General features: G+C 35.7%; 2 protein-coding genes across 2 annotated transcripts; both read right to left on the bottom strand.

Moving 5' to 3' along the window:
- Positions 1–28,713: 28,713 nt before the first annotated feature.
- Positions 28,714–30,474, bottom strand: LOC131997929 (uncharacterized). Its single transcript, XM_059369811.1, has one exon. The coding sequence runs from the start codon at positions 30,472–30,474 to the stop codon at positions 28,714–28,716; it is 1,761 nt and encodes a 586-aa protein (XP_059225794.1).
- An 886-nt stretch (positions 30,475–31,360) lies between these two features.
- On the bottom strand, positions 31,361–34,147 carry LOC131998053 (uncharacterized). Its single transcript, XM_059370089.1, has 2 exons — positions 31,498–34,147; positions 31,361–31,432 (listed from the first exon to the last, which is right to left on the bottom strand). The coding sequence occupies exon 1, from the start codon at positions 34,107–34,109 to the stop codon at positions 31,644–31,646; it is 2,466 nt and encodes an 821-aa protein (XP_059226072.1). The 5' UTR covers positions 34,110–34,147; the 3' UTR covers positions 31,361–31,432; positions 31,498–31,643.
- Positions 34,148–70,260: the final 36,113 nt, after the last annotated feature.

Below are 70,260 nucleotides of genomic sequence, written 5' to 3'. Positions count from 1 at the left end.
GTTCATATTCGCTGTACATCTCTGGAACTTTAAAACCAGACTTTGGAAACATTTTACTAAATGGAGTTGATGAATTTTTTATGCTCATTGATTTATTTATCCATTTTATTCTTATATACTTACCTTATTTTATTTTTTTCCGATTAACTAAGTCTATAAAATAAATTTTTATCTTCTATTAATTTATACATTTTTGTTTTATGTTTTTTGTATTAAACTAAAATCTCTAAAACAACAAATTTAACCTACCAATTTGTATCGATTTGGTTCCATCTAATCTATCTTTCAAAATTTGTAATGTATTGTATAACCATAGATTCTTAGTCTATACTATGTACAATTGTTGGAGAATTTACCGAACTTTAACTATAAGAATTTTATATTCTTGATGTGTGGGTGTAAATAAACAAATAACAAGTAAAAACGCGTTAAGTTTGGCCGGGCCGAACTTTGGATACCCACCACCTCGGGTATATATTTAAACACCTTTTATCAAAATCCGGTGAAAATTGCATACCTTATGTCCCATAGCAATTTTATCGAAATGATCCGATTTGGACCAAATACTAATAAGTACAAGTCATTGTTCATTTGTGTATAACAAAATATTGGTCTGTTTAGTAGCTATATATAAAAATAAACCGATCTGAACCATATACGACACGGCTGTCGAAAAGCCTAACATAAGTTAATGTACCAAATTTCAGTTAAATCGGATTATAAATGCGCTTTTTTGGGACCAAGACTTTAAATTGAGATATCAGTCTATATGGCAGCTATATGCAAATCTAAATCGATCAAGACCAAATTACAGAAATATGTGGAGGCGCTTAACTTAACTCTCTGTCCAAATTTCGGCAATATCGGAGAATAAATGCGCCTTTTATGGGCCCAAAATATTAAATCGAGAGATCGGCTATATCCAAATCTGGGCCGATCTGAGTGAAATTAAAGAAGGGTCGAAGGGCCTAACACAACTCACTGTCCTAAATTGCGGCGACATCGGACAATAAATGCGCTTTTTATGGCCCGAAAACCTAAAACCGAGAGATCGGTCAATATGGCAGTTATATCGAAATCTGGACCGATCTGTGCCATAATGCAGAAGTATGTCAAGGGGCTTAACTTAACTCACTGTCCTAAGTTTCGGCGACATCGGACAATAAATGCGCCTTTTATTGGCCTAAGACCCTAAATCGAATGATCGTTCTATATGGCAGCTATATCCAAATCTGGACCGATCTGAGCCAAATTGACGAAGGATATCGAAGGGCCTAACACAATCCACTGTCCCAAATTTCAGCAAAATCGGATAATAAATGTGGTTTTTATGCGCCTAAGACCCTAAATCGGAGGATTGGTCTATATGGCAGCTATATCCAAATCTGGACCTCTGGACCGATCTGGCCCAAATTAACAAAGCATATCGAAGGGCCTAACACAGCTCACTGTCCCAAATTTCAGCAAAATCGGATAATACATGTAGCTTTTATGGGCCTAAGACCCTAAATCAGAGGATCGGTCTATAAGGCAGCTATATCCAAATCCAGACCGATCTGAGCCAAATTCACAAAGAATGTCGAAGGGGCTGACACAACTCACTGTCCCAAATTTCAGCAAAATCGGACAATAAATGTGGCTTTTATGGGCCTAAGACCCTAAATCGGAGGATTGGTCTATATGGCAGCTATATCCAAATCTGGACCTCTGGACCGATCTGGCCCAAATTAACAAAGCATATCGAAGGGCCTAACACAGCTCACTGTCCCAAATTTCAGTAAAATCGGATAATAAATGTATCTTTTATGGGCCTAAGACCCTAAATCAGAGGACCGGTCTATAAGGCAGCTATATCCAAATCCAGACCGATCTAAGCCAAATTGACGAAGTATGGCAAAGGGCCTAAGACAACTCACTGTCCCAAATTTCAGCAAAATCGGATAATAAATGTGGCTTTTATGGGCCTAAGACCCTAAATCGGAGGGTAGGTCTATATGGGGGCTATATTAAGATATAGTCTGATATAGCCATCTTCGAACTTATCCAGCTTATGGACAAAAAAAGAACCTATGCAAAGTTTCAGCTCAATATCTCTATTTTTGAAGACTGTAGCGTGATTTCAACAAACAGACAGTCTAGATAGTCTTAGATTTTTACGTTGATCAAGAATATATATACTTTATAGGGTCGGAAATGGTTATTTCGATGTGTTGTGAAGAATTGAAGACCACTTCAATTGGCTGTTGTTCTTAAATTGCATTTTATTTTAACAATATGTTTCTAAGCTAGCTTAAGCCTAGCCAGCATGTTCCCATGCTGTTGGGTTGCTCACCTGTGTGAATATGCAACGTATGTATATTCACAAGGCAACGCGGATGGGTGTCCATATGCGCGAATCAGATTACCTAAGTCAGACAATGGTCATGACCAAGGCCAGACAATTGTCTCACACATATACACACTACATCTCCCTTTTCACAAAAAAATTAGTACTTGCTAGTCATTTTTTAATATGTAACAAAATTACTTTATAGATAATTATTACTTATCGAAAATATAAACGTTTTTAATAAAATCTTAAAGTTAAATAATTTTTGTTTTGTATGAATTACAAAATGACTTAACATTTATTTATTACTACAAAAGGAGAGGAAAATATTTAAACTTATGTTGTAAAATAAATTTGATTTATATATAAATAAACATTAATAGATTTTAAAATTAGTTAGATTCCTTATTATTCATTTATATTAAAAAAAAAAGTATATGATAAAAGTTTTTTTTATATTATATTATTTATTAAAATTTATAACAAAATTTATGAATAAAAAAAATTAATTTAAAAAAAAGACATTAATTATAAATTCTACAAATTAATTAAATGTTATGTGTTAATTAGATCAATTTTCTTAAAGTAACATGATATACATTTGACAAAATTACACAAAAAAAAAATAATAATAAATGCTAAAATTAACTTAATTAAGGTACATGAATTTGAATATATTTAAAAAAAAATTACCAAAAAAAACTATTAAAATAAATTGGGGAACAGGCCTGTCTCTAATCTATTTTCTAAATATTTTTAATCTATCGCTATAAAGAGTAATAGTCTTTTTGCCTTTTATAACGTAATTACCATTTTTCTTCACGTCAATTATGCTATAAGGGACTAAATATGTACTATCTAATTTGTGACCAGTTTCATTACGAAGAAGCACAGTATCACCTATATTGAAAATTGGTTCGATTTTTCCTTTATCATACCTTTCTTTAAGTTCTATTTTTGCCGTTTCTAGCAATTGCCTTGCCCTTTTATACGCCATTTCCATCCTGTATCTTACTTCCTTGGAGTAATCCTCAGGATTATACAATGGTTGAATATCCTTAATTTGATTAAATACCTGAAACCTGTTCGGAAACCTGTCGAATAACAGTTCATAAGGGCAATATCGGTGAGAAACTGAAGGTGTCGTATTGTAGCAATACGTGAAGTACCTTAACCACACATCCCAATCGTCCTTGTCAATGGATATGTAAGACCTTACATATTCGTTGAAAGTCCGATGGCTCCTCTCTACTGTCCCAAGATTTTGATGATGGTAGGCTGTGGAAGTAATGTTTTTCACTTTCAAATATTTGCACAAGTGTTCAATCAAACTGTTTTATATTCAGTACCCATGTCAGTAACTATAGTTCTCATAGGCCCATAAGTCAATATATGAGACTCAAAGATTGCTTTAACTACAGTTTTGGAATTTTTCTCCGATATTGGCAAAGCAACTAAGTATTTTGTGAAATCACAAATAAGTGTTACTGCATACTCATTGCCTGTTTCGGACTTCGGGAAGGGTCCAATGGTGTCAATCAACACAATATCGGAGGGCTGTGGTGGCGTATGTGTCAATGTCATCGGAGTTTTGGTATGTCGGGTTACCTTTGAGAGTTGACATTTCTTGCGTGCCTTAACATATCTGGTAATATCCCGAACCATACCTTTCCAATAATAGTGTCTTTTAATCTTCCCGTAAGTACGTGTAATACCAGCATGACCTCCTTCAGCGGCATCATCATGGTATCTTGTCAAAATAGTCTGTTTTTCTTTCTCATTATTTCCGTTTATAATGGTCACCATAGGTAGTAGCGCTACTTTTACCCTATTTAATATCTTCTTTCCCGTTTTCTTGAATAAATCAAGTTGAACAAATTTAAATATTTGTTCGCTTGGTGCCATCTGAAGTTGGGAGATTTTCAGTGCGCCAGCTTCTCTATTAAGCCTGTGGATCTAAATCAAAATTCCCATTAGCACTCAAATCCACAACATGAATTCGTTTTAAAATCACTTTGCCATGTTTTAAGCAACACTGGTTTAAAGATATCTTTAATTTTACGAATTTTTTAACATCATTAAAATTAATGACGTCATAAACGTCGGGCTCTTCGATTGAAATATTTCCACGAGTATCGTCATAAACGTGGTTTGGACTATTTCGACGAGTTTCAGATCTTGTCACGACTTTATATACTCCAACTGTCTGTTCATATTGCTCTTTTAGCTCATTAAGAGTGATGCGGGAAAGAGCATCCGCTACAACATTTTGTTTTCCCTTGAGAAATTCCATGGTAAAATCATATTCCTCCAAATCCAATCTTATTCTCGTCAACTTGGAACTTGGATTTTTGAGCGAGAATAAATATGATAAGGGCTTGTGATCCGTTTTCACTAAAAAATGTGTTCCGTAAATGTACGGCCGGAAATATTGTATTGCCCAATGAATTGCAATTAACTCTTGTTCGGTTGTTGATTTATTACTTTCGCCGTTTGTAAACGTTTTGGATGCAAGTGCTACAGGAAGCTCTTTTCCATTATACTCTTGGCTGAGCACTGCTCCACATGCATATTTGCTTGCATCCGTTGTAATAAAAAATTGATTTTCAAAATTCGGGTACTGCAGAAGTGTAGATTGCAACAATTGTTTCTTGAGGTACTCGAATGCCTCATTGCATTGTAATGTCCATTCAAATTTTACATTTTTCTTGCAAAGTCGAGTTAAATGCCGAGAATAGAATGAAAAATTTCCGACAAACCTTCGATAATAATTGCAAAAAGCATAAATCTTCTAGCACTATCGCTATCGGTTGGAACAGGATACTTTTCAATTATGTCGTATTTGCTCTTATCAGGTAGAATACCATTATCGGTACATAAATGACCAAGAAAATTAACTTCACATCGAAAAAATGAGCACTTGTCAGAATGAAGCTTGAGGTTATATTTACGGCATTGTTCGAAAACATTCTTTAAATTCTTTAACATGTGATTCGAACTACATCCGATAACAATCAAGTCATCCATGTAGACAAAAGCTTTTGTGGGTTCTAGTCCCGAAAACGCAAGTGTCATCATACGCTGGAAGGAATTCGGAGCAATTTTTAATCCATATGGTAATCGAGTGAACCTATACGAACCATTGTCCGTGGAGAATGATGTTATGTCTCGTGATTTTTTCTCCAGTTCTATCTGATGAAAACCAGACATCAAATCTAAACATGAAAAATAATTAGCTTGACCGAGTTGATCCAAAATATCTTCGATTCTCGGGAGGGGAAATTTGTCTGCTATTACCTTTTTATTAATTTGGCGATAATCAACAACTAAACGCCAACGCTTTTGTTCAGAATTTGGAAGCGCCTTTTTCGGAACAAGAAGTAGTGGGGTATTAAATTCTGATACGGATGGTTCAACTATACCATCAGACACAAGTTTATTTACTTGTTCGTTAATTTCTGCTCTATGTGTATGTGGAATCCTATAGTTTTTTATATATACCGGGTCAGAGTCCTTGAGTTTTATCTTTTGTTTATAAAAATTATTAGCTGTGATTGGTTCTGTTTCTAAACCAAAAACATCCGTGTAATCAGAACACAATTTGTGAAGTTGATCCTTAAACTCTTTGGGACAATTCTTTTCCAACCTTGAAAGAATTTCCTCTTTTCTATCATTTTGTAGATATTTTTGTTCAATCAAGTCATAATTTGTCAAACTCTCAGTCGCAATACTCTTGGTGTTTAGTATAACATTTTGTGTAGTTGTATTCAAAATTCGAACAAATGTATTTTTAGCGTTTACTATAGAGCTAGCAACTACAACACCAGGTTGAAGTTCCTGATTCAACACTAAAAACTCTTTTTCGTTTGTTGTTATATGTACTTTTCTAATTACTTCAGAACGGGCAGGTAATAAAATGTTATGGTCAACGTCAGAAAATATAATAGGGACTTGAATATTACAATGAAAGTTGTTAGGTCTTAGAATCAACCAATCATGGTGCTCATTGAAATCCAAAATACAGTTGTATTTCTTAATGAAATCCATGCCAAGAATACCATCACAAGGTATACGGAAATTCCTATCCACCACCTGTAAATCATGGGGTATTAAGAATTTATCAATTTGGAGATCCAAATCAATTGATCCAAATGACTTGGTTGTTCCTTCACCTATACCACTTATTATTGTGGTATTAGACTTGATTAATTGACTATATTCTTTATTAAATTGCTTTAATAAAGATATGTCCGCTCCTGTATCTACTAATAATGTGAGAATGTTATTAGAAAAATTATTTTTTGCCTTCACAAATATGCTCTGACTTAGATTTATATGATGTATAGTTTGATTTTGGACTATTGTTCTCCCAAGGGAAGATTCAGGTTTCCCGAATCACTATTTTCTTCGGTAAGGACGCACGTTGCGGTTCCTATTACCTCTATTGTTTCGACTGTCGAAATTGTGGTTATTGGAGCCACGTCCTCGATTGTTTCCATAGTAACTACCTCGTCCTCTATAGTGGCCGTTACCCCGTCCACGACTATTTCCGCGTCCATACCAATTCGAATTGTAGTATCTTACATCAAAGGTGGACATGCCCTCGGTGCAAATTTCGACACCGCAAATTTCGCCTTTGACAGATTTTCTCAATGTTATTATTATGTCCTTGATGGTCCCTTCTGAGCTGATAAGGTTTCTCGCCGTCCCTTTTAATTTTGTCTTAATGACTCTCACTGCAATCTGTTCATGAGTTTCTTTTACTGAATCTATAAGGTCCAGCGCATCAAGAAAACTCTGCAGATTTTCGGAGCTTCCGTTAAAATCCGGTATGGCCCTTGTGGCCAAACCCAGAAAGTCCGTAACCGATTGTGTCATGTTTTCTGCCTCGTTTGCAATGTCAAAGAGTTTGGTAAGTGACTCACAATCAATGTTTTCGCCAACTTCCTCTAATTTAATGTAGAAAACGACCTCGTCATGGAAACACACTGACAATCTATTTTCTATGCCCTTAGATTCCAATAAATTTGCTAGTTTATTTCGTACATCCAAAAAAATATGCTTCTGCTGCTACTTTGTGGGAGGGAGTAAGATTATTGTAGTACCCTTTTAAAAATGTCCGAATTTTTTCCAGGGCTTCAAATAATATTTTAAGGTGTCGACCTAATGTCTCATTTTCTATCGGTCTGTCTACTTTCAGACTTTTGTATGACCTATCAAAGTTCTGCTCTTTGATTATTCTGGCTACACCGATTATGTCGATCCAGTCCATGTGAGTTCTAAAATTTAAAGATTTTCATTTATTTTGTGTGCTGGTATGGCTGGTCAAGATTTTTTTTTTTAACTGAACTTTATTCTCCTTATTGATTTCTATACCTTTTCAAGATCGTTTGCAACAGAATCGGCCCTTATATAATTCTTCCGTAGAGCCCTCTTATGCAGTTGGTAAAGAGTTACCAATAGCTGGGCTGCCAATAAACTAATTATGATTAAGAAGTAGTTGGTAGGACTTTCTACCTTTACCACAATGTCGCTAATCACATTGGCATTGGGATCCTCTATCTTTGATTCCGTACGACCCATGATTACTATACTCTTAAATGCTTACGCCGATTTAAGTCTAAATATGTTGAACGAATCACTTGTGCAGCGTCAACAACCAAAGGCGGTAAGAAGAGGCTTAATAAACTGTGTTCACAAATACATAAACTGAAACATGGTCTTTTCTTATTTTTGTTCTATTTCCAAACTGATATACGTCTTGATTTACACTTCTGGGAGCTCTATATTAATTGCTTTACAGTCCACCTACAGAAGCTTATTCTCGGAGTTGTACATAATATAAATTAAAATTTTTACTTTTTTTTTGAGACAAAAATAGTCTTTCTCCTTAAAAAAAATCTATACATATATGTATATTTAATATATGGATTTTACTTAACTTTTGAATGCGTTATTGTTGTTGTTGTCCTGCGAAACTCTTTGCGATGGAGGCAGTTAAACTATTTTTAACAATTAGAATTAGCTTATGCTGGAACATCTTTACGTTGGTGATTGTGGTGGTGGTGAAAGTTGTAGAAGCGGTACCTCTATTTGTATTGTTGTTGCTGCTACTTGTTGTTGGTAATAATAAAGGATTGGAAAAGATGCAATTAACTGATTGTTGTTTTAGCAACAAATGATGGTTGTTGTTGTTGTTGGTGCAGTGTTTCATTTTATAATTGCTGCTTGATTTTGCTTAAGAACATGCTTTTTTATTGTGCTTCAGTTCTCATTTTTTTTTTTTGTGTTGCTGTTGTGTTTTGATGTTTTCTTCTTGTTTAATTTTTTTTTAGCTTTTTTTCAGTTTTTTTTTTTTGTTATGGAGTTTTTTCTATTTCATTCATGTTTATTTTCTATGTGTTGTTTTTGCCGTTGAATAATTAAAAAATCGTTTTTCGTTTTTTTTCACTGTGCTCTAAATGGCGGCGAGTAGGGTTTATTTTCACGGTCGCCATGTGAAGAATTGAAGACCACTTCAATTGGCTGTTGTTCTTAAATTGCATTTTATTTTAACAAAATGTTTCTAAGCTAGCTTAAGCCTAGCCAGCATGTTCCCATGCTGTTGGGTTGCTCACCTGTGTGAATATGCAACGTATGTATATTCACGCGGCAACGCGGATGGGTGTCCATATGCGCGAATCAGATTACCTAAGCCAGACAATGGTCATGACCAAGGCCAGACAATTGTCTCACACATATACACACTACAGTGTTGCAAACGGAATGACAAAATGAATATACCCCCATCCTTCGGTGGTGGGTATAAAAATGTTTTCTTCTTATTTGTCCGTCACTAAGCACTGAAGATTCAGTAGTAGCCAGTATCTCGACCACATTTACCTGCATACCTATCTGGAGGCTATAACTTTTAAACTACTGTACCGATTTCTTTTGCAAAATAAAGCTCTTGGAAAGAGAAAACAGCAGTACGGGACTATACCAAAAATTGAAGATTAAAAAGTTGTCAACATCTTAAACTGTCCTATCCCATACAACCTATTAATGGGGATGCTCTAACCAAATTACAAAAGATTTTTACATAACATTCATGGTAAAAATACAATTATTCGTTCACATTTTGTTGAAAATTTTTGTTCTAAGTTTTATTACGCACATCATCAGAATCTTTTTATGTTTTTATTACAACCAATTTGATGTTATTAGAAATTTAATGGCACATTATTCAAAGTCGTATATTTCAAATTTGTTAACGTTGTCGTATTAAAGCTCAAATGTATAGCACATTCCCCATGTCAGATCGTATGCACCTAAAATTGAACTTATAAAGGAGATCTGTCCTTCCTTGAACCTTCCTGATTGAAGTTTTGTTCAATATGGCCATTGGTGTAATAATCGAAAAGATAATGCTATGTCTACAACGACTCGTTTTGCTTATGTGCTATGTCGTTTTGAAAAACACCTCAACCGTTCACACTAGTTAAGATGTTTTGGAAAGTGCCTTTTTTTACACTGCAACATAAATGTTATGATGCACCTTTCTTAAGTTTTTTCTCTTGCTTCGTCTGAAACGAATCGTTTGCACAAAACAGTTTTGGTCTGACATTACATCCAATAGTCGTAGTTGAAATTCGGTTCTGGTTTCCCTTCAAACATTTGGAAGTTACTTTCTCACTCCCTCCCAGAATAGTCAAAAGGACCTAAAACCTTTTGTATAATAGTTTGTAGAGATTTCATGATTTAAAACAACAAAATACATTACTATCGGAATTCTATCATTCATGTTTCGCTAATTAGTTTCTCATAATCGACTGTTATTGTTACACTTTAAAAACAGATTTTTTGTTGTTGTTTTGGACGCTAACTCAAAAAAGGAGAATGTATTTTTACTTAACCCTATGTCATGAAGAAAGGCGCGTAGCACAAAGGGATAGCATACGCCTCACAATCGTAAGGTTGGCTGTTCAAATCCCAGTCAGGGAGAATCATTGCAAATAAAATCTTCGACACAATTTGAAGAAAAAATAAATTAGAAAGAGAATTAAAAATAAACTTCACTCTAACAGGTAAAAAAAAACCATTAGAAAAAAATATTTATTTTTATTAATGACGTTGATATCGATGATCGAATTTTAAACTTTTTTTAGTCCCTATTTAGTCACTCATGGGTATATATCGCCAAGTGGCACGTTTTCTCCCGTACCAAGATTCTAATTAGAGTAAAAAATGATATCGCCTGAGATTGTTTTCAACTTCCTTGAGTGTAGATTTAGTGACTCGCACGATAGAACATGTTTGCAGGGTTGCAACATGCTGCAAACTATAAAGCTGTGTGTGTGTCTTGGCTGTAGCAATTGATATACAGGGTGTGTCACTCAGATCTAAATTTGGTTTGAAAGCATTGAATGCCAGATGTCGTTAGTAAATTACACAAAGTTTTCTTTGAATATAATATTTGATTAATATTTCCATAATGCATAGATGGCATTGTATTTTATAAGAAGTGTATATGCGGATTAATTTAATCATATCAACATCTTGCTAACTCATACAAAATTACACTTAAAATATCCAATTTTAAGAACATGGGTCCATTTTGCCCAAAGACACTTGTTGACCACAACTTTTAACTAACATATGAAGGGAGATGGGCCCAGTTTTACTAACGACTCTGGCATCCAAAAGATGCAATTGAAATACCGTATCCATAGATAATGATTTTGAAGTTCGCATCTAGACTGGTTGGTGGCACTTGGGCATTTTCTAAATACCCAGCCATACCCATATCCGACTTTGTCTGACGTCCGACATATCTGCACATAATCGGACGAAATATACGACAATTCTTACCAAATCCGGAAGGAAATCGGTTCACAAGTCAGACGGAATAAGTTTCTTCTGTCCCGACATTTAAGAACGAAATCGTAACGATTTCTTTACGGCGTGTCGGAGAAATTTTTTATTTAGTTAATTTTTATTTTTACATAGCAACATTTCGTTACCACTCGTGTGAATTGTACACAAATGGTGGCGGGACATTTTTTTTAATTGCGTGTGGTGCCGTTAATTGTTGCCTTGGAATTTTTGTTTTGTTTGATCAGTTGTAAGACGTTCGTCAAGAAATCGGTCCGAAATCGTCTGCGAATTTGGTACGACGTAAAATTTGCCATCCGAATTTCCCTGGAATTTTGCTGTCATCGGTGCGATATCGGTACGATCAGTTGAAATGTATCGTTGCGACCTAGAGCACATTGGCGAGATCTTGCCAGGCGCGGTAATGGATTTCGTCAACAAGGAAGATATTCCGTCTCTGATCCCATACTTGAGAGACTAAGGGACTGTAAACCTAATATTTTAACCACTGGCTGGATGATTGGTAACTTAATTCCGGAACTCGTACTTAATTCCGACTGTCTCGCAGACCTCAAAAATTCTGAAGAAGTTGCATCTTGCGGGTTCAACAAGTTGAATTTGAAGGTGTATAGAAGCGGTGGGGTTGGTGAATCAGGAGACGACTCAGCAGTTTTTGCTGAAAACTTGTCTGAGCAACTATCGACCAGGATCAAACAGGAGACGAAGGCGTCAAAACGGATCCCCACAAGCCCTGTGTGGGTGCATGCCGGCGGAGAAGGACGAAACTCAACAGGTACTTCGACGGCAGCAGCTAGCAAAACATCTAAGAACAAATCGTCCACACCGTAAGTGTCCAGTAATCTGAAGCAGAGTGGTGGTTCCACTGATTTCTTAACTGCCCCTGGATGCATAAGGAAATTCATCATAAAAAGATCGAACCTATCTTATGGGGATGAACACTTGGTGGACTTAGAAGACGAGGAAGACGCAACAGCGGTGGAAATTCTAAATACTGACTTTAATCCGGTTTCTGCAGATAAATCTCCACCATGGCAAGGCCGATTCGACGACACTAAACATTCTTTTGATGGCAGCAGGATTTGACGTGGTTCTTATTCAGGAGCCATTGGTGTGTGGAGGACTGGTTCGTGGACTAATAATTCCTGGATTTCAACTACTCAAAGTTATGAGAAACACAGAGCCTGTATTCTTGCAAAGAGTAGTCTAAATGTGCTCTTGGCAAGAGGAAACAGCCGTATAAGACTATGCCAAAAATTTAAGATTACCGTCCTATCCCATACAACCCATTAATGAGGCTGTTCAAACCAAATTGGGAAACATTTTTACATTACATTCATGGTTAAAAAACAAGTATTCGTTCACATTTTGTTGGACACTTGTGTTCTATGTTTTTATTGCGCACATCATCAGAATCTTGTTAGGATTTGAATGTCGCATTGATTGTGGTTAGTCATTTTGATATTTTTTACGTACCCCGTCTAATTCACTTGGGAAATTTTTCTCGTAAAGGATTGGCAATTCAGACTGAGCGACGTTTGCATGGATAATGACATACACACACACGAATGCAAGAGGGAATTTTATTTAATTTTAGGTTTTTATTTGAGGTCTCTTTCTCAGAACATGTTTTAAGGAACCGTTACTAGATACATGCTAGGAATCGAAAGGTTTTTTTTTTTTTGCCTAGAAAATGATGCGCAAGTTTGGTAGTCGAGAAGACGAATTGATCATATTATTTAGTGAGTTAAGTCCGAACCGATAAGTCAGCGTTAAGTGAAAATGGGTAACTATCAAAAAAATGTGTTAAATATATAAATCTAGATCAAGTGACCAAATGATACTGTACCCAGACTAACGAAACGCATATCAATGTTGACGGTGACAAAAAATTTTTATATACAAATAGAAAGGATCTAGAACGGTCCATTTTGCCGGGAATAAAGTGGTCTGAGAATAGAAAAGATGTGTGAAAAATTCAAGCCATGGTGACAATATTAACCAATCTTGTGACAATCTTAAAAGCTTTCCAAGTGCTTTGCCTCAGAACTATTTTCTTGGTCAAAATAAGGAGAAATTATAGTCAATATACCATTTAGCATAAATGCGGGCTACATTTAAACCTAAATTGGCAAATATCAAATGTGATCAAAATTATTAACAAAAACTGGCTTATACCATACATGAGAAAAAGCCATAGAGTGGCTAACATGACTTGGCCAACGGTGCAGAAATTATAAAAAAGGATAGAAACATCGCCTTGCTTCTGACACGGAGTCTATGTGCAAGAGAAAGAATCATAGAAAACCCCTAGGCTTTACTTCCTTCTATTTTCTGTAAGAAAAAAAGAAAGAAATTAAAAAAAAAGTAACTAAAAATTTTAATATAAAAATAAAATAAAACTCTCGTGACAGATGTTTCGGCTTCTACAGAGGCACAATTGCACAAAGCCACACAACACAAAAACGCGGCATTTAAAAAAGTAAGGTATTTTTGGTGTATATTGACAAATGTTAATGACTTCTTTAAGTTTTTTCCGATTTCTTTCGTTTGCATATACCTTCCTTCCTTCCTATACACTTGAATTCTCTTTGTTTTGTCATTGTATTTAATATTAAAATATAAATAAAACCAGTATAAAAATAAATTTTTTTTCGATGTAATTTGCATTGGGTTTTTATTAACAATATATAATCTCAGCTTATTACGCTGTAAACTGTCAAGAATCGCTAACTTTAAAACTAGGATTAGCATAGTTCGATTGGTGGCAGAATAGGTCAAATACCCAAACAACTAGTATTGTTCTGTTGGAAATAGGAAGCGAAAGTGGGTCAACCCACTACAAAAGCGGCCAACCTCATGTTAAATTCTCCACTCAAACATATTAGAAGTACGCAGATGTGGAACTAGAACTGCTTACTTCAAGATTGTAGCAATTCTAGCACTCCCTGCACCATCGGGTTGTTAAGCTAAGCTTTTCTTTGCAAGCATTTCTTGGTTTCATACACCCCTGTAAATTGGTTGTTGTACTTGCTACAAGTATAAAATCGTAAAACAAAGAAATCAATTTGGTTGCGATATTCGGTAAACTTTTACTTTAAAAGATGGTGACTTGTTGGCTATGTTTGGATTCATATCACGTAAAAAGGTGCACGCGTTGCCGATAATTTAAGGGAGAATAAAGGTCTTCGCTGGTGCTGTACCGAATGCAGAATATTTGAAATTGAATTGTATATAGTGGTAAAAAAACCCACTTCGCAAAAGGAAAAAGCCGATTATTGCCGCCTATGTCAAACCAACCAATGAAGAGAACATTCAATCAATTTCACAACCGTTGCCATCAAATAATATTCAGTCAACTCCGTCTGAAAATACGTCTACCGAATAATCAATTGAAAATAGAGATCTATCAAACGAACTAACACCGACCGAATCTAGAGCATTTTTCTCTCCTCAGGTCACCCCTAATTTACCTATCTCACCTATCCCACCCAACCTGAAAGTGGTTGTATCAAGGTTAGGTTTAAGTGGCAGTCTGCTATCAGACTCACTTAGACGTTTTCGTCCATTGTGATACCACAGGATCAGAAGAAAGAAATTGCCTTCTAGTTCCTACCGTTGAACCATCCAGATCGCCCAATAACTTGTGAATGTTCATATCAGCTAAATCAGACAGGTTCTCAACAAAAAGGAGAACCTAAAGTGAAACTTCTTCTGACTGCTAGTGCGGGACACACACACAGAAGATGTTCTTTAGTCTCTTCTTCTTCGATGTCCTCACAGCTTCTGCAAAAGTCGTTGCTGGCAACCTTCAGTCTGTCAGCATGTTTTCCGACTAGACAGTGAACTGTTCTAGACAATGACAGCAAAGCGGAGGACCTCTTCAAGTCTATATTAGGCCACATAGTTTTGGAATGCTCACAGCCCCCTCCTTCTGATCATCTTTCATTCGTTGTCCTTCGGGCCTGGTCCTGAAAACTTAGCTTACATGTCGCTAGAGGAATACCCACAGATTCCAGTATCCTTAGCATGTGTAGGGTATTTCCTAGTTTCGCAAGCTTCTCCGCTTTACAATTCCCTGGGATATCTCTGTGGCACCCAAAAGATGTGAAATTTGAACTGTTCAGGTATATCGTTGAAAGCTCTGCGACAGCCGAGGGTGGTTTTTGTGTTCGGAACAACACAGTGACTGTATCTGTCACATGACCAATGGGAAACCTCTCTTAACCTCACGCCAGTAGTCGCTGCAATTTGTCTAGCCACAATGTCCAGAGGCATAAGATGTAGCCTTAAGTTCAGTGCATCAGATAGTGTCGTCCTCAGTGCGGCTGTGATGCACAAACAAGCATGCTTTGGATCCGGCTAAGTATTGAGCAGTAGTTGGATTCTTGAAGCGCCGTCCACCAGACCACAACCCCATATAGCATTATAGGTCTGACAACTACAGGATATACCCAAACTTTGGCCAATGACTCTCTTGCAGATGTATAGGGCAAGAGTTGCCTTTCTTGTCATTTCCAAAATGTTGGATTTGAAGTTCAATTTCCTGTCCAGCCAAACATTTTCTGTAAATGGAACATTCTCTCCTCCCAAGGAGACAGGTTCCACTGTAGGCAGCATGTATCTCCTGCTGAAAAGAACTACTTCTGTCGTGCACGTATTTCTACCTAGAACACTACAAATAAGGTCTATAATTTATTTGGAAGATTCCTTGACCTCATATTCGCAACTCATCCCCGCGATATATTGCTTTTTCCTTTTGGTCCCATTACCCTTCCAGGGGATAAATATCACCCAACTATAAACCTTCAGATTCCTCTATCATTCCTTTCTATATATTGCCTCCCGAAGACAGATTCCGTTAAATTGAATTCACTTCTGAATTCAATGCAATACTCACCATTCAATGAATTCTTCAGATGAAATGCTACAAACGTTCCATTGTACTCGAGGACGCTATGTATCAGAAATTGTTCCAAAGAGAGTACCCTTGACGAATGTTGGTCCTCCGTGGAATACTCTTGCGTTGTCGAAATTGAAGAACACAAAGAATAAACTCTAAAGAAAATTCCAAGGAAGTGGTTCACATTTTGATTATACAAATTATTTAGTAGCAAGGTCGAAATACGAAAAAATGAGATGATGTCGAATCCTTAATCCTTTTATGGTTTTATTAACAATATACATCGATGTAATGGTTTCCGAAAGAGTTAGAAATTTGGACAAGTTGCAGCGAATGATGATTTTGGAATCTCAAATATCTTTTCATCATTTTTTAGAACTTCTTATTCCGCCAAATCACACTTCTCGATATCCCTACCCGATTTCTGAATTCTCCTCTTTACACATAGATGTCCATAGTTTTAATGCTTCTACTGTGTTGGAAAACTTTTGATGCCTCAAAAGTATGACAGCTCCTGGGCCAGATGGAATTCCAGCATGCACACTGAAACATTGTGCTGAAAATCTTGCACTTCCTCTTTGCATACTCTTCAACAAATCTTTATATTCTAGGTAATGTGGATGGAGTCTTACAATATTCCTTTATTTAAGACGGATAAGAGAACTGATAGAGGCATTCCGGAGCTTAATGCTATAGAAAATTTTGTTGAGAATCTTGTTACAGATTCAGTATCATTCCAAATGTCGTCTATTGTATCAGCATGGTCTGCGAAAGCATCGCTCGACATTAACGAATATTATAGAACTCACTACGCTTGTGAACGATGAATTTAGAAAGACTGTATTTATACTGATTTCAGTAAAGCATTCGATAAGATAAATCATAGATTTTTATTAACCAAGTTGCATTACATGGGATTCGGTCCTTCGTTATTAAATTGGATAAAGTCGTACCTTATTGGCAGATCACAAATGGAGACATTTGGTAGTGCAGTGTCTAATAAAATTAATGTGAGTTCTGGGGTTTCACAACGGAGCCGTCTTGGTCCTGTACATTTTACCTAGTTCATTAATGACTTGCCGATGGTAGAACGGCCCACTAAAGTAATTATGTATGCGGACAATGTCAAAATATTCCTGTCGTATAATCTCGAGACGTATCAAAGTTTACTGCAGTGCGATCTTAACAGTTTTCTGACTGGTGCAAAAATAACTAAACATTACAAAATTTAAGCATATGGCGTTTTTTAGACTAGGTAGTAACGGTCAAGTTATTATTTAATGATCTCATCTATAAACGATCTTGGGATCGTTTTGGATCGCCGACTAGACTTCCGCGAGCATATTTCTGCAATTATTAACAAGGTATATAAAGTCCCTAGGCTTTATTAATCGCTGGAGTAAAGAATTCTCAGATTCATTAGTTACTAAGCAGCTGTATCTTTCTTTTGTGCGTTGTATCTTAGAGTACCGTTCTGTAACATGGGACCCAATTTACCTTATTCATTTCAATACAATTGAATCTGTCCAGAAACAATTTTTATTATTTTGCCTCAGGAATGGTGGCTAGAACCAGGTAAGATTTGCCTAGCTATAATTTCAGATTGAATCTAATTAAATTACCAACTCTAAAAAGTCGTCGCGTTATGCCGAATGTAACTTTTCTAATAAACATTTTTCATGGTAAAATATTATAAGATTTCATTTTAGACAAACTATATAATCGATCCAATCAGACCAACTCGCCATTATCAACTACTTCAAATAAATTATTATACCACCAAACATGCAAATAATGGCTCCTTGTGCCGCCTCTTCCTTGAAGTCAACAAATTTTATAATATAATTGATCTATTAGAAAGTCGTGAATCGATAAAAAGGAAGTTAATTCTACACTTGGATCATGTTTAGTATTAAAACCTCTATATTCTTAAAAGCTAAATATATATATATATATATATATATATATATATATATATATACATATATTTTTGTTTGTACATATATATTAAGCAGTTTGTAAGAATTAATTTAGTCTGTAAGGATTTTCTAATCTATAGACTTAAAGCAAATAAAAAAAGTAGATTACCATAGGAGTTACCAATGGGTGGGAGAAATGCACTCCAGTGACGTTACACCTGCTACTTTTTGTTGATGAGTAATTTGGTTTGAAATGCATGCAGTAGGGCACAGATATTTGTATATTTGATTTGGTTCCCAGGTTATTGAAGTAGATATAGATGTGGCTGTATAAGGCATGAAATTCTTTGTTTCGATTGATAGTAGAAGGGTCATTTTACAAATTTTCGTATTAAAGCTTAAATGCTGCAGCTCCAAAGCTGTTAAATTGTGTGTCTTGACTGTAGCGATTGCAATACAGGGCGTGCCACGCTGATCTAAATTTGGTTTGCCCATGGTGAAAGCGTTGAATGCCAGATGTCGTTAGTAAATTACACAAAATTTTTTGAATACAAAATTTGATTTGATTTTGAATTCATAGATGGAATTTTTAAATTTATTTTATTAAAAGTGTATATATACTAGCCCATATCATCAAATAATATTGATATTTAATCGCATAATAAGTACTCACTCATGCAAAATTACACTTAAAATAAGCAATTTTAAGGAAATTGCTAAATTGGGGACCATTTCGACCAAAAACACTTGTTGATCACAACTTGTAACTAATATATAAAGGAAATATGGGCCCAGTTTTACTAACGACTTTGGCATCCAAAAGAAGCAATTGAAATACTGTATCTTAGATAATTTACATATAGATAAAGAATTTGAAGTTCACATCTAGAGTGGTTGGTGGCATTTGTGAAAATAGATAAATGAAAATAGAAAATGCCATTGATAGCAGAAATCTGCTATCAATGGCATGTCGTTTGCATTGTCTAAATACCCACCTTTTTAATTTTGGATAGCATTCCACTTGTGTGGAATGTACTCGAATGGAGGGGGACATTTTGTTTATGTTTTTATACCCACCACCACAGGATGGATGTATAATAATCTAGTCATTCCGTTTGCAACACCTCGAAACATTGGTCTGTGACTGCATAAAATATATATATATTCTGGATCGTCTCGACATTCTGATTCGATCTAGCCATGCCCGTCCTAGCCGCTAGCCGCTTGAAATTTTGCACAATGTTGATATAATTCGTTGGGGATTGCAAATGGGCCATATCGGTTCAGATTTAGGTATAGATCCCATATAAACCGATCTTCCGATTTGACTTCTTGAGCCCCTAGAAGACGCAATTTTTGTCCGATTTAGCTCACGTAGTGTTCTGTTATGACTTTCAACAAGTTTTCTAAGTACGGTTTGAATCGGTCTATAACCTGATATAGCTCCCATATAAACCAATTTGCCGATTTGACTTTTTGAGCCCTTACAAGCCGTAATTTTTGTCGAATTTGGCCGATCTCCCGATTTGACTTCTTGAGCGCTTACAAGCCGTAATTTTTGCCCGATTTGGCTGAAATTTTGCACTGTTATGTGCTCTGTTATGATTTTTAACAACTGTTCCAAGTACGTCTAAATCGGCCCATAACCTGATATAGCTTCCATGTAAACCGGTCTCTCGATCTTCCGTGTTCGGTTCCTAGAATAATGTATTGGGTTGCCCAAAAAGTAATTGGGGATTTTTCATATAGTCGGCGTTGACAAAATTTTTCACAGCTTGTGACTTTGTTATGCATTCTTTCATCTGTCAGTTATCAGCTGTTACTTTTAGCTTGCTTTAGAAAAAAAGTCTAAAAAAAGTATATTTGATTAAAGTTCATTCTAAGTTCTATTAAAAATGCATTTACTTTCTTTTAAAAAATCGCAATTACTTTTTGGGCAACCCAATAGAATGAAATAGAATTATGCCCTTCAACTAAATTTATTTTGTAGACATTTATAGCATAATCTATGGTGGTGGGTTCGCAAGATTCGGCCCGGCCGAACTTAGCACGCTTCACTCGTTTTTCTAAACGAGCGTGTGGTGCCGTTAACTGTTGCCTTGAAATTTTTCTTTTGTTTGTCAGTTGAAAGACATTTGTCAAGAAATCGGTCCGAAGTCGGACTGATTCTTCAGCAAAATCATCCGAATTTTGTAAGACATTCATCAAGAAATCAGTTCGAAATCCCAATTCGGTACGAAGAAAAATTTCACATCCGAATTTCCCCGGAATTTTGCTCCGATATGGCGGTAAATATATCTAATTTCCCTCAGCCGTGTCGTTCCGACAACATGACAATCACTTCTCTTGTTTTTAGTTACGATGTCGGTAAGACATCGCGCCCATGTCGGTAAGACATTCATCCGATTGTCGGATGGATGTCGGAACTAAATCGGGAAATTTTGTTAGCTGGGAAATTACAATTTTGCCATAAGACCATTTATAGTTTTTTTCAAACACTTATCAAAATTAGTTTTTTTGCTTCAAAATCTATTATCGGAATAAATTATTCATGCAAAAATATCGCTAAAAGCAAATATATTAAGTACCACCCTTAATGAAATTTGTCAAATTGCCACTGTTATACTTGAAGCGAAGGTTGGTACGCTTAATGGAATTCGTCAATTAACACTGTTATAATTGTACCGAATAGCCGAACAGCCGAATAGTAATGCTGTAAAACCATCTCAATAAGTAAAAGCCGTTATGTTCGGCCGAATTAGACATAGGACCTTCCACAATGGATTCTGGTTAATAAGTTATCTCAGTTAAAATGGGAGCTATTTAGTAAGGACCTGTGTATAAGGACCAAAGACTGCATACACTGCCTTTTTAAGCATGTTGTTGAAGCATTCCGTTTTAAGTTTAAAAAACAAATTAAAAATCCTATCCCTGGTAAACGTTTTAGCAAGTTTAAGCAATACCTACTCAGTGTTGTCATTTTGGATAGGTTTGTTTTCTCTTGGTAGGCTGATCTCAATTATTAATAGGTTCTCCTATCATAAATTGCTGAAGAAGTTAGCTTTAGTTTTTCTTTTTTTTAATTTATTTTATATACTAGCGGCCTTATTCACAAAACTTAATGAAGCTTTAAAATAGGTTAATTTGACAATTCTATGAGGGAAATTTGCTAAATAAACCTATTTCAAATCTACATTAAGTTTTGTGAAAATGGCCGTTGTAATTGTAATTTTGATTGTGTTAAAAATTCAGGCAGTTTTTATTGAAACACAACATTTCATTTAAAGGACATCGTCGGGGATAACTAAAAATGCTGCAAGGATAATAAATATGTCGTTTATATCTTTAATTGGGAGAGAGGACTATATAGCAGCTACACTGAAATACGGTCCGATCTGGTCCATACTCGGAAGTTAAGGTGATCGTATGTACCTAGTATGTACATAGACTTAAATCGGAAGTTCGTTCTGTATGGGAGTTGTATTAAATTTGGAAGTTTGTCTTATTCTTAATGAGAGATTAACAACGAGGACGGTAAGGTCACGAACAGTCTTGCAGTGTAAGAAGGAGATTAACGCATTCTCTGAGGATGGCAAAACCCGCATCGTTTGGGTGCTGGGCCATTTCGCGCGAAGTGCACTATCTGTCAACGAGTTTTGGTGGTGTGTGTATTATAGTTAAGAACCATATCACACACAAACAACGAAAAATATCGCGCACTAGTAACATACACCAAATCATAGTTGCGCTAATCACTGATTTTAACAGATAGTGCACTCAACATTTTGTTGTTTGGCAACTGCCCCTACCAGTAAATGAATATATCTTGCATGCAACATTGTGGAACAGCGAAACGGTCGGTAGGACGGCGAAAATCCTATGGGGGGGGTCCAGATCGTGAGAAGACGAGGTTATTACTGTAAGGAAGTAAGAAAGAGGTCAGTATAGCTATTGGTATCATAACGGGACATATAGAACTACAACCTGACTTATGTAAAATCGGTGCGGCAGGCGATAGCATGTGTAGGGCATACAGGGAAGATGATGAGTCGTTGGAGCATTTCCTTTGTCATTGCCCGGCTTTTGCGTCTAAGGGATACCGGCACTTAAAGGGGACACAATACCAGGCATGAACCAACTAAGGAGAGTGGTATTGAAAACAATTAGGGATTTTGTAAGAGGCACGGAATTCCTAACTTAAAATTTCCTTTTTAGAGGTTGCTTTATATTTTTTAGAGCGCATAACAAGCCGATTACTGGCTTGGGTGTATGTCCATAGTGGCATGGGGCGGATTAATATCTGAACCCTCTTTTCAACCTAACCTAACCCAATGAGAGATTGGTCTATATAGGGGCTATATCAAGATATATGCTGCTTAACTATGCTTTACATTCTTTAAGATTGTGGGGTGATTTCAACAGACAGACGAATGGGAATTGATAATTCCAAGTGTTGCAAATGGAATAACAAAATTATTACATACGAAATAACCGTTTTTAATTGTTTTCAAAACTTTGTTATTTATTCACCAATAACTATGTTGTCCCCTTCAAAGTAATTCTAACATCGTCCTTCCGTTTGCAAATCGAATCAAAGTAGTGACCTGCAAATGTCGAGCTATATATGTCATTCCTCTTTAAAGCAAGCAGCTACCGAAAAAATGTAGTAAAATATCAAGTTTACAGCAAATAGAAATGGAAGCTAAGACTCAAGAAACCCTATTGCACTAAAGACTCTATTAAACGGCATGTTGTTGTACATTGTACATGTCGTGTGATACAAACGTAACTAACATATGAAAACTTTCAAAATAGCACATGTATTTTTTTCGATTAGAGCGTGCTCTATTCCTTCTGGCAAAAACATAAAGAAATCAGCCTTTTTTGTTGTCAGTCCATTGAAAGCAACCTTATTTTCACAAATTTATGATTTAACCAACTTTCTCACAACTTTAACAAGTATTACGCATAAAAAAACAACTTTTGCTTAATTTTTTGGGTGAAGGTGATAGCTAAAAATTTTTTAATTACATCTGAATACAAAGACCATTGCTTAAGGCATGTAGATGACATGCCGTGTAATTCTGCCTTAAGCAATGGTTCCCCTTCACGGCAACGGAAATAATGGAAATAATGAAATGTTTACAAAATGCAAACAGCATAACATTCTGCTTGCGGCATGAATTTAGGTAACTCTCATTTATCTATTCTCACAAGTGCCACCAACCAGTCTATTTGTAAACTCAATATCTTTATTCAACTCTAGTTAATCTATGCATGTGCGTTATATATCGCCTCCAGTTTGCATCATGACGCATTTTAAATTTACTAACTACATCTGACTTCCATTTCACCTGCAATATCCAGAGATGGCTAGTGAAATACGACATACATTTCCGACGTAAAGCCAATCGTCAACAAATTGCGTTTTTTTCGTGTCAGATGTCGTTAGTAAAATTGGTCTCTTATTTATTCATATTTTTGTTACATGAAGTTTTTAACAGGTATCGTGGGTCAAAACGAACCCAATCTTTTTTAGCGATTTGGCCAAAATTGGGGTTTGAAACTTTAATTTTATATGTGATAAATATATTTATCGATTTAACTAATTCGTGTATGCACTGGGCTAGTTATATGTACTTTTTAGTGAATATGTGGCAGTGTTTCCATCCTAATGAGTACAATGCATCTATGCGTTCAAAATTATCGCCATCAGATGGTAACATCAAAACAATACGAGAAAGATGTGCAAATATCTGTAAAATTTAAATAAATTACAAAATTTACAATATAAATTATACAATTTAAAAATGTATAAATAAGTGAACATATGTTTACTTAGCCTTCTATAACCAAGTAAGCCACGTAGCTAAGATTGAAAGCATGTGCCTTACAATCGTTAGATTGGCTGTTCGAATTACAGTCAGGGAGAATCATTGCAAAAAATATCGCAATTAGGCAGAGACACCTCTAGCGATATTTTCGGTTGCATCCATGACATTTATGTTGCCACTGAAAAATAGTTGGGTAGAATACAATATGGCAAGAAGAAAGAAACAGTGACGTATATGACATACATATCCGACGTATATTACATACGTCGAAAACGTCGTAAACCTAGCCAAAAAACTAGGTTTCTGACAGAAAAAAAAAATTCGAACGAAAATATGTCGAATTTTATATCTGATTAACTAAAAATTTTGGCATAAGTAATTTTTTCCTCCTGGAGACGAACAATATTGAAATTGGAAAAAATCGGTTCAGAATTAGAAAAAGCTACCGTAGGCTTACACGATTTTTACCAATATTGTTATAAAATGAATGACATCTGAGGTAGTGTCAAGTGAAATGGTAGATGGCGTGTTAAGTATGCTAATGTGAGGTAATGTCAAGTGAAATGGAAGATGGCGTGTTAAGTATTTTATTGAATAAGTAATGTTATTTTTAAGCATTGTTATTGAATAACATAATTAACACTCCATGTACCATTTCACTTGACACTTCCTCAGATGTTATGCATTTTTAACATATGTCGTTTACAACAGCTTTCAAAAAGCAAATTAAAACGGGAGAAGCAAATAATTTTGCAAAAGGATACAAAATAATTGCAATTTCTAAATATAATTGATGAAAACTAATAATTTATTGATTTTTTGCTTCACAAAAAAATCCTTAAACGTTACTTTATAAATTGACTTGAAATTTGCGTATATTTCCAATTTATTGTGTGAAAAATGTAAATGCAAAAATTAAAAAAAAAAAACTTAATATTTCTTTTATTGCGAAATTTTTTTACATATAAACTCTTCTATATACAACAAATAAGTGACAATAATATTTGTTAAAAATCAAACTTTTACACTGAGTTATTAAGGTTTATGACGTTTGCGACTTTTTCTACGTTTTATACAAGTATACGACGTTTTCGACTTTTACAACTTTTTGACAGTCGGAAACCTAAAAAATCGTCTTACGGACCATCTCTGATTTTGACTAAACTTTATTCATTCTTGGCTAATACAGTACATATGTGCTGTAACTAATCGATTTTATTTACAAATAACTTTATTTCATGTTGCATGGAGCTATAAAAACACACTTTTTCATTCGTAGTCGCAAGAAAAAATTCACCAATACCTACACTTATAGAAAAGTTGGCTGAAAATAGCAAGCTCTGTCTGCTGAATATTAGTAGTTTATTTTGCTGCTAATGTAGCAGTAGCTATGCTGTTACAGCAGCAGAACCGAATAGCATTTAGGCTAACTTCTGAATAGTCTGTTGTTTGCTGAAAATGACTGCAGCTTAATTATGAAGGGGATGTTAGAAGCAAAAATAGAAAACATGTGTAAATGTGTGTCTGATTGGATGTTTATAATCACCACAGAATGTACACATTCCATAACCTTTTTTCTTTAAATTTAGATACAAATGGCCATGTCAGTCAAGTGCACATGAGTAGAGCAATAACAAACAAGTAAAAGCGTGCTAAGTTCGGCCGGGCCGAATCTTAAATACCATCTACTATGTATAGCATTTGTCGAGTTTTTTCGCGGCATCTCTTCTTAGGCAAAAAAAGGATAGAAGAAACGATTTGCTCTGCTATTAGAGCGATATCAATATATGGTCCGATTCGGACCACAATTAAATTATATGTTGGAGACCTGTGTAAAATGTCAGCCAATTCGAATAAGAATTGCGCCCTTTGGGGCTGAAGAAGTAAAATAATGAGATCGATTTATATGGGAGCTATATCAGGCTATAGACCGATTCAGACCATAATAAACACGTATGTTGATGGTCATGAGAGGATCCGTCGTACAAAATTTCATGCAAATCGGATAATAATTGCGACCTCTAGAGGCTCAAGAAGTCAAGATCCCAGATCGGTTTATATGGCAGCTGTATCAGGTTATAAACCGATTTTAAACTTATTTGACACAGCTGTTGAAAGTCGTAAGAAAATACGTCATGCAAAATTTCAGCCAATTTTAGCAGTAATGTCTGCTTTTCCATTTGCAGCAGCTTCCGGGGTTTCTTTTAAATAAACAGATCTAGGAACTCCGCAATTCAGGTGGCTGCAATCGGAGTGATTTGGACTCATGTTGAGTACGATTTATTGGTTGTTGTTGTTGATGTAGCAGTGTGTTATATTCTATCATTCGTATGCTTGGTTCTATTAAATATCCAGATCCAGAACTCTGCGACTAAGGTTGGGTGCGTCCAGAGGTGTCTGATTCGGTCAGGTCACAATCGGAACACATAACCCGCATGTTGATTGACATCAATCCTAGCTCTATAGGAGTTGAGGCGGCTGCATTTGCTGGAAGGCAATTGATCCGGAACTACTCTGGTTTGCCAAGGGGAGGTCAATTTCTTCAAGTTTAATGGACGACGGTAATTTTCCAAGGACCACATTCACCTGCCCTGTTAACTTTTCACCGCATTTGCTACAGTGTTTGCATGAATATACTACTATCTCATATGGCCGAGTCCGAACGGCGTGCCGCTGAGTAACACCTCTTTGGGGTGAAGTTTTTACATGACAAAGTACCTCACAAATGACGCCAGCATTAGGAGGGAATAGCCACCGCTGAAAAATTTTCTGATGTTTCTGCTTTCGACTTCTCATCCTTTAATTCCATGAACGATTGGCGATCTGGGAGTGGGTGAAATAGAGAACTAGAGGTTAAAAAGAGCCGGAGATATCACCACCATGGGGAATCCCTGTTTCACTACACGGGCTTTTGACTTGTGATCCTTGAATTCCACAAACGACTGGCAACCACACATATAATTCGTGACCAAGTGTTTTGGTCCTGGCAGGAAGGACGTATTGGCGATGTCCTCATATATATTGGCATCCCTAACCGTGTCGATCGCTTTCGATACGTCCAGTGCCACGACGACCATCCTATGACTGGCCGGGGCATACGTGTACAGAGATGATTTTCGTCGTCAAACCATTTCCTTTCCCGCCGTTTCGTGATTCAAAACAATAATGCGGTTAACCACCAACTATACAATCTAGGTTTGCGAACAGACGTTTAAGAAATTGTTTTTTTTTTTTCAGAAATAAAAAGAGTGAATAGAAGTAAAAAAAGAATTGCCACCGACACATTGACATTTGATGATAATTGACACATTTGACATCCTCAATGTGGGGGCCCTTCTTTCCAGTTTTTGTTTTCGGAAAGCAGCCAATGCTTATTGAATGAGCCATGTTGTGAACCTTAACTGTGCCACTTTTACGATGCAAGGGAGACCAGGCATACGATATATTTTTATCGTATACGGTTATGCTCTGGCCGCATTATACTGCTTTTTCGTATGTATTGAAACAAAGACCGTATACGATAAATATGTACCGTAACTTTGCGAACTTATGTACATGTTGGATCAAAGGCAGTGTATGATAAAAATGTGCCGTACCTTTGGTCTTCTCAATATCGTAAAAGTGGTACAGTTTAGTTCAAAGACCGAATACGACCAAGACATACGTGTTGAAGAAGTTTGTAAAATATGCTAATAAAAAAATGTATAGCAAGATTAAACAATTATGTTTTATTTAATGAAAAAATTGCAAATTTTAAAAATCATACCGCAAGCAAAAACATTTGTTCATACATGTTTGAACCTAAATTGTGGGTTTTACTAGAAAAGAAGACCAAGCAGTTTGTATATCTTGCATAATTTCTACAATCTTTGGCTTAGATTCATTCGTGTTGGATTTTTTCGAGTTGAGATTGCAATATTTGAACGAGTTCTGTTTTGTTTCACATTTTCTGATAAAAAAAGATAAATTTGTATTTATTCTAGCGATTCCAAAGTCGACTTTCGACTTATTGTGTAAAAAATCGAAAAGTCGAAGTCGACTTTCACTGTTTTTCAAATAAATAATCGATTCTAAAGTCGAATAGTCGCAAAGAAAGCTGCTCAGAGATACAAGTTTTGATGCGTTTATGTTGTCGCTAGGTTTGTGAAGCGTTGCAAAAAATTTTCCAAAGTTCATCCAAAATTTTTCCGAGATGCATTGGGCACTTTGTTCTCAAGTGCTACTATTCCTTGCTCTTTGGTTTATTCTTGTTGCCATATATATATTTTTAAAATTGAATACTTATATAAGAGTTTAGACGTTATTTAAACGTAACACAAAATTTGATAATATCATTAGATTGTTGAATCGATTTTATGAACTGTGTTTGTGCAAATAGGCTGTACTATGTACGTATTACACAGGTGAAACACATGTTTTAGACGGTAATTTTTTTAAACACGTCAAAAAACTCAATGATAACATAATACTTTGTTTTTGTGTTTTTGATGACCAATGTGAATATTTAATGTTTTTTTGTTTTGTTGATGGGCTTTTTTGGTCAGGTTGAGGATTTTTTTAAATAAAACAAATCGTTTTCATTTTTTCTCTCGACGTTTCGTTGGTTATTTTTTCCAACTTCATCAGGACAGAGTTTATTGAAGTTCCTGTTTAAAGTATTCTTGTATAAAGTATATGTTTTGTATTGCTTAGTTTTTCCATTTAGACTTACGATTAATTTTACATCTTCGTTGAATTACTTATATTACTATAAAAACTGGACACCACGACACAGAAAATATAATAATATAAATAATTGCACTTTGAGGGAAGTATATAAAGTCTAAACTTATTACTAATATCACAGAACAGTCGTTTTCAAGTTATTGCAATGGAATACTGCAGCTTAGTGTTGTCTTTGTCTTCTTTGGTGTTTATCGACTCTTTAAGTATTTGTTGAATCCGTAGGCTCTCTAATGTGTATCGCTTGTTCTCTATTTTCTCTCTGTCAAGTACTCTTACTGTCTTAAAGTTTGCCGCATGTCCGCTCTCTTTTATATGTTGTGCTAGTGCTGTCGATTGTCTCCCTTTTCTTATGTCGGCTTCGTGCTCAGCCAACCTAGTGCCTAGTGTGCGTCTGGTGGTTCCCACATATTTTTTGTTGCATTTTTCTTGTTGATCTCCATCACACGTAATTTCGTATACGACGTTGCTTAGTTTGAGTTTGTCTGTTTTGGTTGTTGTTCCTTTTTTCCTGAATATTTGGTTTAGAGTTTTGTTTGATTTATATGCTGTTGTTGAGTTTTCGTCAAGTATGATATTTCCCAAAGATGCGCGGTCGGTAAGCTTAGGGATGTACGGTACACTGTAAAATTTTTTCGTCGTTGATGCTTTTTCTTCATGGGGTCGTTTGGATCCGTTGGTGACGTCGTGAATTAAATTATTTATTAATGCCATTGGATAATTGTTCTGTTTTAAAATTTGTTGTATTTTATTTATGTTGTCTGCTTTGAAACGTTCATCGCTTAACAGTAGAACTTTGTGGATGAAGTTCTTGGCCGTATTAATTTTCGTGCTGTGTGGTTGCGTAGAGTTATAATTAATCATTCTTCCCGATGCTGTTGGTTTCGCGTACCAGTTTGTTATTAACGTATTTCCATTTCTTATTATCTTCATATCCAGGAACGGTAACTCTGCACGAGTTTCCTTTTCTATCGTAAATTTTAATTTGTTGTGATACGCGTTCATTAATTTCATTATCGTTGTTTCATCTTTTTTGTTTATCACCGCGAACAGGTCGTCTACATACTTCACTATAAATTTTACCGTTATGTTCATACTCTGCAGTTCGTCCATTACGTCGTCCAAAAGGGTGTCAAGTACAATATCCGCAATCGTTGGTGAGAGTGGGTTCCCCATTGGCATACCATAAGTTTGTTGGTAAAGTTTTCCAGCATACGTGAAGTAATTGTTATCTTTCAGGCAGAAATTGAGAATTTTGAGGAATGTCTGTCTTGGAATGGTGGTATTAACCCGAAGTGTATCCCATTTATCCATAATTTTCTTAATGGCTAGATATATCGGTATGTTAGTAAATAACGATACCACGTCGAAGGAGACGATAATGTCATCTTTATCCAAAGTGATAGATCCGAGTTGTTGTTTCAGTTCTAGAGAGTTTTTAACATTGTATTCCGTCGAAATTATAGTTTTTAGTATGTTTCCAATGTGTTTCGAAAGAGCATAGCAGGGGACGTTCATTGACGAAGATATAGGCCGGAGGGGAGTGCCATCCTTATGAATTTTCGGCAGTCCGTATAGTTCTGGCGATTGCGGTGAAATGCTGTCTAATTTAGTTTTTTCCCATTTTGTTATATGTTTACTTTTGAATAGTTCCATGATAATTTTATTGTTAACTTTTTGGAGTTTCTCCGTAGGATCCACGTCGATTGGTCTATAGGTTGTTCTATCCGCAAGTAATTGGTTCATCTTCTGGTGATATTCCTTCTTTGACATGACTACTGTTTTGTTCCCCTTGTCTGCAGTTGTGACCATAATCGTGTCTCTGTTTGCATCAATTATCTCCTTTGTTTCTTCATAGATTCCTAATATGAATTTCTCTCTGTCATCATTTCTCATGCTTCGCTTAAAATTCGTAATTCTATTAGCTATTTTGGACCTAGCTGTTTCTTTCTCCCGGACGTCATCTATATTCTGCACCCACTGTTCAATGTCCGCGATAAGTGGAACTGGTGCAAAATTGTCTTTGTTGACTGGGAGTGCAAATTTTGACCCCATAGATAGTAGCCATTTACACTCTGTCGGAAATGTTACTTCTGTTTTATTGACAAACCAATTGTCATTGAACCGTAGATTATGTTTCGAGAATTTATCCGATCTTATTTTATTTAATTTCGCTGAGTGTATTTCCTTTGTCCTAGTTTTTATATTCTTATATCTATCCCATTGTCCATTCTTGAAAATTGAGAGTTCCGTTTCGTTCAGTGTATTGCTTATATCTCCCTCTATCTTTGCTATCCCTTGTTTTGTTTGTTTTATATGTATGTGCGTTTCTCTTATTTCTACATTGAGTAGCTTTGAGTTTAGTTTTGCGAGTATCTTCTCTGTTTCTGTTTTTGTTGTTGTCAGTCGGAATAAGTTGGTGATGTTCTTTGTTTGATTGTGTAAGTGTGTTGGTGTTACATTTGACTTTCTGCATGTTAGGAGAAAATTGCTTCTCTCTGTCAGTTTCGCAAGCTTTGTTATTGATCGGCAGTATTGTTTGAGTACAAAGGTCGTTTCTGTGTTGTACTTACATTTTGTGTGTTGAAAGAAGTTGTTCATGTTGATGTTGTTGTTCGTTGTAGACAGTGTTTGTTGCATTTTCTGTATGTATCGGCAGGCCCTCCGAATGAAATATTTTGTTTTTGTGTTTTTGATGACCAATGTGAATATTTAATGTTTTTTTGTTTTGTTGATGGGCTTTTTTGGTCAGGTTGAGGATTTTTTTAAATAAAACAAATCGTTTTCATTTTTTCTCTCGACGTTTCGTTGGTTATTTTTTCCAACTTCATCAGGACAGAGTTTATTGAAGTTCCTGTTTAAAGTATTCTTGTATAAAGTATATGTTTTGTATTGCTTAGTTTTTCCATTTAGACTTACGATTAATTTTACATCTTCGTTGAATTACTTATATTACTATAAAAACTGGACACCACGACACAGAAAATATAATAATATAAATAATTGCACTTTGAGGGAAGTATATAAAGTCTAAACTTATTACTAATATCACAGAACAGTCGTTTTCAAGTTATTGCAATGGAATACTGCAGCTTAGTGTTGTCTTTGTCTTCTTTGGTGTTTATCGACTCTTTAAGTATTTGTTGAATCCGTAGGCTCTCTAATGTGTATCGCTTGTTCTCTATTTTCTCTCTGTCAAGTACTCTTACTGTCTTAAAGTTTGCCGCATGTCCGCTCTCTTTTATATGTTGTGCTAGTGCTGTCGATTGTCTCCCTTTTCTTATGTCGGCTTCGTGCTCAGCCAACCTAGTGCCTAGTGTGCGTCTGGTGGTTCCCACATATTTTTTGTTGCATTTTTCTTGTTGATCTCCATCACACGTAATTTCGTATACGACGTTGCTTAGTTTGAGTTTGTCTGTTTTGGTTGTTGTTCCTTTTTTCCTGAATATTTGGTTTAGAGTTTTGTTTGATTTATATGCTGTTGTTGAGTTTTCGTCAAGTATGATATTTCCCAAAGATGCGCGGTCGGTAAGCTTAGGGATGTACGGTACACTGTAAAATTTTTTCGTCGTTGATGCTTTTTCTTCATGGGGTCGTTTGGATCCGTTGGTGACGTCGTGAATTAAATTATTTATTAATGCCATTGGATAATTGTTCTGTTTTAAAATTTGTTGTATTTTATTTATGTTGTCTGCTTTGAAACGTTCATCGCTTAACAGTAGAACTTTGTGGATGAAGTTCTTGGCCGTATTAATTTTCGTGCTGTGTGGTTGCGTAGAGTTATAATTAATCATTCTTCCCGATGCTGTTGGTTTCGCGTACCAGTTTGTTATTAACGTATTTCCATTTCTTATTATCTTCATATCCAGGAACGGTAACTCTGCACGAGTTTCCTTTTCTATCGTAAATTTTAATTTGTTGTGATACGCGTTCATTAATTTCATTATCGTTGTTTCATCTTTTTTGTTTATCACCGCGAACAGGTCGTCTACATACTTCACTATAAATTTTACCGTTATGTTCATACTCTGCAGTTCGTCCATTACGTCGTCCAAAAGGGTGTCAAGTACAATATCCGCAATCGTTGGTGAGAGTGGGTTCCCCATTGGCATACCATAAGTTTGTTGGTAAAGTTTTCCAGCATACGTGAAGTAATTGTTATCTTTCAGGCAGAAATTGAGAATTTTGAGGAATGTCTGTCTTGGAATGGTGGTATTAACCCGAAGTGTATCCCATTTATCCATAATTTTCTTAATGGCTAGATATATCGGTATGTTAGTAAATAACGATACCACGTCGAAGGAGACGATAATGTCATCTTTATCCAAAGTGATAGATCCGAGTTGTTGTTTCAGTTCTAGAGAGTTTTTAACATTGTATTCCGTCGAAATTATAGTTTTTAGTATGTTTCCAATGTGTTTCGAAAGAGCATAGCAGGGGACGTTCATTGACGAAGATATAGGCCGGAGGGGAGTGCCATCCTTATGAATTTTCGGCAGTCCGTATAGTTCTGGCGATTGCGGTGAAATGCTGTCTAATTTAGTTTTTTCCCATTTTGTTATATGTTTACTTTTGAATAGTTCCATGATAATTTTATTGTTAACTTTTTGGAGTTTCTCCGTAGGATCCACGTCGATTGGTCTATAGGTTGTTCTATCCGCAAGTAATTGGTTCATCTTCTGGTGATATTCCTTCTTTGACATGACTACTGTTTTGTTCCCCTTGTCTGCAGTTGTGACCATAATCGTGTCTCTGTTTGCATCAATTATCTCCTTTGTTTCTTCATAGATTCCTAATATGAATTTCTCTCTGTCATCATTTCTCATGCTTCGCTTAAAATTCGTAATTCTATTAGCTATTTTGGACCTAGCTGTTTCTTTCTCCCGGACGTCATCTATATTCTGCACCCACTGTTCAATGTCCGCGATAAGTGGAACTGGTGCAAAATTGTCTTTGTTGACTGGGAGTGCAAATTTTGACCCCATAGATAGTAGCCATTTACACTCTGTCGGAAATGTTACTTCTGTTTTATTGACAAACCAATTGTCATTGAACCGTAGATTATGTTTCGAGAATTTATCCGATCTTATTTTATTTAATTTCGCTGAGTGTATTTCCTTTGTCCTAGTTTTTATATTCTTATATCTATCCCATTGTCCATTCTTGAAAATTGAGAGTTCCGTTTCGTTCAGTGTATTGCTTATATCTCCCTCTATCTTTGCTATCCCTTGTTTTGTTTGTTTTATATGTATGTGCGTTTCTCTTATTTCTACATTGAGTAGCTTTGAGTTTAGTTTTGCGAGTATCTTCTCTGTTTCTGTTTTTGTTGTTGTCAGTCGGAATAAGTTGGTGATGTTCTTTGTTTGATTGTGTAAGTGTGTTGGTGTTACATTTGACTTTCTGCATGTTAGGAGAAAATTGCTTCTCTCTGTCAGTTTCGCAAGCTTTGTTATTGATCGGCAGTATTGTTTGAGTACAAAGGTCGTTTCTGTGTTGTACTTACATTTTGTGTGTTGAAAGAAGTTGTTCATGTTGATGTTGTTGTTCGTTGTAGACAGTGTTTGTTGCATTTTCTGTATGTATCGGCAGGCGTATGTATCACATGGTACGAGGGAATTTCGTACTAAAATTCAAAATCCATTATCTAACAATCATTAAAATCATTAAAAATTTTCGCTAAAAGTGAATATAGTAAAACCCTTATCAAAGCAAAATTTTATTGATTGCGTCCTTAAGATTCGGCTTAATAGTTTTGTTTATGGGAGCTGAATTTTGGAGCAAATGTATTATTTGTTACCGAGAATTGGTAGTATAGGACTATATGTTTTCATTTGCTCCGTATAGACTGTAGATTAGTTTAGATTTACATTTTAGATTAGAAAAGATTTTGTTTATAATTCATCTACAAATATAACTCGATATAGTTTTTTATGAAAATCTAATTTGTCATAACATCTTTGTTGTGTGTCAGACTGACACACAAAAAAAAAAATTACTAAAATGTAGAGTGATAAATTATCAATATTTTTTTTTTATGTTGATGATTTGCTTTGCTTCAGGTTTTGTTTTACTTTTATTATTATTATTTTTTATTGAATAAATTAATTTAGAATTAACTTTCGGTAATTAACGGTATTAATTAGATAATTTCCGAGGGGTGCAACTTTATCTCCATTTAACATTGTATAGAACTCATTTAGAGTCAATGAGCTTTCTCCAAAACATTGTCTTCTCTCGTAAGCATATATAGGGCATACTCCTATAAAATGAAAAGTGGCGTCAGGAACTTGTAGGTTACAAATGGAGCAATTACCGTTTGTATCATTTGTAAAGGCTCTGCAATTGAGGTTAAGCAGACTACCTCTGGCTCGAAAGATTAAATTTATAAATTTCTGGGAGTTGCCACCTCGAAAGTATAGGGGGATATCGTATTTAAGATGTGGGTTAGGGTCGTGGTATTGTGAGGCCAGAGCCCTGTTCTCACTCAAGAACTTTTCACGCCCCATAAGGTCGCAAAAAATACTATCGTGCCTTAACACTAGATCCCGACCTCTAAGACTAAAATCAACGTCAATCTAAGTTCAGCGCCTAAATCTAACCAGCTCTTTGTCTAGTAAACCCCGGCATCATTAGTCTCCTCAGCCAGCAGTCGGGGTAATCTATAACTAGGCATTGCAAGTACCTTGCTAATATAATTAAAGTGCATCCTGAGGGATGTGCAACATATAGACCAATAAGAACCAGAATAGTCTCCCTATTTGCTCATAGCTAACATGCCTCCACACCTGAGCGCCGGAAAACAATATAGACTTGGCAGCGGTATTAAATATCTTCATCTTATTCGAATTGCTCATTCTTCCGTTGTGGATGTAGCGTAGCCATGTAGAATTAATAGCCATTTTTGCAGATTGCAGTTTGTTAGAAAGATGCGTTGCAAAGGAAAGGTTATTCGTAAAATTCATACCGAGATATTTGTACTTATTTACAATCTTAAATTTGGTTAGGTTTAAACTAAGCCCCCTTAAAAAGCGATATGCGTATAGAGCATCAATCATCGACTGAAGTTTTGTCGGTGAGTCCTAAAGCAGGACAATAGCGTCTGCATACATAAGCACCCGAATCTCGACCTCCCCAATGCCAATACCAGCGGGTAGAACCTCATGTAATTCATTTAAATTAAAAAACGAACAGTATTGGGTTCATTAAACAGCCTTGACGGACTCCCTGAGTAACCTTAAAAGGTGTAGATAGGGTTGAAACATCCCATACTTGACTTGTGGTATCATAATATATCAGACGCCAATGTGGCCAATTTATAAAACAGGGAGTTTCGGGGTACCATATCAAAGGCAGCAGAAAAGTCAACAAAGAATGCGAACGTCTTTCTACTTCTCTTCCAATTCAAGTAAACTAGCTTGTAAGGTTCAAGATATTATCAGTAGTCGAGTACCTGGTATTCGTCCAGAATCCGATTTTGCCACAAATTTATTCGGTTCAACACTATACCGGTGAATATTTTGTACAGTGTGTCAAGCAGAGAAACCTCTGTAATTCGACACCACATTTACGTTTTCTTTTGCGAAAGGACGAAGGGATAGACTCCCGAAGAAAAAGAAAGTTAAACAGATGTAGACACAAAACTGGATATTTGTAGAATTCAAAAGGGATTCTATCAAAGCCCGGCACCTTATTACTTTTTGCATTACTGAGTACGAGCCATCTACAAATGGGTCTATGTGGTACGGCAGCACCCAAGCCATCTCATCTTCGTGAGAGCTACATGACAATTAGTCGATAAAGTATTCGCGGAACGAATCCGCATTAAGGTCGTTTTCTATGCTAGGTGGTCTTTCCTTTAATTTATTCGCAAGTTTCCATCAATCAGCCGAGTTCTTGACAGCATCCAATCTCCCAATGTTCGAGTTGTGTAATGCCACTTTCTTTTTATTGCAGAGATTCGTATAAAAGGACCTAATTTTACAATATATTGTTTTCTACAAATCTGATTGTTAAAGTAGTTAACTGCTATAGCAGTTAAGACATTTAAGCATACGTTTTCTGGCTCACTCGCACTGTGTGTCAATCCATTTATTCTTGCGCTCGAAAAAACGTTTACCGGGTGACTTTTCAGCAGCATCGTGTATTTTAGATATGAGGATGTCAACCTTCCAATCAATGGTAGATTCGCAAAAAATATAATTTAAGTCACATCGTTCGGTGATGGCGTTACGATATACATCAGGCCTCAAAGGACACCATCTCAGCAATATGCATGACTTCTCTGCGCTAATGGAGTTCGACTTTATTGACTGTACTCCTTATTTGCAATCCTCAGCTCAAAAAAACGTATTTATTATCGGATTTTGCTGAATTTTGGAAAAAATCTTATAATATACTAATGCCAGTCCACATTTTCTAGCTTCCATATTGGTCGACCCACAGGTTTATCATCTTAAGCCTATATAATGTGAATATATCGAATATGGTCCATATCGGTCAAACTTTACGGGTAGGTCCCACACTAAAACGAACCTCCAATTTTAGGTATTTTAACTATGACACCCACAGTTTTGTTCCAATTTGTCTAAAATTTGGCAAGCGACATTTCTTTGGTATGACAAAAGTATATTCCAACCCATGGACGAATCGACCAATAACTCCCATATAGGGTACATTCCACAAATACAAATTTTTGCAACGAATTTAGCGAAGTTTAGGTATAATTTAGAATAGATAGACCTCTATTTGTGGAATGTTTTATCGTTCGAAAGGTAGGAAAATGCCCTTCATAATAAGTTATAATGTGTAAAAAAGGTGGACTGTTTTTATTTTCATGGTGACGACAACAACATAATTTGGAAAAACAGACATTTTTGAAAAATGGTTTTTGATAATGCCGGATACATAATTCGGATAGAACAGAGATATTTTCGTGTTTTTTTTTTGGGTTTTATAGAGGAAGAGATAAAGAATACAAAGACATTCTTTTGAATATCAACCCAGCTGGAGTAGGTTATAAAGCACACATCTGAATTTGAGCAGGTCTCTTAAAGCTGACTTGCTGCACAATCGCATTAGAAGAATAGAAGACAAGGAAAACCTTACTTCCCTTGTTTAAATCCAACTTATCCAACAATGCCAATAGCAACAAACATACACAACTTGTCGAATGCTTTCGGTACTGCCTTGTGAATAGGCAATGATACCTATACAGGAAAAATATTGGCTTAAATTTTACCAATCAAACATGGAGTTGACTAAAAACAACTTTTTAAAAAAGGTATTAATTGCTTTGATAATTGTATACATTGAAAGACGAACATGTAACAAATGTTAATTGCTTGAATTAAAATTGTTGTTTAATAACATAAACGGTATGTATCTGTTTCTACAGAAAGCAAGATGATATAGTGTTCTCTTTCACACAGACGTTATCCAGACAGAAGTGCAAATGAGCCAAATATATATGTAGGCATACACCATTGAATTCAAAAAACATTGTGGTTAAAGGAAAAAATTGGTCTAAAGAATGGAAAATGTGAAATAATTTCATAATTTTTGAGAAATAAAAATTTAAAGTGTGAATTTGAAGAGAGAAAAAAGAAAAATTCCCGATATGAAAATGTTAAATACAAAAGAATACAAGCGAAACGTGCCGGAAGTTGGAGAACATTGTAAAAATATAATGTGGTATTTAAGTATGTAATATTGTGTTGGAATATCTAATTGTCCATATAGAAACTAGGCTTCCTAGTATTGATTGACAGAAACATAATAACTTCACAGCACCCCTACATGAGGATCAATAGTCCAGTATATTTATAAATATATAAATATTTTCCTCATTTTACCCTTACAGTGTACAGTGACACAATTTTGTCCTTTTGCTGATATTTCAATTTCCTGTAAACTTTGGTCTAACCCTTATACTTCGTTTAACAAAGACAGTAATAAAACAAAAGGCAATCACGGTTGAAAAAATTGACTTGGATTTTTCATCGAGCCCTCGCAACAGTGTACAAATTAAAATATTTTGTTAACCAATGAGATCCATATATGTAGTTGTATCATTTAGACCCCCTCCGGTTGTAATACTAATTAGTTTTTTGTTTTGATAATACTAATACAATATATTTTAATGCAATACATTTCATTTTGTATCCGTAATTAATCGATTGAAAAAAAAAAAATAGTTTTGATCTCTGACCATTGACCATCGTCTCGAAAACAGAAACTGACTTCAAAAATAGTTTATTTGTGGGGAAAATATCAATTATTTATTTTAATTAGGTCAACCAAAAGTTGTTCTGAACGAGTAAAGAGTTTTCCAATAAATTGGTTTATTGAGCTGATAACCGCTTTAATTAATTTATTCCGCTTGTCATAAATGCGAATTTCAAAATCGTTTATTAACAATTTGAATTCATTTATAGGACTGATTTCAGCTAAATTTTTAATTGAATATATAAAATTCTTTATTTAATCAAGATTTTAATTTTCTGTGTTCACCAAATGCCTTTCATTTGGTATACCTGTTTGTGCTTTTTTTTGGCTTTAAAATCTTTTTGAAATTCCATTGCAGGACATTGTCCTGCCTTAGACCATTTTGTTCAATGCCTTTTATTCAAAGAATAGGACTCTTCCAAGTCACACAAATGTGTGATGTACAGATATACTCGATCTAAATCCATTACTTTAGTTTCAAGGTCTTCCGACTATTCCTATGAGCGAACCTATTTTTTTTAAGTTGATATTTTTAACGTTTTAATGGATGTTTAATTGTTTTCCAGCTGCAGTTGTTGTAAATAAATAATAAATTACGCTAAGAACGACCCTTTCTGGAAATAATGTTACCAATTGAATCAACTGAAAGTTATAATCCGAGAAACTTAAAAAGGAAAATTATATTATATTTATATGCTGAAGTTTTTCGGGTCGACGCAGTCAGATTTAAGGCAGTAGACGACGAATGCGCATGCAACATTGTGGTACAGCGAAACTGTCGGTAGGATGGCGAAACCCCTATGGGGGCATCCAGATCGTGAGAAGACGAGGCTAACTGAATGGAAGTAAGAATAGAGGTCAGTATAGCTATTGGTATCATAAAGGGACACATTGGACTACGAGTTCAATTATGTAAAATCGGTTCGGCAAGTAATAGCATGTGAAGAGCATGCGGGGAAGATGATGAGACGTTGGAGCATTTCCTTTGTCATATACACATATACCGGCATTAGGTGGAGACACAATACCAGACATGAACCAATTTAGGGGAGTGATATTGAAAACAATTAAGGGTTTGGTAAGTAGCACGGAATTCCCAACTTATAATTTTCTTTTTAGAGGTTACTTAATAGTTTTTAGAGCGCACAACAAGCCGATTGCTGGCTTAGGTGTATGTCCCTAGTGGCATGGGGCGGATTTATATCTGCACCCTCTTTCAACCTAACCTAATCTATATTCTGAAGTAAATACATTTGTAAATATGTTGTTATTAGTCGGTAAGGGTATTTATATACTCAAAAACAAGTACAAAGGCGTATACCACCTCTGGTATATTTGTAAACCACCTTTCGCTATTATCCGGTGGAAAATGCATTATCGATGCACCTAATAGCAGCAATATCTTAATATGATCCGACCAAATTCAGCATGGGCATAGGGCGGTCTAACAAATACAACTCACTGTTCAATTTTGGTTCCATATTGGTCTTTTTGGCAACTAAATCCAAATATAGACCGATCTGAACCACATAGAACATAAGTCACTATGTGAAATTTTGGCGAAATCGTGTAATAAATAAGCCTTTTGTGATGCCAAGACATTAAATCGAGAGATCGGTCAGCAGCTATATCCAAATCCGGACCGATCTGGGCTTTCTCCCAGAAATATATCGAGAGGCCTAACACAACTCACTATCCTCAATTTCAGCGAAATCGGACAAAAAATGCATATTTTATGAGCCCAAAATCATAAATCGAGATATCGGACTATACGGTAGCTGTATCCAAATCTGGACCGATCTGGCTAATGAAACCTGCACGGAAAGGCAAAAGTTGGCCGGTGCTGATAAGTACAATGTGGGGGCTATATCCAATTCTGAACCAATTTTTATGGACCTCGGCGGATGTTTTCAGATGAGTTATTAACCAATCCGTGTCAAATTTCGAGCATATATGTTCAAACTGTAATAACTTCGGTTGACAAATGACAATATTATTGCAAATTGTCCAAAATCTGACGAACATATATATGGTAGCTATATCTAAATCTGGACCGATTTCTATTAAATTCACTAGCAATATTAAGAGTTAAGAGTCGGACGAACATTTATATAGGAGCTATATCTAAATCTGAACCGATTTCGATCAAACGAGTTGTCGAAAGTCAAGAGAAAATCCAGCCTACCAAATTTCGAATGACCATTTTATTGCATTATTACTGCAAATAGGATGAACATATGTATCGGGCTATATCCAAATCTGAACTGATTTTTTCTTATTTCAGTAGGCTTCGGCTCCAGGCCGAAAAACATGCCTCTACCAAATTTTAAGGCGATCGGATGAAAATTGTGACCCTTGCCTTGTACATAAACTAACATGGACAGACAGACATACGGACAAAGCTAATTCGAATCAGAAAGTGATTCTGAGTCGATTGGTATACTTATCAATTGGTCTATCTCTCTTTCTTCTGGGTGTTACAAACAAATGCACAAGTTATAATACCTTGTACCACAGTAGTGGTGAAGGGTATAAAAAGATGTCAACTCACTGCCCCAAATTCAAGCGAAATCGCACAATAAATAATAAATACGCCTTTTATGGGTCTAAGAACTCAAATCGAGAGACCTGTCATATATCAGCTATATCCAAATCTGGACTAATCTAAACCAAACTGAAGAAGGATGTCAAGTGGCCTAACACAACTCACTGTCTCAAATTTCAGTAAAATCGAATAATAAATGTGGCTTTTTTGAACCAAAGACCTTAAATCGGCAGATCGGTCTATATGGGGCTATATCAAGATATATTCCGATATAGCCAGTTTTCTAACTTAACCTAACTATGGACAAAAGAAGAATCTGTGCAAAGTTTCAGCTCAATATCTCTATTTTAACGGACTGTACGTGATTTCAACAGACAGACAGACAGACGGCCGGATTTGCCTGGATCCTCTTAGATTTTTACGACGATTTTTACGATATATATACTTCATAGCGTCGGAAAATATTTCGATGTGTTGCAAACGGGATGACAAAATGAATATACCCCCATCGGTAAATATTGTGTAGGTTAATAAAATCCTGTAAAAAACAAAAATAAACTGCACATATTTTAAAGCTTTTTCACTGAGTTCATATTTAAGAATATTCAATGCTGCTGCTGTCCGATTCAATTTTAAGCTCAATGATAAGAGACTTTCTTTTTATAGCCGAGTCCGAACGGCACGCCGCTGGGCGACACCTCTTTGGAAAGAAGTTTTTATATAGCTGCTATGCCATGTAAACAAAGCATAGTACCCCCCAAATGTCGGCAGCATTGGGAGGGGAAACAAATATTATTTGTCAAATTTAATTAATTCAAAGTGCCCATTTGTCTCTGTGGGCCCACAGCGGTTGGTTAGTCTACGAAATTGTAGTAGACTAACCAAAATTTTTGTGGTAAACAAATAAATTGAAAGATTTGTTTACGATAAAATCATTTCCACCTCACTGTGGCTCGGAATCCAAAAATTCTTAAAATCCTTCTGTAACTGCGAAAAGGATAAAAATATTGCAATTTTTTATGAACAATTTTAGTCACTAATGGATCCAGGGAGACACTCATCAGCGGTGACATTTGGTCATAAAACAAAAGCTAAACTTTGTATTGGTTTTCGATTAGATATTTTTGTGCGGATATCTTATGATGATTTGGAAAAATGTCACACGAATGTTACTCTTATACGGGACAATGTTGTGGAAATTTCAAAGTGTTACACTTATTCCATGTTCATATGCCCATATGTTGTCATTTCGACCAAATAATAACGTAAAATTCGCAACCTCGTCTTCGGATAAAGAAATTTCTAGCAATGCATCTAATATGCCAATAGCAAAAAAAAGCGTTAATTTTTATATTACTTACTTTAGTTGGCTACGATAGAATATTTGTTCCATTAGCCGAACGTAGAATACCGTTCCAAGCGCCTCGATCTTCTGCGCTCTTTCTAAAATCTCTGACACCAAGTTTGGAGGTGTCTCCCACAACTTGATCTCTCTATCGGGCTTTTGGTCTTCCCGGTTTGCGTGTACCACCGTATTTGCCTTCAACAGACTTCTTTGCTGGAGCTTCTTCATCCATTCTGACAAAATGACCTAGCCAACGCAGCCGTTGTGTTTTGATGCGTGTAACTATGCTATCGTCGTCATACAGCTCGTGGTTCAAAAGTTGCCTATATTCTCTATTAACGCTAACGGTCCACATATTTTACGAAAAATCTTTCTCTCAAATACTCCAAGCACTGCCTCATCTGCTTTCACAAGTACCCTACGGGTAGTATCAGTGTCTTGTATAGAGTAATCTTCGTCTGTCGAGAGGTGGCCTTGTTTCTAAACTGCTTACTTGACCAAAGTAGCATTTGCCAGTATTATTCTTCGCTTAATCTCAAAACTGGTGTCATTCGCTTCGGTTACGGCGGTGCCGAGGTAGATAAAGTTACTGACTGTCTCAAAGTTGTGGTTTCCAACTTTCTCAATTTTCTTTATCTGTTCGGTTGTGCAAGGCTTTTTGGAAGTTGAAACCATACATTTCGTCTTACCTCCATTTACTGCCAGACCCGTATTCACTGACTGTCTTTCGATTCTTTCACAGGTTGCAGTTACTATTTCCGGTGACCGACCTTTGATATCGAGTAGCATGTGATCTCTTGTGATTAGTGTACCATATCTATTCACATCTACATCTCGTATAATCTTCTCCAGCAGGATATTAAAGAGATCACACGATAGGATGTCTTCTTGTCTGAAACCTCGTTTGATATTAAATGGTTCGGAGAGATTCTTTCCTATTCTTACTGAGGAACGCGTATCAGCAAGTGTCATCCTGCAGAGTCTTATTAATTTTGCAGGGATACCAAACTCAGACATGGCTTGAAATACCCTTGAACGTAAAGGAATATCGAAGGCGGCTTTGTAGCCAACAAAGAGATGTTAGGTGTTGATTTGTCCTTCTCGGGTCTTTTCCAGGATTTGGCGCAGCGTGCATATCTGGTCTAGGGTGGATTTACCAGGTCTAGAGACGCATTGATAGAGCTCAATTATCTCATTGACTTCAGGTTTTAATACGAGAGTATCTTGTATGCGATGGGGAGAAGACTTATTCCTCTGTAGTTGGCACATTCCGTCTTGTCTCCTTTCTTGTGTACGAGACATAGTATGTTGAGGTTCCAATCATCGGGTAAGCGTTCTTTTAGCCAGATTGCGCAGATCAGCTGATGCATACGCGTTATCAGGGTGTCGCCTCCGGTCTTAAATAGTTCAGCTGGTAACCCGTCGGCTCCTGCTGCCTTGTTGTTCTTTAGTCGGGTCACTGCTACTTGGACTTATTCTGACTGGGAGGTAAACATTCTATACCATCATCAGGTATTGGTTCTGCGGTATCCTCTTCGCCGCCAAAGTCGGACACTAGCAGTTGGGTAAAATGTTCTTTCCATATCCTCAGCATGTTATCTGTGTCAGTTACCAGATTTCCTTATTTGTCCCTGCAGGAGGATGTGTCTGCACCAAAGCCATCGGTTTGATGTTTAATTCATTGATAGAATTTCCGGACTTCATTCTGACTCCTGTACATCTCAATTCGCTCATACTCACGTCTTTCCATTTCCTTTTTCTTTCTGCGGAATAGACGTTTCTCTCTCCTTTTCTCCCGATACCTCTCCTTCATCTGGCGCGTTGCTACTAATTGCAGGGTTGCTCTATATGCCGCATACAGCTCGTGGTTCAAAGGTCTTGGCTTCACTAGCATCTCGACACTATTGGTCGTACCATGGGTTTCTTCGAGGAGGCTTCCGGTACGTCTTTCCATTTCCTTTTTCTTTCTGCGGAATAGACGTTTCTCTCTCCTTTTCTCCCGATACCTCTCCTTCATCTGGCTTGCTACTAATTGCAGGGTTGCCCTATATGCCGCATACAGCTCGTGGTTCAAACGTCTTGGCTTCAGTAGCATCTTGACACTATTGGTCGTACCATGGGTTTCTTCGAGGAGGCTTCCGGTACCCAAGTACGGATTTCGCGGCATTTTCCATGGAGTGGGCAATAGTTTGCCACTGCGCCATTATACCGTCGGAACAAGGAGTGCTTTCTTCAAGCAGTTGGGTCAGTCGAGTGGAGTATGCCGCTGCCATTTGTTGTGTTTGCAGCTTTTCAATTTCCAGCTTCCATGCAGTGTCAGATCGTACTTTCCTCGCCATGTTGAAACGGGTGCGAACCTTTGATGCATCGAGGTAATGATGCGAATCTATATTCCACGGATCGATCGTACATCTAACACGCTGGATGAATGCCTTCCATCTATCACAACATGATTAATTTGGTTTCTCGTGTTTTGATCGGGTGACAGCCATGTTAATAAATGAGACACAAATCCGTAGCCAAAATTATGCCTCGTGTTATGGCTGCTACAGTATAGTTGGTCACCGTTTGGTGTTGTAGTGACGCCATTCCCAGTCCATCGCACTTCCTGTAAGGCGGTAATATCTGCCTTGTACTTCTCAAATACATCCGCCATCGCGTATACTGCACCTTCTCTATAATATATATGTTTTAATATTTTGCCTTTTTTCCAAACATTCAACAAATTTTGTCTCTATAATAATCAGTGAACGCCGTTATTTTGGTATAGGTGTCTATGAAATGCTAACAGACGACATTGCGACATTCTTCACGGTGTAGAAATTAAACATTTTTCCACTCTCTGTGGGCAACACCATTACAAACGAAAACTACACCCGGTGGTGGATTTACATTTTTTTGGACAAACGAACACAAGATTTCGATTTCATTGCGACATGTCGAAAAAGCGCTACACGTTTTTGCACAATCGAAACATCAATAGTTTTATAGTGAATTTGACTATTTAATTATTTTGTCAAACATTTCGGCGAGCTGGCTAATATGTTGATGACGATTTTATGTTGTTAAATATTGTAAAAATGTATATATTCCGCTAGTGTTAATTTGCCTCAAATTAATTAAATAATTTCAATAGGATGTTGTCCTGATTCCGACTATCGGTTTTAAATGATATTTATTTCCATAAAATACTTTTGTTCCAACCGCGAAGCCAAGGCTTGTATGCAGGGTTTTTAAAAAAGTAGAAAAATACTTGATACTAAATTAACAATTACAATTTATAATATTTAGTCTAAACTATACAATATTAAACGTTTTTGAATTGTTCGCTTCATTGCGAGTTTAACAAGAACTGTTTGAGTCTTTCCTTCTTTTAATATTATTTGCTAAGTAAAATATATCAATTGACATGGCGTTCAATATATTGGGCAGTTGGACTTCAATTGAGCTTTTGCCATACTTGTTGTTGAATCTTGGAGATTTGAATCTTCCTTCAGCTCGTCTTCTAGTATTATGGGAGTGATTGATACGTTCCAAAAGATTTGTTTCTTTTTCGAATTTTTTAACTATAGTTGTTTTTGACGGTCAAATACCTTTCATTTGAGCCACATATTGGCATGGTCGAAAATCGGTAAATATGACCGGAAAATATATCAGCAACGTGCTATATCACATAACTATATATAATTTATTTGACCCCATATTGCGATTGGCCTTAAAATTGGGTATCAAATTCGTTTTTTAATCTAATTTAAACCCCTTACTGCAAAAGTCAGCAAATATGTCCGGTTTGGGGTATTGGTCCTAAAAACTATAAATATTAAATTCCACTCTCTTTAATACCCAAATTGTCTTGGTGAGCAAATACGTTCTATTTGAGGGTTGCTTTGGTGGAGGGACGATCCCTAGACAGTTGGTCCCTAATGTTGATATCAGAAACGAGGTCTACTCCCAAATACCTATAATTTGAGCCCCATATTTTCATATTCGGCAAACATGACCGGCTTGGGGGTTGTTTTGAGGGAATAGCGGCCACGACCAAGTTGGCTTTAAAAATATATCGAATTCTACTCTAAACTCTTATTTGAGCCTCATATTGCAATAGTCAGCAAATACTTCTTATTTGGGTGGTGTTGTGGGGGTGGGGTCGCCCCATAGACACTTTTCCCGAATATTGTCCCCCTAGGTACCCCATCCGAAATTTGGATAACATTTTTTTTTAGGGTATCCGTGATCTGGCGTTTCGCCTCCCCTTCAGATATCAAAAAATTTAGTACCCTATTTCACCACGGGATCATTATGCACCATCTGTGAAAATTTCAAGAAAATCGGGTCAGCCGTTTCTGAGTCTATAAGGAATACAGAAACAAACAAATCTACAAACACAAATTGATTTTTATATATAAGATTTTGAATGTGAGGCTGTTATGTATGCATTAGCTTTGTTTTAGTCGCATTTATTATTAATCCATTGTCATGGCTATTTCCTCGTGTGGAACAGTTATAGCCATATCGACGGCATATGCAAAAACATGCTGCAATTTGTTTGACTTATTATTTCGTTTGCGTATATGAGGTAAAGTATGGGACCGAGTTTTAAGTTTTTTTATCCTGACTAAAATTTTCTTCGCTTTTTACCCTATGTTTTCTACAATGCAAGTAATTTTTAATCCATTCAACGCAATTTGCTCGTATACCAATTCTTTCCGGGATATCAAGAAGTTTTTTATGTAATTAAGTGTCGAACGCTTTACTAAAGCAAATGAATAATACGAGACAATGCATTTTCTATTCAAATATTTATTAATAAAGGGTGATTTTTTTGAGGTTAGGATTTTCATGCATTAGTATTTGACAGATCACGTGGGATTTCAGACATGGTGTCAAAGAGAAAGATGCTAAGTATGCTTTGACATTTCATCATGAATAGACTTACTAACGAGCAACGCTTGCAAATCATTGAATTTTATTACCAAAATCAGTGTTCGGTTCGAAATGTGTTCATTCACCGTAACGTTGCGTCCAACAGCATCTTTGAAAAAATACGGTCCAATGATTCCACCAGCGTACAAACTACACCAAACAGTGCATTTTTCGGGATGCATGGGCAGTTCTTGAACGGCTTCTGGTTGCTCTTCACTCCAAATGCGGCAATTTTGCTTATTTACGTAGCCATTCAACCAGAAATGAGCCTCATCGCTGAACAAAATTTGTCGATAAAAAAGCGGATTTTCTGCCAACTTTTCTAGGGCCCATTCACTGAAAATGATTTGCAAGCGTTGCTCGTTAGTAAGTCTATTCATGATGAAATGTCAAAGCATACTGAGCATCTTTCTCTTTGACACCATGTCTGAAATCCCACGTGATCTGTCAAATACTAATGCATGAAAATCCTAACCTCAAAAAAATCACCCTTTATATGATGAATAATACCGAGTAGTTGGTTAATGTTTCTTCTTTTTTGAAATCCATATTGCTTCTTGTTATAAACTTGTAGTTTCTCAGCAAATCGTTCATCCTTCGTACAACAATATCTTCTAGTACTTTTTCAATAACTGGTAGAATAGATATTGGCCGATAATTATTGTAGTCAGCCATATTACCAGCTTTAAATATTGACCTGACCAGTGCTGTTTTAAACAAATTGGGAAATACATTTTTATTTCGGCTTGATTACAATATTTGTTATTGTTTGAACAAGCGTTCCAGCATTTGTTTTAATATCGATGGGTCAAATCCCGTCTATACCTCCTCCTTTATTGGCATTAATGTTATTATACCCTCCACTATAGGATGGGGGTATACTAATTTCGTGATTCTGTTTGTAACACCTCGAAATATGCTTTTGAGACCCCATAAAGTATATATATTCTTGATCGTCATGCCAGTTTAAGTGGATCTGGCCATGTCCGTCCGTCTGTTGAAAGCACGCTAACTTTCGAAGGAGTAAAGCTAGCTGCTTGAAATTTTGCACAAATACTTTTTATTAGTGTAGGTCGGTTGGGATTGTAAATGGTCTATGTTTTGAAATAGCTGCCATATAAACCGATCTTGGCTCTTGACTTCTTGAGGCTAGAGGGCGCAATTCTCATCCGATTTGAGAATTTTGCACGTGGTGTTTTGGTATCACTTTCAACAACTGCGCTAAGTATGGTTCAAATAGGTCCATGTTTTGATATAGCTGCCATATAAACCGATCTTGGGTCTTGACTTCTGGAGCCTCTAGAGGGCACAATTTGCACGAGGTGTTTTGGTGTCACTTCCAACAACTGTGTTAAGTATGATTTAAATCGGTTCATAATCTGGTGTAGCTGTCATATAAACAATCTTAGATCTTGACTTCTTCAGCCCATAAAGAGCGAAATTGTCATCCGATTTGGCTGAAATTTTGCATGAGCTGTTTTGTTATGACTTCCAATTACTGTGCTGAGTATGGCGTAAATCGGTACTTAACCTGATATAGCTGCCATATTAACCGATCTGAGATCTTGACATCTTGAGCCTCTAGAGGGCGCAATTCTCATCCGATTTGGAAGAAATTTTGTACAACGGCCTCTCTCATGACCTTCAACATACGTGTTTAATATGGTCTGAATCGATCAATAGCTTGATACAGCTCCCATATAAATCGATCTCCCATTTTTGCTTCTTGAGCCCCTACAAGGTGCAATTCTAATCCGAATGAACAATGTTCAGCATTCATTTATGGTCCTTATTCAATATTCGTTGTTTGCCTAAAAAGAGATACCGCGCATAGAACTCGACAATTGCGATCCATAGTGGAGGGTATATAAGATTTTGCGCTGCCGAACTTAGCACGCTATGCATTTGTTTGCACTAGTTCGCAGTCGTGAAGAATATTTTGAACACTTGCTTTGAATTCGAATTCCTCGGTAACAATTTTTACATCAAAGTTTTTAAAATTTTTCTTTTTAACTTCGCCTACATTGTTAGTTCTTTTTCCAATTATCTCGTTTATTAGTAATCAGGTACAACACATGTTTTTTCTTTTGTTTATAAAATCATTCCTTTTGTATTCATTTGTGGCATAGTTTATAATTTCGTTAAGCTTGTTGTTGAATGATTTATATTCTCCTTCTAAATTGTTCCTATTTATTCTAAACTGTTGATAAAGTTTATCTTTCATATCGCAATATATCACACTTTCGTCACATAGCCATGGACAATTGTTTCTTTTTTTTTTTTGATTTTTCTAGAAATCGGCGCAGAGTTTAAGATAATTTCTCTAACTTTAAGATATATATTTTCAAATTTTTCATTACAGCCTTCGTTTTGATTGACTATTGCCCACTATTTTAGAGTTTATTAAGAAAAAGTTAGATGGTTCATTGCCAATGTTTTCTCTTCCAATCCCAGTTGCTCTCATCTCCCACGCATACAGTGAATGCGTGAGAGATGATCCGAGGTAGTCGTGAATACAACGGATGCATTAGCAGGTGTTACAGATTTATTTTTTCGAATTAATAAGTGGTCGATGCACGTACCTTTATTTTGTGTACCTCTTCTCTTGTTATATTGGTCACCATGCATGCCAAACTATACTCAGGCATCATTGATTCGTAGTATTGGGTAGTTTACTTCATTGTATTATAGCTTATGTTTTCTTTCGCGTAAATTGGTATGCTGTCACCATACCATCTCTGTTGAGGAAGGTACTGTTTAAGTTATTTAATATTAATATTGTAAAAGCCGTTGTCATGTAATATTTGTTTCCCCCAGAATAATTAATTCAATTACTTACATTGGCCAAAAAGTTTGAGAAATTTTTTCTTTGCGATCTAATACGCTAATGTTCTCGTATAAATAAATGAAAGGGGATACTTCAAAATATTATCATTTACTTCACTGTACTTACAAATTAAATCAGTACAATTATTCATTTTTAATTAAAATTCAAATATGAGACTATGACATTAAGCATTAAGTGCTCTCTTGCTTGTTTTGCATTTTAATATATAAACGCAATATCCTTGAGACATCTATTTCCTTCCCTTGTGATTGATTTTTTCAAATATGGTTTTGGTTTTCTAATTTGCAAGAATTTTCTTTAGAATTGTTTGGTTTTTGTTATTTAACATATCATGTGTAAGTCACTTTCGCTATTGATCTTAATACTGGAGATTTCTCAATTTTGCGCATCACCCACACAAACTTCCAATTGCCATCGCTGGCTTTATTTTTTGCCAGCCACAACAAATATCTTTTTTTGATGGATGCTGACTAATTGCGTAAAATAGAAATCTCACCGGTTTGAGACGTATTTTCAATTTGTTTTGTCAACATTTTGGGAATTTGACTATTCAAATTTTCACCACAGTTTTTCCTACGTACCCCTTAAGGAAATCATTATATTAATAAAGCATTTCTTGCGAAAATTTTACCAAATTAATTATGGGTTTTTATTTATGTCTATGTTTATGTCTATGAATGAAAAGAGTATAAAATATTATTAACAATATCCAGATTATCTTGAAAGAAAAACAAAAATTTTAACATAACATTTAACATTTTGATCTTTATAGAAAATTTCATTACAATTTTGTTTTTAAAAAATATGTTATTGAAATTTTGCTTGTAGAAAAGGTTTTATTAAAATTATGTTTTTAAAAAATTGTATCAAATTAGTGATTTAAACCAAATTTTTAAAATTTTAATAAACATTTTGTATTAGAAAAATATGATTAACATTTTATCATAAGTTTTCTAAACATAAAATCTTTATTGATGTCTTGTCTAAATATTTTTTTAATTGTGTCTATTAGAAATAATAATAATAAAAATGTTGTCTTTAGAAAACATTTCATTGACGTTTAGAAAAAAAATTAATTCAAATAATGTCTTTGGAAAAAATTTTGTTAAAGTTATTTGTTTTATAAAGATTCTGTCTCTCTTAAGAAAAAAATTTATTGAAAGTGTATGTTAAAAAAAATAAATTTTGTTTTCGTTACAAATTATAATGAAAGTTCGTCTTACATTTTTAAATTTTGCCATAGTAATTTCTTTTTGAAATGTTGTCTTTAAAAAATGTTTTCTTTCTTTTTCTTTACAGAAATTTTCAATGAAATTTATTTTTAAGGAACGTATTACGTTCACTGCTCGCGATATTTTTTAGATAATAGAAAACTTGCTGATTTCTTTAGTACACTCAACCAAATTTGTTATTCAAAACAGCAAAAATGTTTGCTAAACCACAGTTTTTGTCTGCTGAAAATTGGAAAGCAGACATTACTGGTGTTTCAGCAAACATAGATTTGCTGTATCAGCAAACATTTCGGTCAGCTTAGCAAATGCTGAAAAAATGCTATGCTATTTTTATGTTTGTCTGTCTGTTATGTGTTTTATTACTTTAGGCATTTTTTTTTAGAAATTTTGTTGCAAGAGATGATTTTAATTTGTGGAATATTACTGAAAAGACGCTACCTGATCCATCCATGTATACCAATACATTTCGAGATGTGGCTAAGATCGCTCATATTTCTTTTGTCTCTTAATTTAAAAAAAAAAACAAGTAAAAGCGTGCTACGTTCGGCTGGGCCGAATCTTATATACCCTCCACAATGGATCACATTTGTCGAGTTCTTTTCCCGGCATCTCTTCTTAGGCAAAACAGGATCTGCTATTAGAGCGATATCAAGATATGGTCCGGTATGGACCACAATTAAATTATATGTTGGAGACCTATGTAAAATGTCAGCCTATTCGAATAAGAATTGTGCCTATTCGAATTTTGAGAATTGTGTGAATTTATATGGAAGCTGAATCCGTCGTACAAAGTTTCAGGCAAATCGGATAATAATTGCGACCTCTACAGGCTCAAGAAGTCAAGATCCCAGATCGGTTTATGTGACAGCTATATCAGGTTATGAACCGATTTGAACCATACTTGGCACAGTTGTTGGATATCATGACAAAACACGTCGTGCGAAATTTCATTCCAATCGGATAAGAATTGCGCACTCTAGAGGCTCAAGAAGTCAAGATCCAAGATCGGTTTATATGGCAGCTATATCAAAACATGGACCAATATGGCCCATTTACAATACCAACCGACCTACACTAATAAGAAGTATTTGTGCAAAATTTCAAGCGGCTAGCTTTATTCCTTCGGAAGTTAGCGTGCTTTCGACAGACAGACGGACGGGCGGACGGACGGACATAGCTAGATCGACATAAAATGTCGCGACGATCAGGAATATATATACTTTATGGGGTCTCAGACGAATATTTCGAGTAGTTACAAATAGAATGACGAAATTAGTATACCCCCATCTTATGGTGGAGGGTTTAAAAAGATTATAGAAAGTGTACAGTCAGTGGTGATTATATACATCCACGGAGACAAACATTCACACTTGTTTTTTTCTTCTAACATCCCCTTCATAATTCAGCATACAACAAACTTTTCAGCAGTAAGCCTGGTGCTCTGCAGAACTACTGCAGCAGTAGCAGTTTTTCCCATTTTCAGCAAACTTTTTTCTATGAGTGTAGTTAATAGTAATGGTTAAATTTAAATAAAATTGTTATCTTATCATTGAAGTTTGTGTAGTGTTTCAAAACAGGAATGGCGAAAACATGGGTTTTCAAGGGTGGAAAGCGGACATAGTACCAGTCTTTAACAGAAAATTTCATTGAAATTTTGTCATTAAAGAAAATTTCATCGAATTGTTTTCATTAAAAAGAAAATGTCGAATAGAACAAATTTTGTCTTAAGATAATTTATTATTGAAATTTTGTGTCTAGAAAAAATTTCATTCAAAATTTTGTCGAAATGATTTTACAAATAATTTCATTCAAATTTTGTGTTTAGAGAAAATTTAGTTGTACAGAACAAATGTCATAATTATTCGGTCTTTAGACAATTTTCATTAAAATTTTGTCTTCAGAAAAAAATTCATTAAAATTTTTCTTAAGAAAAAATTTAGCACGGCCCGCCCTGACCTAAAAAAAAAATTTCATTAGAAAAAAAAATGTATTGTAGATATGTCTACACAAACAATTTTTTGTATTTTTGTCTTTCAAACATTGAGACTTGTAGTGGAAATGAGTTTTAACGAATCTAAAAAGCTATAACAGAAAAGATAACGAATTTTGTATTCAGGAGCCACTTTTAACGATAATTGACATCGTTGAAATCAGAAGTTTTCGATAACGTATAGAACTTCGTTAACTTAATTACGGACTATTATTATGTGTTTACTTTAACGAAATAAATGAAGATAAATATTTACGATGGTTTTAGAGTATTTTCTCTGTTTTTTTTTTTTTTTTTTTTTCTTAAAAATTTTCGGTACAATCAATTTATGAGCGTGGTAGCGTGTATTTCTTAATAAGAAAAAATCCCCAAAAGTTTTATTTGATAGCACTTTCCCTAAGTAATTGTGTACATTTTAATTAGATTTGTGATGTTTTTAAATTAATACAAGAAGAATTTCTGAACATGAGAAGAATTTTTTATTTTTTTAGAGTTGCCAGAGGAGAAAATAGATAACGATTTATGTTAACGAGAAATAATAGAATCGTGAGTGCAAACGATTTATTGTCGACATATATAAATATTCAGAGGTGACCTCTGTCACCTCTGAATATTGCCATCTAGTAAACACTCTGACACCAAATCTTTGTTTCGCCAAGCAAAAACGAAATCCAGTGCCATAAACAGTATCAATTCAAAAGAAATTACAATGTAAAGGGCAGTATGCACCTCTGTCAAAATTTTCGTTACCATAAGAAATGCTTTGAATATTCAGAGGTGACCTCTGTCACCTCTGAATATTGCCATCTAGTAATCACTCTGACACCAAATTTTTGTTTCGCCAAGTAAAAACGAAATCCAGTGCCATAAACAGCATCAATTCAAAAGAAATTACAATGTAAAGGGCAGTATGCACCTCTGTCGGAATTTTCGTTACCATAAGAAATGCATTGCAGGTACGCAGCTCAAATAAAATTTTCTTTGCGTAACAGGGTGAAACACCAGGCACTGGAGAATTTTTTCTTGCAACTACGAATGAACATTTATTTTTTGATCGGTCCATGAAACATGAAATAAAGTTATTTGCAAATAAAAACGTTTAATTTCAGTACAAATCAAGCAAAGTTACAAATCGCTGTTTGTCGCCCTCTTGTTATCTACACAACTATTTTTCATTGGCGACATACATAAATATCTTGGCTGCCACCGAATACTTCGCTAGAGGTGCATACCCAACTAAAAGGGCAGTATAATTAATTCATTGATATATCCTAAGCGAAATTTTCGTTACCGATACCGTTACTGAAAATATCGCTTGCAGTTCCCTACTCAAATGAAATTTTTGCGTAGGGGGGTGATATCTTGTAGTCTACACAACTATTTTTCAGTGGAGACATAAATGTCTTGGCTGCTAGGCTTAAAGCTGGATATGAACCCTTAGCGAAATTTTCGTGTCCAGCTAAGACATTTACATATTCACCCGAAAATAGCTGTATAGACTACTAGATGGTGATAAACATCAAATTACTCTTTTAGATGATTTTCAATAATTTGTGGCTAATATAGTACATATGTAACGAAATTAAACTTTTCTATTTGCAAATAACATTATTACTTCTTATAAAACGAAGCGCCCAAAACATATATTTTTATTCGTTGCTGCAAGCAAAAATTTCACAATGCCTATTAGGTAACTTTGTTACTTTTCATTGGAGGCGTATACCTAACTGACTCTCCCACTTTGCCAGTAAATGCTGGCACTATATTTTCTTTTGGCGGTATTTTTCGCCGATTACTGTTTTTTATATAGTAGAGTTTACAGCAAATGAAACTTGTTGATTTCATTCAGTAGGACATTCCCTCATTACTTACAGTAAAATTTTAATAGAATTGTGATTTTTTCGTTGATATTTGTGTAGTGTTTCAAAAAGTAATCGCGAAGAAATGGGTTTTCAACGACGGGGTTTCCAGAGAGGAAAAGAGGGATTTGGCGGGAAAACTATTCTTAAAAAAGCGGGACGCTAAGGTCCTTCATATACAATATGTATTAGCTACTTTTAACCACTAAATATTTTTTTTTATTACAACTTAATAGTTATTTATGAAATAATACTAAAACTATTCATTAAATTTATGAAAAAGAAAAAAAATAAGATCAAATGCTAGAAATCGAAGCATGAAAAGTTTATGTTAGATCTTTATACCCTCCATCATATGATGGGGGTATACCAACTTTCCCATTTCGTTTGTAATACCTCGAAATATTGGTTGTAGTCCCCATCAAGGATATATATTCTTGAACATTTAATTTAAATTTAAATTTAATGTAATTTTAAGTCGATCTTGCCATATCCGTCATATCCTCCGTCTGTAAAAAGAACTCTAACTCCATGTTTAGATAAAGCTCCCATATAAACCGAACCCCCGATCTGTCATCTTGAACCCTATAAAGGGCTCAACTATTATCCAAGTGGGCAAAATTTTTGCACGTAGTACTATGCATATAAGGAGGCCTGTAGAGACACATACTTATAAGATTCTTTCCGACCGAACATGTTATACCTTTCCGAACGTGTTATAACTTGTACTTTCATAATATCGTTTAATGTATCAAACCCACCGCAATTCGTATTTTCAAATATATGTTTTGTATGTAGAATTATTTGCATATTGCTGCCTAATTCTTACTTTCTATAAACTGATTTGGTTTGTGATGAGTTTTTCGACTGACGATTCAACTTGATTTGTTTATACGCTAACGCTTGCTACAATGCAGAGGTTTCGTTTGAATAGGACTTTCTACAACAAAATCTTATTTAAAGTCGGCCTTTAGACCCTAAATTATATCCTTTTGTTTCCCTCAAAGCAAATTGAACAGCATTTTTAAAAAAGTTTACTATCGTATTTTAGATGCAAAAGCGGGAAATTTTACGAAAAAAATTTGATTTTTCTAAGAAAAGTGGGATGTGGTGGAATAGAGAAAAAAACGGGGTAATCTCGCTATAAGCGGGACCGATGGTCACTTTTTCATACCCAGCTTAAAGCTCACTACGGACCTCTAGTGAAATTTTCATTTTCAGGCGCTGGAAGATGGTTGTGTAGACTACAGATGTAGAAAATATAGATTCATTACTGTGTCTGATTTTTAATCATTTTTGGCTAATAAAGTGCGGTACCGACCTCAAAAGGAATTCGTTTCAATACCGTTACCGAAAATTTCGCTTGCAGGCACGCAGCTCAAATGAAATTTTCTTTACGCATTGGAGAATTTTTTACCTGTTTATTATGTCACGGTACGGCATTGTATGTAATTAATTAAAAAATAATTATTAAATAGAAATCAGTGCATTTAAAACTGGAAATTTTTTGCGATTTCCGTTTATCGAACATAAATTAAAAGTGTGTTTTATTTACCCATAAAGCGGATTTTCTCGCTATGTTTGTATGGAATATAATGCTTACTAAGCGGCTTGGTTTATCCTCGCTCATCATTCAGTTGGAATGACAAAACTAAAAGAGTAAGAAGCCACAGTAGCACAGAGGTTAGCATGTCAGCCTATGACGCTGAACGCCTGGGTTCGAATCCTGGTGTGACCATCAGAAAAATTTTCGGTGGTGGGTTTTCCCTCCTATTGCTGTAAGGAGGCTATAAAAAGGAGGCCCCTTATAACTGAGCTTAAACTTGAATCGGACTGCACTCATTGAAATGTGAGAAGTTTGACCCTGTTCCATAGTGGATTGTTCATGGGCAAAATTAGCAATTTGCAAAAGAGGAAGAACGCAACATATTTACATATTTATTCAATGATTAAGCGTTAGGATTTTAATAAAATTAAGAATATATATATGTATATATATATATATATATATATATATATACAACATATATATATTTTTTTTAGCTTAGCTAAAAAATCACCACAAAAAAGAAAATCTGCTTACCTAAATCTTAATTGTTGTCTGTTATTGTGCCTCTAACGGTGTCTGTTAGTCGAGAAAGCCAAATTTTGAAAACAAGATTGTTCAACTTTGTTTCACCATTAAGAATGCTAAGTTTAAGAATGCTCATGCACATTCCACAAAGGAACAGGGGCAAACTTCTAACATATCAATGAGTGCAGTCCGATTCAAGTTTAACTCAATGATAAGGAATATCTACACTGATGTTGAAGAATTTGGATCTGCCTGGAATCGAGTACCTTACAACTGTCAATGGCCAGTGTAATCCCGCAATTGTCCTGCATAGGACAACAACTGCTTTACATGCCCTCACCGTATACAAAAGTGGGACAACGTTCTCAAGTGCGTAGTCGGCAGCACTTAGTGCTGACAAAGAAATCTTGGACTAACCACCAAGACAAATTCAAAGAAACCTTGTTGGTTTCATCGTAGCTCTGCGATAAGGATGATTCCATCAAAACACTTAAGAAACCGATATTGCTCTTTTCTTGGTGTCTGGAAGGATACAATGTTTTAATTTTTCAAGACTTTCCAAAAAATTCCGCAAATTTTGCATTTACTTTCTAATGTATTCCAGCCGACTTCAGGTAAAATGGCAACTTCATTTGGCGAGTTTTATGTACCTATACACCGGCGGCAGCCTTAAATCTTTGTTAAGAGTAAATAAAAATGAAACAAATTTAATAATTGCCAATATTTATTTTTTACTTACCTCTGCCCTTTTGCATTTTCATGTAACAGCTGATTTTCATAAAGCGGCTGACCTTTACAAACAACTGTTCAAAGTTGCTGCTGGCAAAAAAGGTTAAAGTAGAAATTTGCAGGTTCTTTATTTTCAAACTGTCAAAATTTGCTCTCTTTCGCCCTCTCTTCTGCTGGCAAATAAAGTACGCGAACGACTGCTAGTAAAATTTTTCCAAATTTGTACAAATTTTTGGGTTATCGAATACAGTTATTATGTACCTAATGTAATGAATTTACATAATGATATTGCAACAGTGATATATTTATTTTAAAAAAATGCGCATTTTCTTTTGTATGTTTACCATTACATAGTGCATATAAATGACAAATTAAAAGAATATATTAAATTGCAGTAATATTGCTAGGAGTGGATTTTAATGAATTTCGACTGCAAATTACCAATTTAAAATGTTTTACGTACCAAAACACTTACACATTTCAAATTAGATATTATTTATGAAATAAGTTTTAAATGCTATACTTTGTGTATTCTTGCCAATTGAAGTATGGATATTACAAAAATATTGTTGGATAAAATGTCATGTTAAGGCAGATGTTAGAGGTTACTTTAAGTCAAGATCATGAAAAACCTTAAAACAAGTATAAAAGCTTTCAAGTATAAAAGCTTTCAAAGTAAATTATCAAAGTTAATTATAAAGTATTATGGAATGGAGTTTATAGCCATTTTCTTCTCCATAAGGATGTGCCTTTACTAGCAGGAAATATTGTAAAGTTAGTCCAGTAGAATAATAATGAGCCTTTGTTGCGCAAGGCCATTCATTTCTTCTTTCAAGAGACACTAGCAATCATAGATTATTTCAAGAACCCAACTCTTCGTTTACAAATACAACATTGTAATTTTCTTCTTGTTCCGTCGTCAAGCACTAAAGATTCAGTAGTAGCCTGCCTTGAAATAAATAAGTCTCATTACTGGCTGGCTTCCCTATATACGACACACGATTCAGAGATGCCGACTTCAAGCCTTAAGTTGATGTTTGAAGCCGCTTCTGCAGGAAAAAATTAACCTAGTTGTAGGAAGCGATGCTAATGCACATCACCAGATATGGGAAAGTTCGGATATAACCGAAAGGGGTGAGCTACTTATTGAATATGTAATAAGTTGCAATCTCGCGATTTGTAACAAAAGGAATAAACCGACCTTTATTACCAGGAACAGGCAGGAGGTAGTAGATGTTACCTTTATATCGCATGACCTACGCGGAAGGATATGCGACAGGGAAGTGTTGGATGACCACAGTTTCTCTGATTATCTGTAGAAGTGATCCCTCTAAACAGAAGAAGGCGGATTAGGATATATTTCAGCACACATTCTGCCCGACTATCCCTTCTAGACCAGAAACGGAAGTGGAAACGGCAAGGGATATAGACATAATGGTCAAGCGGATCACGAAGGCTCTGAATGACTCGCTTTTGTCAGCATGTCCTAGTGCCAAGCCAAGGGGCAACCAGCGACAGCCATGGTGGCTGAGAAAGGCTCAGAACCAAGCCTGGGTGCAATTCTACAGCTCCGTGGAGGATACATCTGTGATATATTCTGAAGTCAGAGAAGGCACGGACAATGTCTAGTGAGGAAACACTAGAACTACTCGTTGACACACATTTCCAGGAAAACTCCCAACGGACAACGTGGTGCCAGAAGAGGTTTCGACTCCTTTAAGTCGCCAGGTCCTGATGATGTATCACCCGTTGAATTACAAACTGTATACAACAGACTGGCTCCTTGGCTAAGGGAGATGTACTCTGCTTGAATCAGCATGTCGTATATACCTGTGGGATGGAGGGACACAAAGGTCTTTTTCATTCCAAAATCAGGAAAACCATAACATACGAAAGCGAAAAATCTTTGCTCTATTAGTCTGTCATTCTTTCTTAGGGCAAAGATCCCTGGATATCGCCTGCCGTGGCAAGAGCATGCATATAGTAAGAGCTAGTCCACTGAAACAGACCTTCACGACCTAGTCGGCTACATAGCGTGTTCTCTCGCTGTCAAGGAATATACAATGGTAGTATTTCTTGATATTGAAGGTGCTTTCAATAAAGTAAAACCAACGTCAATCATGAAGGAGCTGGAGTTTCTAGCCATCAACACCACCGTAAGAAACTTTAGTAATAACTTATTTACTAAAAAATGCATTACATTGAACTTCGAATGGAGCATTTTGGAAAGGGCAAGATAGGAAACCCTATACACCTGCCAGAGAGCCATTGGCGAAAGTTGGGGGTTTAGACCGCGCGTCATGCACCGGTATACAACCGGATCCAAACGATGTTCATGTTTGTGCATCACAGCCGCACAGAGGACAACAACATCTGTTGTACTGAATTTAACGCTACATCTTATGCCTCTGGACATTGTGGCGAGACAAATTGCTGCGACCACTGCCGTGAGGCTAAGGCAGATTTCCTTTTAGTCATGTGGCGGTTTCGGTTACTGTGTTATACTTTAGACAATGTTGCAGATGTTCCAGGCAGTGTGGATTACACCCAGCCTGAGCCGCTTTTTGATAAAAAGTACTGTACCTCTATTTTTGATAGAACCAATTGGAACTACGATATCCCTGTTGGTAATATAAGTTACATAGACTTCTATACGGATGGTTCCAAACTAGGCGACAAGGTTGGCTTTGGGTTGGACTCTGGAAAATTTTGGCGTGAACTCTGTTCATATAGTGAAGGTTACCCGACCACGGCAGTGTGTATAGAGCTAAGATATAATGTCATAACGACGATTGGCATATATATCTTCTCAGACAGCCAGGAAGCCATTAAATACCTGAAGAATGTATTTCTGAACACTGAAAACCGCCCTCGACTGTCGCAGATCTCTCAACGAGATGGCTGAACAGTTCAAAATTCACCTGTTCTGGGTGCCGGGCCACAGAGGGATATCTTTGATCAGGGAATTGCAAAGCGGATGACCTTGCGAGACTATGAATTACCTTACACATTTAAGGGGAACTGAATTCTGTGGGTATGCCTCTAGCGACATGTAAGCTAAGTGTTCAGGATCAGGCTCGAAGGACAACGAATGAAAAATGATCACAAAGGAGGGATGTGAGCATTATGTGGCCTAATCTAGACTTGAAGAGGTCTACCGCTTTGCTGTCATTTGCTACAACAGACGTTCCAGCCATTGTGTCCGTAATGACAAGTCACTGTCTAATCGTGACCTTGCTGACAGACTGAAGGTTGTGAGTAACGACTTTTGCCTAACTTGTGGGGACGTCGAGGTAGAAGAAACTATAGAATATCTGCTGTGTGTGTGTCCCGCACTGGCGAACAAAAGGAGTTTCACTTTAGGTTCTCATTTCTTTGATAACTTGTCTGATTAGAGGATGTAAACATTCGCAAGTTGTTGGACTTTTTAAATCGATCTGGATGGTTCAACTGTAAGAACTAGAAAGCATCTTCCTTCTCCTGTTCCAGACAATTGAGAACTGAGTAAGCAGATATCAAGACAACAAGATGCGTGAATGCAAAAAAGAGCCTCTCAGCAAAAAGAAAGACTGATTCAGATTTCAGTGAGTGCACGTTGTGCAATGCATATATTCGGGTACATTTTGCCTCAGATAAAGTTTTTTTATCGTAGTCTGCTTTCGTAGTACGAAATTCGTACAAAGGCAACGTGGTTGATTTTGCGTAGTTTTTTCACATGAGAAAAAAAATAGTTTGCAAACGATTTGATGATCAATTCATCTTTTGAATGAACGAGACGCTTTTATATGACTCTGTGTACAGCGAGTAATTTCTCATTTCTCACTGTAGCAGTGATGAATTCGAGATAAAAATATTCCCAAGCAGTGAATGGTGGTTGTTTTCCAAAATTATCTACTCAACATCAACTTATTCGTTTTACTCTATCTTCAATCTTCAGTAGTCTTGAAATACAAGATCATTTGGGTTCAGCGTTCACGAGTTCAGCAAAAACAGTGACCAATGAATTGTTTTGTGCAGGGCTTTGCTTTGCAACAAACTCTGTAATTTTGCTCTCGTGAATAATTATAATAATTAACATACTGCGCATCTTTCATGCTCATTTGCAATCATAAGTTTTCTGCAACGTTTTCCGGAAGAATTTTTTAATTCTACTGAAATGACAATTCTCTATTGAACAATGACTCAATAAGAAAGTTCTGAGCATCTAAAAAATAATTCCATTTTTATGTTTATGTATGGTTTCATTGAAGGGTGATTGAGTTCACAACTTTCATTGATTTTAGTATTTGTGTAAATCATTTTTGCTATGATGTAACCAACGAGTTGATATATAATTTTTTTTTGTTTCAATTATTCGGGGAAGCTCCTTGCAATAGTCGTTGTGCGATTCAGTTTCATAGAAACACTGAATTCATTCATTCAAATCGTCTCATTAGAATACACCCAGATAAATTGGTCTGCTGATATCAGCAACATCTAAACTTTTTAACTTCTAAACAACATTATTATAATATTCCACAGCCTGTCGCCATGTCTTGTTCTTTTGTGTGTTTTGTTTGCTTATAGACATTTATCTACATAAACAAAGAGGATATTAACAGGCTGGAGACCTCACAAATGTCGCCTACATTAGAAAGTTGAGAACCATCGCCGAACATTTTTCCGTTGAAAGGCCACGCTAACCTTTACATAACGGAGGTGTCCATGATTAACCATTACTTGATTAAAAAATAACCATTAATAGATGTATGAGCGTTACCCCACAAGTTTGTCATTCATAATCCTTGGTTCCAAATTTCGTGGGAAATTACAACATTATTTTAAAATAGGTCCCAATCGTGCACAGATTTACATGTACAGATATATCTGAGTCATTTCGTATATTTATCAATGGGTCTATCTGTCTTTCCTTTGAGTGTTTTAGACAAATTTATAAAACGGCGGGCCATTGTAGTGATATTAAATTCCTTGTGATATAAGCAATGCAAACTATTATAAAAAGATGCAAGACATAAACAAATCAAAAGAATCTTTTTATACCCTCCACCATAGAATGGGGGTATACTAATTTCGTCATTCTGTTTGTAACACCTCGAAATATTTGTTTGAGACGCTATAAAGTGTATATATATTCTTGATCGTCATGTCATTTTAAGTCGATCTAGCCAAGTCCGTCCGTCTGTCTGTCGAAAGCACGCTAACTTTCGAAGGAGTAAAACTAGCCGCTTGAAATTTTCCAAAAATACTTTTTATTAGTGTGGGTCGGTTGGCATTGTAAATGGGCCCAATCGGTCCATGTTTTGATATAGCTGCCATATATAGCTGGGTCTTAACTTCTTGACCTTCTAGAGGGCGCAATTCTCGTCCGATTTGACTGAAATTTTGCACGTGGTGTTTTGGTATCACTTCCACCAACTGCGCTAGGTGTGGTTCAAATCGGTCCATAACCTGATATAGCTGCCATATAAACCGATCTTGGGTCTTGACTTCTTTGTCCTCTAGAGGGCGCAATTCTCATCCAATTTGACTGAAATTTTGCACGTAGTGTTTTGGTATCACTTTCAACAACTGTACTAAGTATGGTTCAAATCGGTTCATGTTTTGATTTAGCTGCCATATAAACCGGTCTTGGATCTTGACTTCTTGAGCCTCTAGAGGGCGCAATTCTCATCCGATTTGAAATTTTCCACGTAGTGTTTTGGTATCACTTTCAACAATTGTACTAAGTATGATTCGAATCGGTTCATAATCTGGTATAGCTGTCATATAAACCGATCTTGGATCTAGACTTCTTGAGCTCATAGAGAGCGCAATTTTCATCCGATTTGGCTCAAATTTTGCATGGGGTGTTTTGTTATAACTTCACACACACCATATTGATACATCAGGCGGTGTAGTGGCGGGACACTCAATACTGACGCCCTACGGACAGGGGGCCGACGGCGAGATTATCACCGACTCTCTTAATATTGGGAAGACTAGGATGAGCAAAGATCCTTATACTAAAACATCGGGCAATACAGGGGCGAGAGACCCAACACAGCCTAAGGAACAGGGACCCGACAACGAAACCATCAACGACTTTCTCGAGATTAGGAAGACTAGGATGAATAAAGATCCTAATGCTGAAACAAAAGGGAGTGCAGTGACAGAAAACTCAAAGCCGTCTAACGAACATGGAGCCGACGATTCGGAAAACTAGGATATGCAAAGATTCTAATATTAGAACATCAGGCAGTGCAGTGCAGTAACGGGAAATTCAAAGCAACCTTAAGAAAGGCGAGCAGAAGATAAGATCATCACCCACTCCCAAGAAGCCCATCTAATGGAGGACTAATGAATGAGGTCATCCAGATAAACATTACCGACACCGCCACATACGACGGACCTGCAACGGTTGGTGAGGGAAGCAAAAAAGACAGAAAATGAGGTGCTAAAAGGATGCGAACTCTCACCACACTTCGTGGTGTAGTACCAACATTATTAAGCGGGGCCAAGCGCTAACGACCTAATAACACTTAATATTGGAAGCACTGCTACCTGTGTTAACAGGATTAAGGAGTGAGTTTTAGATATGACAATATCTTCCGAAAATCTAATATCAGGAAAGAATAGAATAGCACGGCCAGACAGGCAGACAAAACAGAGAAAAACACAGAATTCCACGAAAAATTTAAACATGAAATAAAAAAACCCAACCATTTTGATATTCATAAGCTTTTATTTATTGAACACAAAAAAAACTAGAAGAACCAAAAGAAAAGAAACTAGCAACATAACTTTTGTTGTAAGGAAGAAGAAGATACATCACAATGATTACACAAACAACACAGTATATCAATATTATGATAATTGTTTTGATATTATAAATTGTACATATATTTAGAAAACTACACTTTTGCAAAAAAAAAACACATTGGTACGAAAAGTCGGAATTGAAGAAGACAATTATAGTTTACAATTAAAAAAATTAAAAACGTCACACTAATTTACCATACACATAGCCCATAAAGTTTGCGTTCACCTGACAAACTTTTATGATTGGTTAAAGAACACAAAATAAAATTATAAATCAAATCAACTCTTTTACATATAATTTTTCTTCATATTCCTAACATTAAAAAAAACAAAAACAAAATTCTAAGTTTGGTTAAGCACTTTCAGTCTAGAGCGATTTAAATATGATAACAATTAAATAAAAGCACCACAAAGTCTGCGTTCAGTAATTAAAAATAAACAAAAGAGTTATTTAAACACAAAATAAAAACATATTAACACATTCCTAATATTTGGTAGGATAGCCACGTTGTCTTAAGACTGCACTTAGTCTATTTGGCATGGAGTTTACCAATTTCTCTGTTTCCTTAGATGTTATTTTCGCCCATTTTGCCTGCATGACACTTCGTAACATCTCCTTGCTGGTTATAACGTGCTGATGAATTTTTTTCTCCAATAGATCCCAAAGATGCTCAATGGGGTTGAGATCTGGTGATTGGGGTGGTGTTTTAAGCTGCTTTGGAGTGTTATGTAGAAGCCAAAGCCTGACAACCTGTCGTTGCTAACCCTAGTTTAGCAGCACTTGGTTTCAATTTTTTTTTTCAAATAAATTATCCATTTTGGACTCAATAAATTCTAATTGACCCACTCCACCAGCAGCCATACACCCCCACACCATAACTCCACCACCACCGTGCTTCACCGTTCCAACTAAATTTTGTTTTTCCAGCTCAGTCTCGGACTATTTGCCGACCTTTAATGCCAAAAATACAGAATTTGCTCTCGTCGGAGAAAATAATTTGTTTCCCGAATTCAGGAGGCTTATTGATGAAAGTATTAGCGAATGCAATCCGCTTTTGTATGTTTATGACTGAAATATACGGCTTTCTTCGAGCAACTCTTCCATGAAATCCAGCTCTATGTAATATTTTTCTGGGAGGCACAGATGCTTTTTTTAAACATTGTTTTAATATTTCCAACAATTTTGGTTGATGTTATACGAGGGTTGTTGCTTGTCATATTAATCACTTTGCGCTCTTCTCTAACGGATAATTTTTTGGACGCCCAGGCCGAGGCTTTGAAGTTATAATGCCGGTTTCTTTGTAATTATTAATTACGCGCTGGACAGAAGAATATGTTCTTCCAACTGTTCCGCCAATATTTCTAAAGCTTTGTCCTTCTTTCCACGATTTAATAATTATTTTTCTTTCAGATATGCACATTTCCTTTCCTTTAGTTTCCATGTTTCCAAATTTATAAATTTTTTAAAAAACACGTGTAACTATCACTTGTTATGACAATGAACTGAAACTGATCAAAAATAAGAACATGCATCATAAAAAGTAACGTTACTTTCGATGTAAACAAAGTGAACGCAAACTTTTTGGTTGTCATAATTTCTTCTTATGAGACAAAAGTACCGTTAGAACAAAAAAGCAAACTTGTATTTTTGTTTTTGTTCCAGATCAACGAGAGACTCTGACGAACAGTGTTATCTTCAGTATGACCTTGATACTCTTTACGAATGGTGCAACCATTCATTAATATTTCCAAATGCAAACACATATCATTTTCAAGAATACCCTCTCTTAAAACTAACTACTTTTTGGGTTCCAATCAACTATAGCTTTAAAGACCTTGGATTTCTTCTAGATCAATGCTTAAACTTCCGTCAACACATCTCAATGGTTGTAAACAAAGCACGTAGTGCTCTTGGCTTCATGAAACGCTGGAGTAAAGAACTTAATGATTTCTCTGTGACGAAAAACTTATATACGTCGCTAGTTAGAAGTAATCTCGAGTACGGTTCAGTGGTATGGAATCCGTACTACAATATTCATTCCGATTTGATAAAATCAGTTCAAAAACAATTTCTACTATTTTGTTTCCGTCGAAATGGGTGGGACAGAAGTTCATTACCTTCGTATGAGTACCGATTCAATCTTATAAAGCTTCCTACACTAAAAAGTCGTAGAACCATGCTAAACATTACGTTTCTGACTAAATTAATTCATGGCCAAATAGATTCCTGCTTTCTTTTGAGTCGAATTTTCTTTAACGTTCCTATCAGACCTACCAAATATATTTTGATCTTTTGAAAATTTCTCATTATAAAACCAACTATGCCAATAATGATCCTTTTTGGCATCTATGTTATTAATTTAATCAACTGAAAGATATAATACTTACATCTATCTGAGAATCGAGAAAGTTTAAAAAGGAAAATTATATTATTTTTAAATTCTTGGGTTAATATATTGTTATTAGTCTGCAAGGGTATTTATTATCTATAGACTTAAATAAAAAAAAATTAAGAAGTATAAAGAAACAACATATACAACAAAACTTAGCTTTATTTATTTTTTAATGTTGTTTTTTAATCATTAAAAAAGAAATTGTCATATGAACGCAGACTTTATGGACTATGTGTATGTCTTCCAAAACAATGATGAAAAAGCAATTAGATGACATTTGTTATTTGAACAGTTGGTTAAAAAATAGTAGTTGCCAATATCAAAATGTCCGAAAATGTAACGCTGTATGTCCATTAAATTTGAAATTTATATTAAGGACCTTTCCCACTTCGAAAGCAAAGATTTTTTTGTTTTATTTGTAATTCAATTATTTCTCCTGTATCTTAAAAAACTAATAACATAAATGGAAATAGAAGCTTGTTAATATGAATCAGAAAATTGAAGATCAATTTAAAGAAAAGTAAAACTAGGTAATTTCAATGAAATATGTTGATGAAAATTTGGATAGGTTAGAAGAGTTAGTAAATACGGTGAATGATTGTCAATGTAGAGATGATAATGATTACTTGTTAAAAGCACGGTTTAGTCGAATAGAAATAGAAGTTTCGTTTTTATTGAATGAATTAAAGATGATAATACTGTCGATAAATCGATAAATATGGCACATTTCGACAAGTTAATGTTTAGCAAGAATTTGCAAGTATTCAAAGGTGATCTCAAGTTTTTAGAAGTTTTTACATCGCAGGTTGAATTGCTGCATGATTTAACACAAGAAGAAACCAACGACATTTGCACAGTTAAAAGATGCACTTGAGGATGCTTATCCAAATCCCAGAACGCTACAACAGCTATTAACTGATTTGGGTGAACAAAACAAGGTAACAAGCATGGCATTAAATGTTTTCATGAAAGGGGTAAACCCAGAATATTAACCAATATTATTGGCGAATATGCCAAAAACTTTAAATGAAGCTACATGGTTACAGCCGAAGAGAGTTTAGGTCTGGATACGAAGAAAATGGTTTCTGTGAATAGAACAGATAGGCCAAAAGAGGAAAATTCTAGAAATGATAACGGTAATCACAATGAAAATGGTTACGGCAACTCAAACAGACATAATTATAAAAACAATACTCGAAACAATCACAATAACGATACTCGATATAATAACATAAAGGAATAAGGCATAATAATGGAAGAAATTGGAATTGCTCAAATAGTAATAGAGAGTATGAACATGAACAAGAAAAAAATTATAAGGTATTTCCATGCACGTGTCAACTGTGAAACTCAGAAGGCCGGATGATGGAAGAATTCATCCAGGAGAACAAAGATTATGGATATTTAAAGCTGCTCATATGACAAACGCTTTTGTTTCAGTGAAATGCAATGATAAGCGTTTAACATTTTCAACGTTTTTCACCAATTGGGAATGTGTAATCTAAAGCTAAAAGCTACAAAATGCAGTTTTTTAAAGAAAGAAGAAGTCTATTTAGGACACCTTATAACTGATAAAAGCGTAAAGACCGATTCAGCTAAGGATAAAGCCATCAAAAATTACCCAATACCCACGAATACTGATGAAGTGAAAAGATATGTGGCGTTTTGCAACTAATATTATAGACGGTTTATACCAAATTTTGCTGACAAATGCACTACTGAATATGTCTAGAGTGCCAAAAAGCTCTCGACACTCTAAGAAAATGCCAACGGGAACCGCCGGTACGTCAATACCCAGTTTTTCATAACCCTTTGTTTTGACAACAGACGCATCAAACTACGCCTCAGGAGCAGTATTGTCACAAGGAGAAATAGGAAAAGGTTTACCTATTTCTTACACCAGCTCTGCCCTCTCAAAACATGATTTATACAAACCTGTGATAGTGAAGAATTCGTATGGACTTGTGTGAATAAGATTTTAAGATCGTTTATACCAAAGAAAAATGAGGAGTTGACTTTGGAGAAGTTGTTAACAGAAGCGCACAAAAAAAAAGAAATGAGAGAGCTAGCACTCAACAAGTATGATGAAATATTTAAATCCATAGCCATGGAAGAATTCAAAACCAATAAGTTACAAGAAAGACGAAAACAGAGATACTCAATTTAAACTGATATTAGAATATAACTCGAAACATGGAGGCCACTTAGGAGTCAGAAAATCAAATTTGAAGATGAAACAGCGATATATTTGGAATATTATGTCCAGAATGATAACATATTTTAGTTAAAACTGTCCACATTGCAAAAAACAATAAGTAAACGAAACACATAACAGAAACAATGACGTCAACAGATACGCCCGGGACTAGATTTGAGGTAGTATCGATAGATACATTGAGGATATCGAATGGGTATGGAACGTTTAGACCATCCAATGTGATTTAACGAAATATATAGTAACATGTCCTATAGAGACGAAAGATGCGAAGACGCTAGTAGAGAAGTTCATTTTGGTTTATGGAAATTTTAAAACTCTCAAATCAGATAACGAAATTGAAATCACAAACCAGTTAATGACTGAAGTATGTCGTTTGCTGGATATTAAGCAAATATTTAGTACTCCATACCATCACGAGACGCTTGGCTCGGTAGAGTGAAATTATAGAGTACTCAATGAATTTCTGCAAAACTTTTCCAAAGATGATGAATAGGGCGCTTGGAT

The sequence above is a fragment of the Stomoxys calcitrans genome, chromosome 5 (genome assembly GCF_963082655.1).
Source record: "Stomoxys calcitrans chromosome 5, idStoCalc2.1, whole genome shotgun sequence".
Lineage (NCBI taxonomy): Eukaryota > Metazoa > Arthropoda > Insecta > Diptera > Muscidae > Stomoxys > Stomoxys calcitrans.
Note: the sequence above shows the minus strand (reverse complement) of the source record. Positions and strands in the feature narration are given on the sequence as shown.

Bases quoted from the DNA above. Each gene is read 5' to 3' on its own strand.
- LOC131997929 (XM_059369811.1), bottom strand. From the start codon at position 30,474: ATGAGAAATGATGACAGAGAGAAATTCATATTAGGAATCTATGAAGAA.
- LOC131998053 (XM_059370089.1), bottom strand. From the start codon at position 34,109: ATGAACAACTTCTTTCAACACACAAAATGTAAGTACAACACAGAAACG.